This window comes from Bidens hawaiensis, unplaced genomic scaffold (genome assembly GCF_021521415.1).
Source record: "Bidens hawaiensis isolate Kalapana, Puna unplaced genomic scaffold, B.hawaiensis_p1.1 tig00022356_1, whole genome shotgun sequence".
Lineage (NCBI taxonomy): Eukaryota > Viridiplantae > Streptophyta > Magnoliopsida > Asterales > Asteraceae > Bidens > Bidens hawaiensis.
The window spans coordinates 100,701-172,789 of NW_027493488.1; the positions used below are offsets into that span (position 1 = coordinate 100,701).

A 72,089-nucleotide genomic window follows, 5' to 3' on the forward strand; every position below is an offset into this window, starting at 1 on the left:
GTCAGGGTGTACCACCCTTGGATGCACCTCCAAGTATAGAAGGTCATCAGGCGGTCCACATGGGGCTCGATGCCCAAAATCCGGCACACCCACTCAAAATGGCGAATCTTGGCAATCGCCATGGGGTGCAGCTCGGTCAAATGAACACCGTGCCTCTCAAGGACACGGTAAACAAATTTTGTCAATGGAAATCTAAGATTCCCATAGACAAAAAATGCAGCATAAACCCCGATCTTGCCTCTGGGGGCATCGTACACGGTCTGGTGGGATTCAGGAAACTCAGGCTCGAGAGGATCGAGCATGAACTTCTTGACAACATACCGGTACTGATCGCCGGGCAGAGCACACTGGCACTCGCCAGCAGTACTCCTGTCGTCGGCCACAGCTTCAGCATCACGTGAAGACATCTTGCAGAGGAAGAAGAGAACGATTTCGAGAGAATGCTCGATTAAATAAAGGAGTATTCGCCGGAAATCGCCTTAAAGATGAAGAGAAGAGTGAAAAGTGTGAATTGCAAATAACCCTCTCCCCCTTTATATAGTAATCGCAATTAATGCGGTGAATTTAATGCGGAGGAGAGAGAAATCGAAGGTGCAATGAAACTATGACACGTGGCAAAAAGCAAGCTGGCAACAGCTGTTGACAGGACGCGTGCCAGTAATTTCGCGGCCACGCGCCCGAAAAATCGTGCCCACGCGCCTGAAAAAGCGACTGGAATGACCATGTTCTGTCACGTCACCATAACTTCCTGCACGTCCTGACACAGTCAGAAGAAACCGTCGCACGACGTTTCAGAGGTTTGGACTGTTCTTATCTTTCCACCAACTCTCCGAATTTCAAAAATTCAAAAAGATTCAAAAAAGTAAGCGGGAAAATACCCCTTACCTTGGCAAACAAGTAACCATAAGCCAGGTGCGGGTACAGGGTTAAGGCAAAACCCTTCACATACCTAGCACCCGCAGAGAATTGAAGCCAAGAATACCCTGGCAACAAAGTAACTATAAGACGGGTGCGTGTACAGTGTTAAGGCAAAACCCTTCACATACCTAGCACCCGCAGGGAATTGACGCCAGAGGTACCTTGAAAGTAAAGTAACCGTAAGACGAGCGCGGGTACAGTGTTAAGGCAAAACCCTTCACATACCTAGCACCCGCAGGGAATTGACGCCAGAGGTACCTTGAAAGTAAAGTAACCGTAAGACGAGCGCGGGTACAGTGGTAAGGCAAAACCCTTCACATACCTAGCGCTCCGCAGGGAATTGAAACCAAGAAGGATCTTCTGGGCAATGCTTGCGGAAACGGAACTAACATCCCCGCATAGCGGGAACGTCGAGAACTACATTGTTTGAGGCTCCAGGATGGAATTGGTGGTTTAAACATAATTGATCACTATGTTCAAAACCACTAAAACCTCAAGGAGAATCCACACAAGTGAGACTCAACGCTCCTGACTTGCGAGAAGGTTACATACCTACCCGCATCATACCCAAAGATCAAGCAAAAAAATCGGGAATTTTTGCAAGTGACATTAGGAAACCCGCGGGAAGAATCCCCACGGAGAACCTTAAAACTAAAAACCCCTTTTCAAAACCCCTTGCTTAAAGTCCAAATGTCCACCTCACTTTATTGAACATTCATGAGAAGAACATTGGACTGGGGGACTTGAAGAGGTAGGTCCCAGCAGAGACCAGTTGGTCCCGCAAGACTCACCTTGAACAGGGACGTCTGCGCAAAGGCCATCTGCTCCCGCAGGACCCACCATGCTCATAGAATCTTACGCGCAGTACGCAAGCTGTACACGCAGGGAAAGCCTCCCAATGGTGAAGTACCCCGCCTGTTCCCGCAGTTGCGGATACAAGCCATCAGGGAAGGCTACCCGCAGACAGCAGGGCTACACGCACAAGACACTAGCTACTTCAGTAGTCACATGAAGGAATGAGCAAGGCGGGAACAATCCCGCCTAAATGAGCCAGTCTGGTTCTGAAAGATCTTTTGTACTATACCTACCAAGGTATGGGTAGGACAGACGATCTGACCAGAACAGCCCATGAGCCAATCACAGGGTGACAGCTCACCGACAACAGTGCGAGGAGGAGCACCCTCTAGTACTGTTTGTCACTATTAGCCGCTGCCTACTCACCAACCCTTACTGTGGGGCATGCGCAGCCTACAGTTGGTGGAATAGTGTTACTGTTGGCCGTAACCTATTCACCAACCAGCATGGCCTGCGTACAATCCACAGTAGGTGGGACGTGCATAACCTACAGTTGGTGGAATAGTGCAGCCGACTTTGTTACTGTTGGCCGTAACCTACCCACCAACCAGTATGGCCTGTGCATAGTCCACTGTTGGTTGAACAGGAATACTATTCAGCCGGCTGTACCTTCTGGGAAACCTACCTTCGGCTATAAATACTCCAACATCTTGGAATGGTAAGATCATCTGCTATCCAGTCATCTAGCAATCTCTTAATATACACTTATATTCAGAGCAACCTAGTCTGATTCTCACGCCGGAGGGTGGTCACAAGGAGGAACCCCCCCCCCCCTTCTCAGTGACGAGCTTACGGTGTTTGTTTTGCAGGTCTCCTGAAGAACAACCTTCTCAGCTAGATCTCATCCATGGGAAACATTACCTAACCCCCAGATTATCTATAATCTGTACCGGGTCACTTAGTGTTTCTTCAATCAACAGTTATAAAATAATACATACATACATGGATTAGAAGTAAGTATATATACAGCAAATCTATCGAAAATGAAACTTTTGAAGAAAAATAACCATTAATTTGGTTCTCAAATTCAATACTTGTGCAATAGAAAACAAAAACTCTCACAAAATTTTTATCAAACACATGGTGTGCGTAAAAAATTTACCTCTAAAAATAAAGATCACGTAATAAGTTGGCCTAAACGGATAATAAGAAAATTATAATACGGGTTAATGAATGGCTAGACCTGTTTCTCCATGAAAAAACGCCACAACAGTCATCCATTGATGTTGCTTTCGCTGTTGATTTACCGGTCGACATACACCACAAATCAAGCCAACACCATCGCCTGAGATTCGAAAGGTTGAAGGAGGGGAGAGAGTCACACTTAGTTTTAAGTCTTCGTCATTCGTGAGAAGGTAGGGAAAGATCAACTGGTCGAGATAACCAGATTAAAGGTAAAGAAGACGATGAAATGGGAAATAACCATTGGGAGGGAGCCAACATTTAAAGGCGGGAATTGAAAATATAAAAAAAATGAAATTTTATACACCGCCCCATGACATTTTGGGCAGAGTTTTAACCCCAAACTAGGGTCTTCAGGTTCGTTTTTTGGGTTTCGGGTTCTTCGTGTTTCAAAGTTTTAAATATTAACCCGAAACACAATCCAAATCTCTCACGGGTTTTTCGGGTTTGGGTAATTCGGGTTCGGGTTTTTCCGGGTTTGGTTAATCGGGTTTCGAGTATCCTAGAAAATGAAACAAAAAAATTTAAAAAGCTTCAATGCTAAAATGAAAACAATATATTCTTATTTGCTCGTAATAATCAAATAATAAACAAACATAACTTGATAAAGTCATAAAACAATTCAAAACAAGAGTAAAACTAAGTAACCAACTCGAACCATAATTGTCTTCAATCAGACGCTATTTTGTTCGATTATGGTTGCTATTAGTAATTAAACGGAATACATAAATTAGTAATAAATAATTTATCCATAATAGTTGAAATGAAAACAGTCGACTAGGCTCAGATTCTGATAACTTTGTGACTAAGACTAAGCCAATTATACCTAAAAATATATTTAATTTCAAAACTATAAGTTTATTCGGGTTTTTCGGGTTGACCCGAAACTTATAATCAAACCCGAGAACCAACCCGAATTACTTCGGTTCGGGTTCGGGTTAGTCTTTTCTCGGGTTCGGATTTTTCGGGGGTTCGGGTTCGGGTTTTTTCGGGTTTGTTCTGGGTTTCGGATAAAAGTGACAGCCCTACCCCAAACATTTCCTACACAACAATAGATCTTGCACCGGTTTTTTTAAAATTCATCAACGACTATTAGTTAATAGAAAGTAAAAAAACTTAAATTATATTGTTTATTAAAGCCTAAATCCTATTTAAACAAAATCAATCTAATTTTTTTAAACAACACATCTCTTTCTCATTCTTAAATAGTCCTTCACAAATTTTAACTAAAAAGCCCAACCCAATACGAGTTCATTCGCCCACACTTGTATCAATTCGAGATTCTTAGTAACAAAAGCATTGTAAGAATTTGTAAACATTGAGAAAAGTGATTGTCACTCATTGTTTTGAGTTTTAATGTTTGGAATAGATGGAGCTGGCCACTAGCAATTGATGAAGCACTCATGGGCACTACTCATGTAATGAAGTCATGCACCTTATCCATTTGATCTCCTTCTTATCGATTTCTTGAACTTGGCGCCAATACCAATTATAGTCCCATATCGATAATCAAACATGAATTAAACGACTAACTCAAATCACAAACACAATGGACGCATCTTTCTACTTAATCCAAAAAATTCATATTTCCTTCCCAATTTCATGTCATACATTCTTCTCACTTCTATCGTTTTGCTTTCCCTTAATCAATCTGTAAGGATGATCGTCTCCTCCGATAAACCCACACAAAAGGTAAAACGGAACAGCTGTTTCAACCTACATAAACTATTCACACTCTACTCAATTCTTCGTTTCCACCTATAATATGTATATTAACTGTCGTAAGAAATGTAATCAACCAATTAAACAGATTATGTTAATTGTGTGATGGTCTCTCTATGATTCTTCATTCCCTATCATTCAAATGAAACTTTTGTGTAATCTTTACTATTTTGTAATTAGATTTTGTCTATGTTAATTTTTTTTAGTATGATTGGAATCTGTTTAGGTTCAAAAGTGTGAGTTGCTTACCAGGTTTAAAAGTCTTTGTAGTTTTAATTTTTTTTACTATGATCTGAATCTGGTTGTTCTTATGGTTGGGGATATTATAGAGCTCACAGGGCAATATCATGAAATTTTAACCCTTAAAAGTTTTCTAATTTTCAATACATCGATGTATGACCAAATTGAATTTAAGGACCATTCTTCCTCAATTTATTTGTTTTTGGATTTTGAGAATGCATAGACTTTAGAATTTTCACTAAGTTGTTTTCCCTTTTTAAATAATTGGCGCATAATTTTTTTAAACCTCAAGCTCACTTACAAACAGATTAAAATGCTTCAAGTTTTCAAGCTGCCCATACACCATCCAGGTTTGATCTCATTTAGAGTTATCATCACTCATATTTATAATATGTTGAAGAGGTAGGTCCCAGCAGAGCCCAGTTGGACCCGCAAGACTCACCTTGAAGAGGGACGTCTGCGCAAGGACCAACTGGTTCCGCAGGACCCACCATGCTCAGAGATGAAGACCTTACGCGCAGTACGCCAGCTGTTCCCGCAGGGAAAGCCTCCCAATGGTGAAGTACCCCGCCTGTCCCCGCAGCTGCGGATACAAGCCATCAGGGAAGGCTACCCGCACTAATAGCAAGGCTACACGCACAAGGCACTAACTCTCAATAATTCAGTGTCACCTGAAGGAATGAGCAAGGCGGGAATACTCCCGCCCAAATGAGCCAGTCCGTATGCTTCTGGAAGATCTTTTGTACTATACCTGCCAAGGTATGGACAAAATAGACAAGATCTGACCAAAGCAGCCCATGAACCAATCACAGGGTGACAGCTCACCGACAACAGTACGAGGAGCATGCTCTAGTACTGTTTGTCACTATTAGCCGCTGCCTACTCACCAACCCTTGTCGTGGCACGCACATAGCCTGCAGTTGGTGGAAAGGGAACAGTACACAGCCGGCCTTGTCACTATCAGCCGCTGCCTACCCACCAACCAGCATGGCACGTGCGTAGCCCATAGTTGGTAAAACAGGAATATTATACAGCTGGCTGTACCTGCTTGGAAACCTACCTTCGGCTATAAATACTCCAACACCTTGGAACGGTATGATCATCTTGTATTTTACCTTCACTAGCTATTTCTCTCAATATACACTTATATTCAGAGCAATCTAGTCTGATTCTCACGCCGGAGGGTGGTCACAAGGAGGAACCCCCCCCCCCCCTTCTCAGTGACGAGCTCACGGAGTCTGTTTTGCAGGTCATCTGAAGAACATCCTTCTTTGCCGGACCTAACCCTCGTGGGAAACATTACTTAACCCCCAGATTACCCATAATCTACTCGGGGTCACTTAGTGTTTCTTCATTGGCGCCATCCGTGCATAAAAGCTAGAACTAATTCAGTTTTTTCAAAACTTCTGAAAAAATGGTTAACGTTACTCCGGTCCCAAGGCCAGTAAGTGACCAAGAAACCCCGGTAACCACAACCCCAGCTACTGGGGGGAACACCGGCGGTTACACAAATTTTACGAACACTACCCCGGTTACCCAAGCCGGGGCAAGTGCAGTAAACAATATTTCACTGGGGTTCACTGATGCCCAGTTGGAGAAACAGACGAGGCTCCCTCGCCAAACACTCGATCAAGTTAAGGCGTGGGCCGAAGCACGTCAGAAGGAATTCCAAGCTGAGTTGGATGAACGCTTGCGTTCTCTCCAACAGGCTGACGAATTCGGAAGCACTCGACAACAGCTCAACATGAACAGTGAGTGCGAGTACTCGGACGATGATCGGGAGGAATCCGACACTGACGCGAACCCTCGCCATAGGGCGAAAGGGAAGCGTAAAGAAACGGACTTCCAACCAAGAAGGAATTTCGGAGAAACCTTCAAACCAAGGAACGCGGGGGGAAACCCACGCGACTTCTCCAAAACCTTTAGAACAACTGCTGCAAACGCGGGAACATCCAAGTTTGCAAGGGACATTGCGGAAGCAATCGCCCCGAGAAGTGCCAAACAGATGTCCAACATCGGCACTTATGATGGTCTATCCGACCCAGACGATCACTTGAACAGATTCATAGCGGGGGCAACCGTCAGTAACTGGACGGAACCCACGTGGTGTTATATGTTCCAGATGACGCTGGTTGGAGCGGCCAGGGCGTGGTTTGATCGTTTACCAGTCCACCACATCTATGATTGGGCGGACTTTCAACACAAGTTCAGCCAACACTTCAGTCAACAGAGGAAATATACTGAAGAGCAGTGGACGATCCTCAACTGCATGAGAGAGGAAGATGAATCTTTACTAGACTTCATCACTCGTTCAACTCCAAAAAGCTGAGTCTGGGTAACATAAGTGAAGATCTTGTTCGCGCCGCTTTCATCCAGGGCGCCGATTACCCAGAGCTTATCCGCACGTTGACGGGTAAGGACGGCATGCCATCCACATGGGATGCCATCATGACGACGGCCAAGCGCTTTGCCGAGACGAAGAAGCAACTGGGTAGGGATCTTCCCCAGAGTACACACCTCTACACGCAAAGGACCAGAGAAAACAATGTTCGGATCGCCCGGCAGAACAAAAAGAGGAAGCTAGGTATTTGGCAGTCAAGGGTAAACTTTGACACCTCATCCAGCTCTCGCCCTCTTGTTGGCGGAAGGGATAACACGCACCCTTCAAGCCGAAAACACCGGTGGAAGCCACTCACCAAAAGCGTCACGGAGATATTTGCCACCGAAAAACTCACATGGCCAAAAGCTCCAATGATCCGACAGCGACCTAATGCGGATCAGAGCAAATCCTGTGACTTCCACGGGACAAAAAGTCACAATACAGAGGAGTGTACATCCTTGAAGGATATTGTTGAAACATTCGTCAAGGATGGAAGACTTGCACACCTTGTGGCATCAATCAAGAATGGAGGAAGGAATGATAACCGGTATAAAGGCAACGGACGAAAGCCCGTTGACATCAGCATCCAAATGGCTCATGGCAACATCAGAGGAAGAAAAAGACGAACGACAGAACCATGCGAATGGAAGGAAGCTGAGGTGCGCTTCCCGCGAGTGCCAGGAGGACCCAGCAAGGAAGGCCCTATCGTCATCAAAAGCCAGCTGGGGCATTACATAACTTCCCGCACTCTTGCTGACAACGGCGCCTCGTCAACGGTTATGTACAGGCAGTTCTTCGACAAGCTAGACGACGAAGACAAAGAACGCCTGGAAACGGTTTACGCCTCAATGGAAGGGTTCGACGGCAGCACAAACACACCCCTGGGTATCCTATCTTTCCCCGTCATTCTCACGGACGGAAAATACTCCCGCACAGAAGACGTAGACTTCGTCGTAATGAGGAAGCCACATCACACATACGACATTCTCTTCGGGAGAGACGGGATGGCAAGATTCAACGCCGTGGTATCTTCAGTCCACGGCATGATGGGATGGCCAACTGCTGAGGGTGTAGCGATGATCACCGGTATCCCCCAGTTATGCATCGCATCCGTCTCATCTAAACCCAAACCAAAGATGGCTAAACCAACCATCACCGAACCAGAAAAATGGGCCCTCAATGGCAAATACCCTGACCAGGCTGTTACAATTGGCCCAACAATCACTGATCCTACACGCACCTTACTCAAACGCTTACTACAGAGAAACGCTGACATCTTCGCGTGGACACCAGCTGACATGACTGGTGTACCTCGAAGTAAAGCAGAGCATAAGCTCAAGTGTGACCCGGCTTTTACGCCAGTCAAACAAAAGCGCAGAGTAATGGGGGCGGAACAGGCTAACGCGTGTAGAACCCAAGTCAAGGAACTCCTTGACGCGGGCATCGTACGCATTAGTAGATATCAAACATGGGTTGCAAATCCCGTTATGGTACCGAAGGCTAACAAACAATGGCGCATGTGTATAGATTTCAAAGATTTAAACAAAGCATGCCCCAAAGATTGTTACCCGTTACCCGAAATTGACCTCAAAGTGGATTCATTAGCACCGTTTCGCCTTAAATGCTTCCTTGACGCATATAAGGGGTACCATCAAATCCACATGGTTGTAGATGATCAGGACAAAACCGCATTTCGGAAGCCCGATGACACATTTTGTTATCAAATGATGCCATTCGGACTTAAGAATGCAGGGTCCACATACCAACGCCTGATGGACAAAGAGTTTCATGCCCAAATTGGGAGAAACTTGGAAGTCTACATGGATGATTTGGTCATCAAAAGCCCTGAGCCAGAAGCGATGTTGAAAGACATCGAAGAAACTTTCAACACGCTCAGAAAGATAAACATGAAGCTCAACCCGAGCAAGTGTTCCTTTGGGATGGAAGAAGGGAAGTTCTTGGGAGTCATTGTTACTAAAGATGGCTTCAGAGCGAACCCTGAAAAGGTCGAAGCCATTATCAAAATGGAATCACCTACTACCATCAAGCAAGCCCAGACACTGAATGGACGCCTAGTCGCACTTAACCGCTTTTTGTCAAACCATGCGGATAGGTCGTTCCCATTCGTGTCAACATTGAGAAACTGTTTAAAGAAAACGCACTTCCGCTGGACACCAGAAGCGGAAGCAGCTTTTCAGGAAATTCGGTCACGCTTGATCGAACTCCCAACGCTCACAGCACCAGAAGCGGGGGAGGAATTAATCATATATCTTTCTGCCACAGATAGAGCAACCGGGGCAGTCCTGCTAGTAGAGCGAAAAGGTATCCAGATGCCTATTTACTATGTTAGCCGTGTCCTAACAGACGTAGAAACCCGGTACTCTACCCTGGAAAAACTAGTCTTAGCACTTGTACAGGCTTCACGCAGGCTAAGACGATATTTTCAAGGTCACCCAATCACCATTCTCACCAGCTTCAAACTTGCAAACGTTCTAGGCAAACCCGAGTTATCGGGACGTCTAGCCAAATGGGCAATTGAGTTGGGGGAATATGCGATAAAGTACAAGCCAAGACCAGCCATAAAAGGCCAGGTCCTGGCCGACTTTATAGCAGAAGTCCCCGCTTCGCGGAAGAAATAGTGCCAGGAGGAGGCTCAACCCTCCCCAGCACAGGACATCAATGATGTCTGGCGACTCTACACCGATGGAGCAGCCAACAACGAGGGTTCAGGCGCAGGGTTGAAGCTAACCAACCCAGCAGGCCAAGAATACACTTACGCTATTCGACTGGATTTTCCAAGTACGAATAACGAAGCCGAGTATGAAGCATTCTTGGCCGGGCTGAGAATTGCGCGTAAAATGGGAGTGAAAAACTTGGAAGCCCACGTGGATTCCATGTTAGTAGCCAACCAAATAAACGGAACGTACACGGCCGTGAACGACACAATGGCCCTGTACCTCGCACAAGCAAAAACCCTTATGCGCGATTTTAATGATTGTAAAGTCATACACGTCAAGCGTAGCGAAAACAAATCTGCGGATGCGTTAAGCAAGCTTGCATCATTAGCCTTCACCCGTTTGGGAAAGGACATCCGCATTGAACTCCTTGAAACACCATCAGTCCCGCACAAGGAAATTTGTGTCATCCAAACCGGCACAGAAACGTGGATGACACCGATAATAAATTACCTTGCAGCGGGTATACTACCAGAGTCAAAAACACAGGCATGAAAAATACGTTGTAAAGCATTAAACTATCAACTCATCGATGACATCCTTTACAGACGTAACTTTCTTGGCCCACTCTTAAGATGCGTGGACAACCAAGATGCTGACTACCTCCTAAGGGAAGTACACGAAGGCATCTGTGGAGTACACACAGGTCCACGCGCTGTTGTAGCTAAGTTAAACAATGCGGGATACTTTTGGCCGGGGATGCATACGGATGCGCTGGCATACATCAGAAAGTGTAGGTCTTGCCAGCTCTACGCACCCAACACGCATCGCCCGAAGAATGAACTTGTTCCAGTCACCTCTTAATGGCCATTTCAGAAGTGGGCCATCGATGTGACAGGCCCATTTCCTACAGCAGCAGGAAACGTTCAGTTCCTAGTGGTAGCCATCGACTACTTCACCAAGTGGATAGAAGCAAAACCCTTAGCCCAAACAACCACAAAACATATTAAAAAATTTATTTGGGAATTTATTATTTGTCGTTTTGGACTTCCACAGACTTTGGTGAGTGATAACGGCACCAACTTTGTTGACAAGAAGCTACAAAAGTGGTTGGAAGAACTTCAAATCACCCACACCTTTACCTCAGTGGCACACCCGCAAGGTAACGGTGAGGTGGAAAGAGCAAATAAAAGCATCGTCGAAGGCATAAAGAAAAGACTCCTGGAACACAGATCCGGCTGGGTAGACGAAGTTCCACACGTCCTTTGGGCAAACAGAATGCTGAAAAAGGCCAGTACGGGAGAAACCCCGTTCAGCCTCACTTGTGGCACTGAAGCCATGGTCCCAGTCGAAATTGGTTTGCCATCACCAAGGGTCTTGATTCAGCCAGAAGACAATGATGCGGAAAGACGGTTAGACCTTATGTGCTAACCGAGGAACGCAGAGACTTAGCCGCAGCGCGTGAAGAAAACTACAAGCGACAAATGCAAACGTACTACAACACGCGGGTAAAACTCTGCAACTTCAATGTAGGAGACTACATATTGCGTAACAACGAGGCTTCAAACCAAGAGCGCCCAGGAAAACTGGCACCGGTCTGGGAAGGACCGTACATTATCAAAGAAGTTTTGGGAAAAGGCGCATACCGGCTCGAAAGGCTCGATGGCACTCCTATCCCAAGAACATGGAACGGAGCTCAATTACGCAAATGTTACATGTAGATCAATTCCAAACTTGTAAAGAAAAGGCCTAGAGCCACTTCTAATGGAAATGATTATCCTTTATCACATTGTGTTGATAGCCTTACCTTTATACTTATGAACTTCCCACACTGATGCCGGTATTCACCGCATAAATATGGGAAGAAGTAAGTCGTTGCGTGTGGAAGACGGCAAAACCCGCATAAACACATAAAACGGTAAAAATTTCTAAGGAAAACCTTCACGCAGGTCAGCTATAGGTGAAGTTTGGTCATCCCAATAAATGAAAGTGACGGTCCTACCCGCACAATCATGATAGAGGAAACTGAACATTGACCTATTGGCAACTGCGCGTCGAAAGGTTAACTTATTCAAAACACTTAGAAAATTTCAAAGGAAAAGATGAGGAAAACTTCGATGCAGGTCAGATATAGGTAAAGTTTAGCCATCCTACTAAGTGAAAGTGACGGTCTTATCCGCACAATCACGAAAGAGGAAGCAAAACTTTAACTTATTATCTGCCACGTTGAAAAGTTAACTTATCTAAGTACTCAAGAAATTGCTAAGTTAAAACAAAATATGCGTGAAATAAACAAGGCAAGGCATTAACAAATAATCTTTATTCCATCAACATTCAAACATTAAAAGAATTGCTGGGTACATACCCGCATACAAGATTAGAAGTCTACAAACATAAAAATCTACTCTAATGGTGGAAAGGGATCTAAAGTATCAAGCTTCAGGACCACTCCCACTTGGACCCGCACCATCAGTAGAGTGTGGCGGTTCAAGGAAAGCTTTGAGGATAGTTAGCCCATCATCAGCAGCAGCAATCTCGTTTATCTTCTCCACCACCGGATGCGGGAAGGCGGCATACTAATTCACTGCTTGGTCATACGCAGCTTCAGTATCCACATTGTAAAGAGGGAAGTTGGAAGGCGAAAATGCCTTGTTCAACAAACCCTAGACCAAGCAAGAAGCCAGCCTTTTCCCCATCCTCATGAGAAGCGTTGAGGGTTGCGCTCATCGCATCGTCATATGATGTGTTCGTGAACACCCGATGCACAACCTAAAAAATAGAAGTATATCAAAAACTCTTCTAAGTGAAAGGAAAAGCGTAAAGAAATTGTGAAACTGCGCATACCTGCGACAACGCTTCTCGAAGAAGCCATTCCTTGGTAACCAGAGCCTCCTGGAGGGCAGCTTGAGCTTCATAACGGGCGCGTTCGGCTTCGTTCTTTGTAAGGTTGGCAAGCAACACATCTTTGGTTGCAGCCTCTTCGACGCCCTTTAGCTTACGCTCAGTTTGGTTAAGCACCCCCCTCTGGTCCAAGATCTCTTGGAGCTTCTTGGCATCTTCCATGGCCAAAGCATCATGAGCCTGCTGGAGCCTCTCTAATTTGGCTTTAACTTCCTCATTCTCGATGCGTAGAGGCTCAGCAACAGCTTCAGCCTTGGTGGCCCTCTCGGTTGCATTCCGTGCAGTTTCCTTGGCCAACCGAAGTTGTTCGTTAACAGCTTGGGCAGCCTTGGAACGGGCCTCGAGTCGGGCCTGAACTTCAACCTCGAGGGCCTTGAAGTCCTTCTCCTTTTCCGCAGCAACGGCGGCAAGCTTCGCATTCTCCTCCCGGATAGCCCGCGCCTGAGCCACTTCAAGGCTACGCGCCGTCTTTAACTTGTCGTTTTCACGACAAAGTAGCTCGACGCGCGGCTGCATCCAGGCGAGGAGGATTCGGAGCTCGTTGGACAGCCTACCTTCCTGGTAGCTGGCCATGGCCTCCCCCAGCGCACCGCTTGGGGCGGCGTGACGCGCCCATTCGACGCACTCCTCAGCAGTCAGGAGGGTCGTTCCCCGGCGGATATTCCACCGAGGAGCGTACACCTCGTTGGAATCACGAACTGCAATAAAACAAAAAACAGTTAAGAGAGAGAAATGATGAAAGGGATATAGGCCAAAATAACCCTACGCACCTGTAGGGTCGACAACAGGCCGATAGCCACCAAACCCATCACCTGAACCTAAGGGATATCCATCCAAAAGGTCAAGGAGACGGGAAGGAGGCAAGGATTGGCTAGACGCCCCAACCCCAAACGTACCTGAAGGACTGGCCGTAGTCGCAGGCGCCGGAGGAGGCATGGTGGAGGCTGCCGCGGTGGAAACCAACGGAGGTGAACTCACCGGAGGTGAACTCACAACCGTGGCCGCGACTGCGGAAGAACCCGCAAGAGAAATCACCGCCGCTCAGTGATGGATTCTGTGAAAATGGCACTGACAGCCGGCGGGGATAATGTTACAGCTGGAACAGTTGGCTCAACGGGATGAGCAACTGAACCAGTACTGCAAGCAGGCGTAGCCGCCTGGGTCATCGCCTCGGGTAGGTTGACCAAACCTACCTTCATGGGTCCAGAGCTGCTCCCTCCCGCTCCACTCTGGAATGCCGTAGCATCCACGCCTGCACGAAGACAAGATATATAAGTATAATAGCGGAAAGATATGAAGTTAAAGTTATGTACACTTACGGGTCCTTTTGAGCTTGAAGGTGCGAACAGGCGGGGACGAACCCGATGGAGCCGGCCTCTTCGTACCGGTCACCGTCGTCGTCCTGGGCTGCTCGGAGGTGACAGCCGTTTCAACCTCCGGAGCAGTGGTCTCAACACCACCTGGGTTCCCCGCCGCTTCTTCACTCTCGGTCTCCGACTCAGACCGGTTCCCCTGATCGACAGTGGAAGCAACCTTCGCCTTGCCCTTCCCGCCGACAGCCTTCTTCTTCCGCGCAAGAAAAGGACCATCTGCGGATTCCTCATCAGAAGATGACAAGATTAGAGGAATTCCAGCAGAGGTTTCAGCATTCAGAGGGCGAGGGTTAAATAGTCTTTTACCTGGCCGCGTGGCGCTCAGTATTTCATGGCCTGGCGGGTAGGCCTCCACAAACCGATCCGCAGTCTGCGCAAGGATGGGCAACTCGTTTTCGTCAAGAGCACGAGTACCCAACCGAGCGGGACCGTCAGCTTCCCGCGGATGCAGGAGGGACTGCAAGTCATTTCCCTCTGAAATAAAAAGAAAAACAGTTAGAAAAAACCTTAAATCAACAAAGAAGACGGAGCATACCGTAAGGGATAAAGTTCAAACCGTATTCAAGTACGATGGGAATCTATGGCGCATCCGCCCCAGCATCCTTCCACACCCTGCTCATACCGAGCATCACCATCCCGGACTCCGGAAAGCGGTAAACCGGAGTCTGGATCCGGGAAATCTTGGAGAACCATTCCGCCTCCTGGTAGTTGGAGGCGTGAAGGCTGGGGAGAGCTCTCCCGTTCTTAAATGTCATCGCTATAAGGACGACACGAGCAGAGATGTAAAAGAACTCCCGCTTCCAAGACCGAAGACTGCGCTCGGTAGCGCAGATCTTCAAACCCTTGATCCGGGTGACCAGGGTATACCAGCCTTGGATACACCTCCAGGAGTAGAAGGTCATCAGGCGGTCGACGTGGGGATCCACGCCAAGAATGAGGCACACCCACTCAAAATGGCGGATCTTGGCGATCGCCATTGGGTGTACCTCGGTCAGGTTCACACCGTGTCTATCCAGAACACGGTATACAAACTTCGTCAACGGGAACCTAAGATTCCCATAGACGAAGAAAGCGGCATATATCCCTATTTTGCCCTTGGGGCATCGTACACCGTCTGGTGTGGCTCCGGAAACTCAGGCTCGAACGGCTCGAGCATGAACTTCCGGACGATGTACCGGTAAAGCTCGATGGGAAGAGCACACTAGCATTCGCCAGCAGTGCTCTTATCGTCCTTATCGGACGTAGACGTCGGGTTCTCGACATACAAGTCAGACTCCTCGACGGTAGCTTCTGGATCATGAGTAGACGACATGTTTTGGAGGTAAAGAACGATTTCAGGAGAATGCTCGACAGAAAGTTAGAGTATTCGCCAGAAATCGCTTAGAAGAAGAAGAAAGAAGTGAGTGTGGATTACCGTGAACCCTCTCCCCCTTTATATACTCATCGCAATGAATGCGATGAATTTAATGCGGAGGAGAGAGAAAAGAGCTGGTGCAATGAAACTATGACACGTGGAAAAAGCAAGCTGGCAACAACTGTTGACGGGACGCGCGCCGTAAAATCCGCACCCACGCGCCCGAAAAATCGCGCCCACGCGCCTGAAAAAGCGTCTGGAATGACTATATACTGTCACGTCGCCATAACTTCCTGCACGTCCTGACACTGTCAGAAGAAACCGTCGGACGACGTTTCAACAGTTTGGACTGTTCTTATCCTTTCACCAACTCTTCGAATTTCAAAAAGATTCAAAAGTAAGCGGGACTATACCCCTTACCTTGGCAACCAAGTAACTATAAGACAGGTGCGAGTACAGTGTCAAGGCAAAACCCTTCACATACTTAGCACCCGCAGGGAATGGACGCCAAGAATACCTTGGAAGTAAGATAACTATAAGACGAGTGCGGGTACAGTGTCAAGGCGAAACCCTTCACATACTTAGCACACGCAGGGAATTGAAACCAAGAAGGATCTTCTGGGCCATGCTTGCGGAAAGGGATATAACATCCCCGCATAGCGGGAACGTTGAGAACTAGATTGTTTGAAGCTCCAGGATGGAATTGGTTCTTTAACATAATTGATCACTATGTTTAAAACTACCGAAACCTCATGGAGAATCTACACAAGTGAAACTCAACGCTCCTGACTTGCGAGGAGGTTACTCACCTACCCGCATCATACCCAAAGATCAAGCAGAAAAGTCGGGAATTTCTGCACGTGACATTAGGGAAACTGCGGGAAGAATCCCCACGGACAACCTTAAAACTAAATCCTTTTCAAAACCCCTTGCTTAAGTCCAAAGTTCACCTCACTTATTAACAATTCATGAGAAGAACATTGGAATGGGGGGGACTTGAAGAGGTAGGTCCCAGCAGAGCCCAGTTGGACCCGCAAGACTCACCTTGAAGAGGGACGTCTACGCAAGGACCAACTGGTTCCGCAGGACCCACCATGCTCAGAGATGAAGACCTTACGCGCAGTACGCCAGTTGTTCCCGCAGGGAAAGCCTCCCAATGGTGAAGTACCCCGCCTGTCCCCGCAGCAGCGGATACAAGCCTTCAGGGAAGGCTACACGCACAAGGCACTAACTCTCAATAATTCAGTGTCACCTGAAGGAATGAGCAAGGCGGGAATACTCCCGCCCAAATGAGCCAGTTCGTATGCTTCTGGAAGATCTTTTGTACTATACCTGCCAAGGTATGGACAAAATAGACAAGATCTGACCAAAGCAGCCCATGAACCAATCACAGGGTGACAGCTCACCGACAACAGTACGAGGAGCATGCTCTAGTACTGTTTGTCACTATTAGCCGCTGCCTACTCACCAACCCTTGTCGTGGCACGCACATAGCCTGCAGTTGGTGGAAAGGGAACAGTACACAGCCGGCCTTGTCACTATCAGCCGCTGCCTACCCACCAACCAGCATGGCACGTGCGTAGCCCATAGTTGGTAAAACAGGAATATTATACAGCTGGCTGTACCTGCTTGGAAACCTACCTTCGGCTATAAATACTCCAACACCTTGGAACGGTATGATCATCTTGTATTTTACCTTCACTAGCTATTTCTCTCAATATACACTTATATTCAGAGCAATCTAGTCTGATTCTCACGCCGGAGGGTGGTCACAAGGAGGAACCCCCCCCCCCCTTTCTCAGTGACGAGCTCACGGTGTCTGTTTTGCAGGTCATCTGAAGAACATCCTTCTTTGCCGGACCTAACCCTCGTGGGAAACATTACTTAACCTCCAGATTACCCATAATCTACTCGGGGTCACTTAGTGTTTCTTCATATGTGTATAGGGCCGTCTCCGAGAGCTCGATCATTTTCATGAGCCTTGCACGACTTATAAAAATGGCCCCCCAAAAATTTAACTTATATATATATATATATATATATATATATATATATATATATATATATTTGTGTGTGTGTGTGTGCGCGTCTAATCATAATAAAGCGATGAATCGATAAATGTAATAACGATGAACAAAAGAATACTCTTGTAGCAAAATGATAAATTTTAAATAGTTATTTGAATACCCGAATCTTGAGGCTTGTTTAGCATTTTTGTGAGCAAAGGTCTCGATCAACTCGTTGTAATCCATACTCTCTAACATCTTGTTATCTCTAGCTTATCAATGCCAATCCCTTAAGCTAATATGTCAAATAATCAAGCATGTGCAAGTAATCAAGAGCATTTATAAACAAATAAACCTAATCAAATAATTCTTAAAAGGCATAATGTCAAAACATGGTCAAATGAGGAAAAATCCCAGCCCTGTTTTAATTTCAAATAATATAAATCTTTAATTTCAAATAATCAAAATCAAAATCAAAACATGGTTTGGGGGCTAATTAAAGGTTTATTTTACAAATAATCAAATGTTTCAAACCTTGTTAAATGGTTGTGTGTCATCGGAATCCCATTCACATCACCAAATCAAATCCCGTTAACCACCTGCCGTCCGTCGTCGTACCAACCAGAATCATCTTTTATGGTCGTCGTGCCACTGGTCCGTAGTCCACACAACGTCTATTGATTATCGTAAGTTGGTAAACCTACCCTCGTAATCGGCGGTGTAATAGCAAATCACTGCAACATTTTTTTATCGTTTTATAAATTATTTGGAGGCAGAAGACTAGTTGGTTAAAGATGGGCTAATGGCTGACTTTTAAATTTTGTTTGGGCCCCTGTCGGTTTTGGGCCCTGTGCGGCTGCCTAGCCTGCACAGGCCCAAATCCGGCCCTGCCCGGCCCGTCTCTGAGAATGATAAAAAAAATTTAGGCCCTGTGCAAGGTAAAATTTTGGTCTTCTTATAATATAAACTCATCAATTATATATATATATATATATATAACAATACGAGTACAATTGTTATAAGATAAACAAAAGAGAAGCCGTCTATTAAAATAATTGAACTTATTTAAGTGAATTTTGAGGCTCTCCTAACCTAATGTTTTGGGAAACAAAGATCTCGATCAAGTCTTTATATTCTAATAATTCGTTTTCAATAGGTATCATTGTGTGTTAAGTTTTTCTAGACAAAAATAAAAATATTCGAAGTTTGTAATTTTGTTTCTTAACATTGGATGTATCTTTGAAGGCCAAATATTTAAGAAACTGTGAAAACAGAAAATTTCTTCAATGGGAATTTAATTTAGTTACATGACACCTACAAACCTTGACTATCCTATTTGTCATTTATGTATGCACCAACAGTAAATAGATAATCAAGTACACGTATTATTGAGCAAACCATGTTCAAAGGGCAAACCCTAGGTCGATATACATGATTTATTTTGTGAAACTAGAATAGTAGAATGCTAATTATACATCAAAAATTCCCAATTTCATACCTGATGGTGTTGATTCAACAACAAAATTCACAAAACACTAGTTCATGATTTCCCGTGGTCTGCTGCCCTCTAGATCGTGATTCCCGTGGCCTTTTGATCTCCATTCGTTAATCGCTACACCCCTTGGTCCTCTCCTGATTTCCAATCGATGATTTTGGAGAATCCCGTTAATCAGGTTTCATCTTTGTTTGGGCCTGGGTACTATAAAAGAAAATTAATTAAAACCTTTGGGCCCTATTGAAGTTTTGGGCCTCGTGCCTTTGCACGGGCTGCATGGCCCAAAAACCGGCCCTAAATGACACGCGGCCAGAATAGGTCGTCAACGATGTGTTTCCTCGGCCATTTTATCGCCGGCGATATTTTATATCACGACGTCAACGCCGGTGTTCACATCGCCGGCGACGGCTTGCCGGATCTCATGGCCGGCGACTTGTTGACAAAACATAGGGTTGAAGATGCATTTTCGGTGCTAACGTAGGGTCGAAGATGCATTTCTGGTGCTAACGCAGGGTTGAAGACGCGTTTCCGGTGCTAACGTAGGGTAGACGATGCGTTACCTTTTAAACCTAACAACTTCCATCTGGCCCATCTCCGAATCAAAAGATAACGTATCGTCTACCCTACGTTAGCACCGGAAACACGTCTTTAACCTTGCGTTAGCACCAGAAATGCATCTTCGACCCTACGTTAGCACCGGAAAATGCATATTCAACCCTATGTTTTGTCAACAAGTCGCCGGCCATGAGATCCGGCAAGCCGTCGCCGGCGATGTGAACACCGGCGTTGACGTCGTGACATAAAATATCGTCGGCGATAAAATGGCCGTGGGAACACATCGTCGACGACCTATTCCGGCCAGATTCTGGCCACGTGTCGTTCTCCGGTTCGTTTAATAACACGTCGTCGGTATTCCCTAACACGTCGTCGGCGACAAGATAACTACGGGACAAAACTGGAAACTTAAATTTAGAGGGACAAAGTTGGAAACTCATTTTCTAGATGGGCTATTTTGAGAATTTTCCCTTGTTACTAATCACATGTAATGTTTTTCTTTTATTTTTTTTAATGACCAACTAAGTAATGTCGGGTACTCTGTACGCGGCCCCCATTGGCTAAAGGTAGCCCGATCAGGCCACTAGTCCGGATGGACGGAACCCCTAGCTGTCCACCTATTGAGGGATTCCCTGGATAAAACCCGATCCCCACGCCCGCCAAACAGCACGACAAGGAGCCGGTAAAACGGGGGAAATCAGGACTCGAACTCTGGTAAGCCAGGGTCATCCCTCATATCTCCCATATAAATTGGTGATAATGAGGTTTAGATAGATTAGGACTCGAACCTTGGCAATCTCATGTAATGTTTAGATAGATCTATTTTATCATTTTTTTTTTGTCATGTAATATTTAACAAGAATATATATATTTTCAGTATAAGAATACGGAAAACGACTATGTGAATTTTATTCAAAACACAATATTAGTTAAATAAAGTAGCATATATATGTAAATTTAAAAAAAGTTATAAAATAACAAATAAAATATAGCTAGGTCGAGTGGAACATAATGTATGGGTTCAAAATTTTTTTATAAACATGTGTCAGTTAGTGAGAAAAGTTAAAATACAAATGAAGATAAAAATGAGAAGTGCGAGAAAGATTTGTGATCATACAAAAAAAACACGTAAAAATACATAAAAATAATAAAAAAATCATAACTCAAAATATAAATAAAAAAGAAAAAAGTAAAATGTTATTGTCACTCTCGTTCCAAGAAAAACTGCCGAAAAGATTCAATGCCGAGACAAAAGACACAATTTATCGCAAAATACAACACAATGCTGAACAAAATATAACACAATGTTGAGTAATATACACAATATCAAAAAAAGATACAATTAATTACGAAAATAAACAAAAACACACAATGATAAATAAAAAGACACAATGATCTTTGTTCCTCAACATTGTGCCTTTTTTTAAACGAGGAATACGGAGGAAACATTTTTGCATTTTTATTATTTTTTTTTTGTTTTTTTATTAAGTTGTGAGTTATGAGTCTTTTAATTAATTTTTCACTATTATTATTATTATTATTATTATTATTATATTTACTACAAATCATTCTCATCATTCTTGTTTTTGTCTTTATTTGTAGAATAACCTAACCCGTCAATTAGTTACATATAAAAGCATTATAAGTGACCTATAAATTAAAAAATGTTTAAAAAAAGTAATTAGATATTTAGTATGTTATTCTTTTTTTTTTTCTTAAAAACTTAAATAAATAAATCAATAAATCTAAATCTCTATGATTAAACGTGCCTTAATAAAAAAAAGCTACATTTAAAAATATAATAATAATAACAATAAATGTTTTGTTCGTATGTAACATACCTTAATTTTTTATTAAGAAAAATATAGCCTCTAACTCTTTCAAAAAAGAGAAAAAAAGGTATGAACCGACTTAAATTTTTTATAAACCAGATAATCTAAAATTAAAATTTATTTTTCTTATTTAGAGTTTAGGGTTTTTTTTTAATTTTATGTTCTATTTCGTTTAATTGTAATTTTTTTATAAAAAAGAGAAAATTAAGACCATAAATAATAGGAGAGATAATGAAATTTATTGGGCATTGTAGTCAAACATAATTAAGAATCTAGACTAGGGTGTATTAGAAAAACCTATTTTGTATTGTCAATTTAAAATACACAAAATAGCAAAATTACACAAACTTAAACAATAGATTTTTAACAAACTTTGTTTGGAAATAATATCAGGTAAAGCAGGTGTAGTAAAAACTGGTGTAAATAATTTCTCGGAAAAAAAATCAATTAAGGCGGGTAATGCCAAAACGTTGTATGATCTTTAACAATTACACAATGGTTCTTTGGCACCACTGTAGGTAATGTAATTTAGAAAGAACGTTTTTTTGTTAACCGCTGTGAAAGAAAAGTCGTTTTCCATTTAATAGATATATGTGTGTGTTTTTATATTTAACGTTATAATGAGTGTTATTTACACTGTTAAGTATGATGGTATGATGCACTTACTATTTGAAGTGGGTTCTTGTGTTTATCTAGCGGTTTCATGTATAAGCACTTTAAAATAAATTTTAAACCGCTTCTATAGGGTTTTTAGTAAACCATAAATATGGAGTAGACGCATACAAAATACTCTAGCCTGGTTCGGCCTCAACCGGTCAAATGGTTGATATCTAATATATTATCAACTATCATATCAGAAATTTTAGAATTTGAGTGTTTTTCAACTTGTGGTTCGGTCCAATTCAAAACTAGTATAACCCAAAATAAGGCCTGAAGACCAATACAGTCTAGTCGAATCCCTCATTTTGTGTTGTTAACTGATAATTAATGAAACATGATTACCTTTCCCTATAAGTTATGCAGTTAATGATACTTGAAACATGAAATATCGGTCAAATAATATTTGAAATATAATATAATCGTAAGTCATGAAATATTTCTCGTGAGTCCACATCAACCAAGGCATTTATATCGGTCACTGTCGGTCAATATCGTCTATGATATTTGTACCGCTATTCTGAGATAACCGATATATCACCGATATTAATTGCATAGCTTATAAGTAATAACCATAATCATCTTCCCTATAAAGTTTGCCTATGGTTTTTTATGAAGTACATATTCTAGCAACATCAATCAAAATCATATTCTTGGCTTTTGTTGTACACTTATTTCTTAACTAACCAAGTTTCAAATGAATACTATGTTCATGTCACTTTAGTTTTTGTTGGGCTTATTTTGGAACATTAGGAGTACTTTGAATCATATGCCTTTTGCCGGGCTTTCTTTGGATCAACAATCTTCTTTCTTCCCTTTGAATACTTTTCTTTGAAACCCGAATATCTTTAGCTCGTGTGTTTTTTCTTTCTTCACTTGGGCAGGCCGAATTAACAACTAAAAATGACATTCGTCTTGCTTTTCGGTAAAAGCATTCACATTAGAATTTCTGTCTTTGTGTCTATTAATCATATTTCTTTAAATTTATCTCTAAATTTTACTTAATCTTTCAGATCCCATTCTGTATCTTTGTATTTTCTTTTTGTTTATTACTCACTAGATTTTATCCCCCGTATTACGAGGGTTGTTTTACATTTTTGTTTTCAATATTTATATATGTCTATTTGGATTTTAATTTTATTTATTATAAGAAAGTTAATAATTAATATACTTGAGGTTTGATGATAAAATGGTTTCACAAATAGATGATATGTTATAATCCGGTTTAAAAGCTATCTAGGTTTGGTGATACTCATTACCCGTTTATTTTCTTTATTATAAAATTATTTATTAATTATAAATAATATCTTTTTTTTAAAATAAAATAGGATATTAATTTTTAGTATATCCCAGTTTTATAGGATTTTCATATCAAATATTTTATGAGATTAATTTTGAATATAATGAGATGTTATAACCCATTGAAAAGCTATCTGGGTTTGGTGAGACCTTTATCCGTGAATTCAGGTCAAATGCGTGAGAAGCTTTCATTTACAAATAAAACAATTTGATGGCTTGAGAGAATGTTTGTTTTACATTTTTCATTTTTTAATATTTATTTTTGGGATTTTAATTTTCTTTATTGTAAGAAAGTTAATAATATACTTAGGGTTTGATGATGAAAGAGTTTCATAAATAAATAATATGTTATAACCCGTTTAAAAGCTATCTGGATTTGGTGACTCATGACTCGCTTATGTTTTTACTATAAAATCGTTTATTAATTATAAATAATATATTTTTCTTTTTAAATTGGATATTAAATTTTAGTATATCCCTATTTTATAGGATTTTCACATTTAATAATTGGTAAGATTAAATTTTAATTTAATGAGATGTTATAACCCGTTTAAGAGCTATCTGGTTTTGGTAAGACACATAACTATGAATTTGAGTTAAATCAATAAGAGATCTCCATTTAAAAATTAAGTAATCTGGTGACTTCCATAAAAGGGGGAAGCGACCACATCGCGACACATAGGATTTCAGGGTTTTGGTTTATATATATTATAGATTTTCTTTCGTTTGGCTTGGCTGTCCTTGGGAGCACTAACCCCGATGAGCCGATAGAAGGGGGCACGGAGTCTTTTCTCGATCTAGGACCCCCCAACTTACTCAATCATAGCCGTTTCATCAGTAGACACCGAATTCGCAACACGCTCACGCGAGCCCGATAATATGTCGGGGCGTCCACCGATCTAGGGGGAGAAGACTCCTCTTAACCCGCGTCTCGGTCGGGGCTTGCCAGCCTCTTAATCTACAGTTTCTATGATCACTTAAGATATTTCTTATTTGAACCTCTTTATGTGCGTTCTCTCTTCTGTCATGTGCTCTCTTTCTTCTGTCATGTTAGTTTCAAAAATTGACACTTAAAAATTGAGAAAATAGTAGCAATACAGCTTGTTACCCGACCGACTGCTGTTTCGATGTAAATGATGAAGATAAATGATTTGGAAAAAAAAATTAACATTGATAAACGCTTCAAGTACATACTCAAACGCCTAATATACAATATTTAAATTATAGAGCTAGTGAGTTTTCATTTAGTGAATCACTATTGTAAAATCTCTAAAATTTGGAGAGAAAGATTAAGATGAGATCAAATAAATATTTTTAAAATTTAAAAATGAAGAGAGATTTTTTTCTATTGCTTTTGTTAGGAAATTATCTTATTTTACTGACTTTTCTTATGATAGTACGACTCAATTCCATGTAGACTATGATTATTTATCTTGATTTGCTCGAATATTATGTGTTTTTGGACAAACTACGAATGAAAACTATTCGTGTACTATGTGTTTTGATCTAAATTTTATGTTCCTCTTTCTAGTATTCAATGAATTTCTGTACACCATTTTTTGGTATGTATGCTATAATAGTATATATAGAATAATTTGGAAGACCAAACTACAAATATACATGAAACTATTCATAGATAGAAAGTTATAATTAAAACTTTGTCTTTTTGAGTGGTGTAATTGAAACTTCATGTCACAAGTTTTGTTTTCAATATTATTCGTTTAGTATCAATTGTAAGACTATGTGTAGTGATTTTAACTAATTGTGTAATTGAAATGTCATCTAAGACCATATAGGCAAAACAAATTCACTAAAGCATTTTAAATCAAATGTAATTTTTTAAGTAATTGCAATTATTGTACAATCATATTTTTTGTTTACTCATAATTTTGTTATTCAATAAAAACTATAATTTACACAATAAAACAATACAATAAAATACTATAACATTAAAATAAAATAAAAGTTACAAACGCATACAAATAAAAAAAACGATACTTGAATATTAAGGAAAAAAAACAAATGATACTTGAAATAAAAAACAAAGGTTGCTTGAAATAATAATAATAAAAAAAAAGATACCGAAACATTAACAAAAACAAAGATTACTTGTTGGCACGGATTTCGTTCTTCAATCGTTCGAATATAGCACGATCATCGGATATCGGATGGTAATGAGATCAGTCTTTAATTCTTTTTCTCGAAAAAAACAAAATCAATATCGATTTGTTGTACAATTATTTAATTATAATAATTGTAGTTCTTCTGATCATTGCTATCATTATCGTGTCGCCGATTTTAATATATGTCATAAACTGATCAATTGTAATCCAACTCACCATTTAAATATATTTTTTTAACTAGCTTCGTTTATCGGAAAAGATGCTAGTGTATAAAAGAAAGAAATAAACGGAAAGTCGCAACACATGAATAACAACCGGCACATGAAAGATGCTAGTGTATAAAAGAAAGAAATAAATGGAAAGTCACAACACATGAATAGCAACCAGAACATGAATTACGTCATGATTTTGAAATATTGAGTTGGTCAATTGTTTAAATGCCCGCTAAGGACATGGCGGGCAAATTAAATAGCGCTCATATCATAGTAATGTGTAATGGTTTTAGAGATGATTTGGCAACCACCTCACTAGTTTAAAGCCCTATTAAACTCTCACTACGTCCGGTCTAAGCCTGAAATCAATAACATTTTATAAATAGCTTGTTCATACCCTTTTTGTTTTCTTGACACCTCAACTTTAAAGTGAGAACGAAATCCGACTCAACATTAGGTTCGTTAAGATATTAATACGATCCACCACCTTATGTAATTCATGTTGATTTCTATTGATTAAGCAACACTCGAACAAAAACCATCCCAAAAACGTCAAAAAACAACATCCCTGTCAATCTAATCCGACCAAACCAAAATATTTATAAATCGAATTACGTATTAGCTAAACGCCAAAACTTACTAGCCTCCACTAAAACAATCTTCAATCCGTTACTGCCTATTTGTCAACCAAAACCAATGACTATAATTTGTTACCTCTAAAACATATAACACATTCAACAACATTACAATGAACCTAAATGAAGTTTCTCCAGACTCTTAAAACCTTGAAAATTCACAAACAACTTTCAATAATTTCCATGTATCTCCCGACACTTGGGACAATGACGCAACAAATGAAGTAAAAACGGAGACGCATCAATTGGAGGTCGAAAACAATTTCCATGAAACTTCCTAATGGGCCCCACAATATGAAATGGTAAGGTGGTAGTAGACTAGACCCAATATGGTAACGGCAGCAGAAGTTAACGGCATGTTGCAGTTTATAGAAGAGAGTGAGCCTCTGATTGGCCACGCTTCTTCTTCACGCATCAAACAAATCTTTCCATATTTTGCATGCAATCTTCTTTCTCTCTCTATATTCTTCACACCCAATACAATCCAATCATTCCTTCTTCTCCATAATATTAATATTAATATTAACCCACAATTCTCTTCCGATTCTCACTCATTCTTCAAACCAGCAAATACCCACATCTTTGATTTTCCAAAACCCTACTTATGGACTACCCAAATGGGCCTCCGTTTCACCCCTTTTCGCCGGAGTTTATCTCCGACGGGTCGTTTTTACCGGATTCTGACACTTACCCACCTCCGATTGACGTCGATCGGAGCTTGCCGGAGCTTCTTTCGGCGTTAAACCTCTCGCCGGCGACTCGCCGGAGCTACTCCGGCGAGCAAGTCGGGTCTTCTTTCAGCGCCGGCGAGGGTTTTCATCACCCGGTGGTGCATTCTCAGAATCGGCGGTGGTGCGACGGTGGGAGTGGTTTCCGGCGAGGGTTTGACTTTGACCAGATGTCAAGGTTTGACTTTGACTATTTTCCAAGTTTTTCAGCAAACCCAGTTCAGGAAATGAGTGATAGTATTCGGAGATTAGATTATTATGACCAGCAAAATAGGAATGCTGATGTTATAAGTGTGTGGAATTTGGAAGAATTAAGAGGGAGGATTTATGTTATGGCTAAAGATCAAAATGGGTGTAGAATATTACAAACAATGTTGGAAAGATCAACAATGGAAGGCATGGAGATTATGTTATCCGAGTTGCTTCATTTTGTTTCGGATTTGATGAAAGATCAGTTTGGGAATTATTTGGTTCAAAAGCTTGTTGCCATGTGTAATGATGATCAGAAATTAAGGTTGATTTTATCATTGACTAGAGTCCCTAGTGACATCATACTTGTGTGTATGAATCCACATGGGTATGTTAAGTTATGTCAAATTATATGAATGATGTTTTGTTGAAGAGCATTTGATTATTTATTATGTTTTGTTGGTGATTTGATAGGACCCGAGCCATGCAGAAGTTGTTGGAAAGTTTGAACACGAGTCAGGTTATGTTAGTCATGAAAGCGTTATATCGCGGTGCTGCCACATTGGCGGTTGATCCGAATGGTCATCATGTTATTCAGTACTGTTTGATCAACTTCCATAGTGATGTTAACAAGGTATAATGTTGTAGTGTAGTATAATTTTGTATAATGCTCACTTTTGTTTTATATAATAGTTTTGATCTTTATATAATGGATTTAGAGATACCAAAATACAATATTGAGGTGAATCTTCATACATAAACATGTTTTGTATGAGGATTCTTGATCATTCAATTGAAATATATTGTAAAAGAATATTATTTCAAGATTTTACAAAATGCAATATTTTCAAAAGTTACTTGAATCTCATTTTTTTTTTGCCTATTGATAATCATTAGTTAATACCAGCTTACTTTGATTATAGCCCACAAGTTTCCTATAAAGATTGTGTACTATAATAACTGAATTAATATTTTGTTGATCATTAATAACTGAATATTACCTTGTGCAGCCTATTCTAACCGAAATAGCAAACGAATGCTACAAAATAGCAACTGATAGAAGCGGTTGCTGTGTTCTTCAAGCATGTGTTGAACACTCACGTGGAGAAGCTAAAGCACGCATAATCGCTGAAATTATGGCAAATGCAGTACACCTAGCTGAAGATCCATTCGGGTTTGTTTCTAAACTTAAAAAAAAACGATCCAATCCTTAAAATATTTATGGGTTGTGATTAATGTTATCCTTATTATAATTTTTGTTCAGCAATTATGTTTTGCAACATATGGTGGGACTGAATATAGCAGAGTTAACGGCATTGCTTGTGAGACAACTTAAAGGGAACTTTGCATATTCAGCATGCAATAAGTATGCTAGTAATGTGGTTGAAAAATGCTTGAATGAATCTGGTGAAGAGATGTCTACAAGAATTGTTATGGAGCTTGTTGGAAGCCCTAATTCATCTATGCTTTTGGTTGATCCGTATGCAAATTTTGTGATACAATCAGCACTTACAGTGTCCAAGGTTAGTTCATACTTTTATTCTTTATTTACTAAATTGGTAATCGCTACTTGAAGTGGCATGTCGATTTTTATTGACCTTCAAGGGGCGGTGCAGCCTGTTTTTCGTTAACAGGCTGTCATGGTTTAAAAAGCATAAAGATTTTACTACTTGGATTACCGACTTCTACTTTTTAGTTAGTGATGTAAGCGAGCCAAGCCCGTTCAGTTCTTTTATTTTAACGAGCTGAACACCTGAAATCTTGAGCTCGAGCTCCCCTCGTCAAAAGCTTGAACGAGCGAGCAACTCAGGTCTTTTATCTTAACGAGCTAAATTTTGAGCTCGAGCTCCACTCAACAAAAGCTCGAGCCAGCTAGTATATTCTTACAATTTTTTTATATATTACACATTAAAAGTAGTATTGTTAGCATACACATAAGTCATAGTTTATATAAACTACAAGTTAGTAACTTATATATTAAACTTTGGGTTATAATTTATGTATATATTACAATTTAGGCTTTACTTTTAAACAAACAAATACTTAGTATTTTTTTTTAAACCTTTTCATTTAAAAATGTCATAAGGGCTATATTATATATATATACATATACACATGTATTTAGTTTGCGCTTTAATTAAAACAAGTTAATGAGTGAGCCACAAGCCGAGCCTGCCTTGGCTTGGGCTCGTCTTGTTTACGAACGGGCCGTTTTCAAGCAAGCTGTTTATTGAATAAGTCGTGACCTTTTTGAGCAGCCTTATTATGATTATTTGATTATTGCAATTTCAAACTACAAGCATACATTCAAACACTAGTTTCTACTACCCATTTAGTTAAAGCTTTATGTTTTTGAACTGATGATTGATATTATTTATGGTGAAAACAGGGTTTTGCACATGATTGTTTGTGTAGCTTAATATCCAAGAACACACTGTCTATGCGAACCAATCTTTATGGTAAAAAGATACTTGAAAAAGTGGAGAAGAAGAGGGTCAACTTTGCATAAAGGTACAAACTCAAGGGGTTATTTTGAAAGTGTAGTTTGTAATTGTTACTTTACAAACTACAGACTGTAGTTACTAAGCATGTCTGTGGTATGTTGCTTCTTGAATCTTGGTCTCCTTACTAGGTTTTGACCTTTGACTTTGACTTTGACTTTGACCTTTGACCAATATGTTATGACTTATGAAACTATGTATTAACTTTGTAGAAATCCCATATGGTTTGAATCATGAATGATGAAATCATATATTGATAATTCTATTTGATAATGTATAAACTCAAATGTTCTATTAGTAATATAGAAAGGTGTATGAATGAAAGTGTAGAATCATAATTCAACAATGGCTTTGGATGAGGATAGGTTAAGTGGTTTTAGTGTTTTACACTGAGAAATTACAAAAATAATCGTGTCAGAAATACTTGAACTTATTTGATCTATCATCATAAACGTCTTGGAATAAACTAATTGTTTTAAATACTTTATTTGTTATATTCATACAGTGGATTTGGTATATTCACATTTTCTTAAAGACGTGAGCCAAGTCTATATATTACATAGTATTGTCGATAATACGATATGGTAAAGTAGATATGTGAAATTATTTCATACTCTTGTATCTATACAGATTTAATTTAACATCTGTACATTTCATGCATTTTAAAGCATAATAGCATATCCTTGTTTTTTAAAGCAAAACATATGGGTAGGAATAAGAACGCTCCTCACCCCACCAAAGTAAATTTATTCATGTAAATGATAAAACTTTAATGCGACATATATAGTTTATCATTGTCCTTTTAGAACAAAAGCATGTGATTCTTAAGGAAAACTCGTATGTTTGTTTGGTTTTGGTGCTTCAAGGGATCTTTTGTTAATATAATTTACCAGAACATTTTAATTTTCATTATTTATTTTCATACTATATTCTAACAAAACGACAATATTTATTATCGGGCATCTAAATGGTATGTGAAGTTCAAGGAACCGATACATTTTGATGGAATTAAATTGATATTCATAATGATATCATGTTTAGATTATGGGTATATGAGGTTCACGCCCTAAAGAGATGCCTTTCCTTCTTTCTTATTTAGAAACTAGGTTAGATCCCGTGTTATCACGGACGGAAACTATATAAAACTTCATATATATACATGTATGTGTTATATACATTTTAATGAATTGTAAACATAAGATAATCTAGCATTAATATTATAAGGTATTGTATTGTTTTTTTAATTAAAAGAATCTAACATACAAAGACAAATAGAGAAAAATAATAATTTAAAACATAATTCTAAGTTATGTCATATATTTCTAACTTATACCATGAAACAAAAAAGACATATTAATTAAAATTTCATTATCTACTGAAGTTAGGGATGAGCAAATTCGGTACTAGCACCGGTACCGATTTGGTACCGTCGGTACTAAATCGGTGCCAAAGTTTTGAGTTTCGGTATCGGGACCGGTATTTCCCGAATTTTTTACCTTTGGTACCGGTACCGTCCCTGTACAAGTACCGAGCCGAAGATTTCGGTACCAGAACAAAAAATTTGCGATTTTCGGGGCCGGGACCGACCGGTACGGTACCGATCTCATCCCTAACTGAAGTCATATGTTGTAAACAATGAAGCGTAAATAAGTAGATGTTGTAATATAAGTTGTGTGTTATAAAAACTATTTTTATTGAAATTATAAAGCATTTAAGTATACAACATAAAAAATGAAAATATAAATATATAACAATGAGATATAATTATAATTTTTATTAAACCGTGCGTTTAATAAAGCAACAATATTATTCAAAACTCGTGACTTAAGCCACCATTTCAATCCAAGCATCCATACATCCGGTCCAAATGTCTATAAATATTTTCTTAAAATCCAAAAAAAATATAAATAATAAAAAAACAAATTCTCAAAATTAAAAAAATATATCAATGAAAACAATTAATTGTCTTTATTACCCAATAAATGATAATTATAACTATTTATTTTAAAACCTTCTTCAACTTAGAAGTTAATGTTTAAAATTAATGTTCAAATTAACATGTGAAAATTATATAAATAGAAAATTGATAAGTTGAAAGCTTATGTGGACGTGCTAGTTAACTGACATTTGAAAACCTTGTATTGCTTTAATAGCATAGTAAGATTTTAATTATAACATAAATTATTTAAATATTATCACAAATTAGATGCATATTGAAAGAAACACTTTTAGTTACCCCTCACTAAGAACATTGTGCACAACTACAAATACTCTATGGGCATTTGGGCTCGTCTTTAGAGTTTTTCTTGTCCCTATAACAAGGGCATTCATCTTTGTGTCCATACGTTCCGGAAGGCACACACTGACACTCTTCACAACATATCCCGCAATACTTTAAGCATCTATCTTGCAACCCTGCTTTTGAGCATCTCACTGCACACTTGGAGTCACAAAAACCTACAATACCACAAAAATTTCTCAAAATGCAAAATTCAATCTTCTAATCGAAAGTATAAACAAGCAATGCATAAGTTGGCTAGGTTTGTATCTTACTTGATCCGGCCACAGTGATTTGTAAGAGAGAAGAGCTCAAGAGCATTAGTGTCACCAGCACAAACGCTGAAACAAATGGTTTCATCTTTAATCCTTAGAATTAAATGTAATAAAATTGTTAAAAGTTGAAGAGTATCGATGAATTGGTATGTGTTTGTGTGTGTAATGTTGTTGAAGAATCCAATATTTATAGTGCTGGAAAGGTTGTTAAAAGAATTGCTTTATAATAAAAGAAATCATGAGAAAAATATTCTCAGTATAATTTAGTAAGATTTCATTTTTCCCAAAATAAAAATAGATGTATTTGATTATAAATCTAACATGAATTAATGCAAACAAGATATAGTAAAATATCTAGAGTCGTTATAAGCGTACCTTTTTATAAAGCCAACACCCACTAGTGTTAACATGACATGACATTTTAAACATGCATTAAACCATCCAACACTAGTGTTAAGCTTGTTAAAATGGTTTTATGCTTTTAATGGGTTGCAAGAAACAATATGTATTAATTACTAACTGATTTGTTATTTTAATTAATTGATTTGATATAAACCAAGATTTGTTATTTTTTAATTACTAAATGTTTGATATTAAAAATTAAAAATTAATGGGAGTGAGATGGACTTAAATGGATTAAACCATTTCTTTTGGATGAGATGAATTGAAAAGGAGAAAAATGAGTGATGTGGAGCTTATATGAAGTTAAAAGGGGTTAGAGTATACCTTATGGCCTTAGGCCATGAGGTATAGGCCATAAGGTATACTCTAACGTCCACTAGTGTTAACATAACATAGCACTTTAAGCATGCATTAAACCACTCCCCACTAGTGTTAAACTTGTTAAAATGGCCAATCGATTATGCTTTTAATGGGTTAAAAGAAACAATATGTATTAAATACAAATTGATTTGTTATTTTAATTAGTTGATTTGTATATAAATCAAGATTTTTTATTTTAATTACTAACTGTTTGATATTAAATTAAAAATTAATATGAGTGAGATGAAGTTAAATGAATTAAATTATTTCTTTTTGATGAAATGAAGTGAAAGAGAGAAAAATAAGTGATATGAAGCTTACGTGGAGTTAAAAGGGGTTAGAGTACACCTCATGGCCTTAGGCCATGGGGTATACTCTAACACCCACTAGTGTTAGCATGGCATTACAGTTTAAACATGCATTAAACCACTCCCCACTAGTGTTAAACTTGTTAAAATGGCCCATCAATTATGCTTTTAATGGGTTAAAAGAAACAATATGTATTAATTATTAATTGATTTGTTATTTTAATTAATTGATTTGTATATAAACCAAGATTTATTATTTTAATTACTAAATGTTTGCTATTAAATTAAAAATTAATAGGAGTGAGATTGAGTTAAATGGATTAAATCATTTCCTTTGGATGAGATGAACTAAAAGAGAGAAAAATGAGTGATGTGAAGCTTATGTGGAATTAAAAGAGGTTAGAGTATACCTCATGGCCTTAGGCGATGGGGGTACACTCTAACACCCACTAGTGTTAGCATGGCATTACAGTTTAAACATGCATTAAACCACTCCCCACTAGTGTTAAGCTTGTTATAATGGCCCATTGATTATGCTTTTAATGGGTTAAAAGAAACAATATGTATTAGATTCTAATTGATTTGGTATTTTAATTAGTTGATTTGTATATAAATAAAGATTTGTTATTTTAATTACTAAATGTCTGATATTAAATTAAAAATTAATAGGAGTTAGATGGATTAAACCATTTTTTGGATGAGATGGAGTGAAAAAGAGAAAAATGAGTGATTTGAAGCTTATGTAAATTTAAAAGGAGTTAGAATATACCTTATGATCTTCCATTTAAAACAGCCAACACCCCTCCTATTTAGGAGATGGCAAGGACTGCCGACGAGACATGCTTACCTTAATCTACGGACCGACATAAACTTACTCAAACTCGACCTATGTCAAATCAATATCGAAATGTTCAATAAAATTTGACCCCTCTCGGTTTTAAATAAACTTTATGTCAACATGTAGATAAAAGTAAATAATTCTCGTCGATATATTCGAAATAATATAAAATTTTATATATTAAAAGTTATAAAAGAAGAACAAATATAAGTAAAACTAGTTATAAAATATAATATTAAAAAAACAAACAAAAAGCTAACATATCTTTGACTATTCATTTGATGCTAACATATCTTTAACTACGTGCTTGGAGGCCTAACTCATTTTTAACCATGTGTCAGGAAATCTAACGCGTCTTTGACCTAACACGTCAGATTTCCTAACCCATGGTCAAAGATGAGTTAGAGAGAGACATTTTTTGGAATTATTAAGTTTGGTGACAAAAATAGAATCCATTTTCAAAATAGGGCCATTTTGGAAATTTTCCCTTCTTTTTCGTGTCTGGAAGTTTCTTAGTCCAATGTACAAGAAAATTTTTGTCGGTATGTGCCATATTTCATGAATAAATATGGACTCGTTCATCTTCATATTGTCAAATTCCATTGACAAGGTTTGGAGACGTGCTTCTCTAACCCCGTTCGACACCTAGCCGGGTTTTAATCGAATCCCACAAGGCTTTAGCAGTTTCTTGATCTCCAACTTGCATGATTAAGGTTTCGGGTATGGATTGAAGCAAAAAGGCCATAGCCATGTCATTTTTGTCTTCATCAGAGACACCTGAGTTGATGGTGTCCCAAACTTTGTGAACTCTTAGGACTACTTTCATCCTCATATCCCACACAGTATAGTTTGTTGTAGTTAACAATGGACATTGAAGGGAAGATGGCCCGTTCTCTTTCTCCTTTGGCGGCGGCGGTGGAGTCGTGCGCCCATGGCTACTTTAACCAACTTGTTTGAACAAAGCAACAATTGAAAGAACTATCCAATCGGCAATGACAACAACTTTTTCGGAAGATCAAACCATCTTGCTCGATCAACCACGACAACAACTTCTTCGGGAGATCAAACCAGCTTATTCGATCGAAACACCTTCTTTGCTGGTCGTTACTTATTGCATTCTTGAACCGGGTTCTAATACCAATTCAAGAATGATAAACGATAATTAACGAACAACCTTTAAATTACCGACTCATATTATAACCAGAAAATATAGCTCAAAAAACAGATAACAATGTCTTTGGTAGTGATGGTGGTGATTGTTGTGTTTGTTGTTGTGTTGTGATGTTGTGTCTAACACTAACTTTGTACATGTATTTATACTAGTAACCCAACTTGGTCACCAAGCATAATATGTGTCCACCACTCAACTTGGCCAACAAGGTGAACTTGGCCACCAAGCAAACTAAAGAATGTTTCATAATACCTCTTAGAGTTTAACCGACTTGTTAAAACCTCTTAGTCCGGTTCACCGACTTGTGACCCGGAATACAAATTAATCCAACATGGCTTTGGCTCGTCTCATTTACGAACGAGCCATTTTCAAGCAAGCTGTTTTTTGAGCAAGTCACAGGCTTTTTGAACAGTCTTATTATGATTATTTGATCATGGCAATTTCAAACAACAAGCATATATTCAAACACTAGTTTCTACTACCCATTTGATTAAAGATTTATGTTTTTGAACTGATGATTGATATTATTTATGGTGAAAGCAGGGCTTTGCATATGATTGTCTGTGTAGCTTAATATCCAAGAACACGATGTCTATGCGAACCAATCTTTATGGTAAAAAGATACTTGAAAAAGTCGAGAAGAAGGGTCAACTTTGCATAAAGGTACAAACTCAAGGAGTTATTTTGAAATTGTAGTTTGTAGTTGTTACCTTACAAACTGTAGAATGTAGTTACTAAGTATGTTTGTGGTGTGTTGCTTCTTGAATCTTGGTCTCCTTACCATGTTTTGACCTTTGACTTTGACCTATGACCAATATGTTATGACTTACGAAACTATGTATTAACTTCGTAGAAATCCCATCTGGTTTGGATCATGAATGATGAAATTATATATTGATAATTCTATCTGATAATGCATAAACTCAAATGTTGTTCTTTTAGTAATATAGAAATTTTAGTAATATAGAAAGGTGCATGAATGAAAGTGTAGAATCATAATTCAACAATGGCTTTGGATGAGGAAAGGTTAAATGGGTTTACACTAAGAAATCACGAAAATAATCTTGTCAGAAATACTTGAAATTATTTGATCAATCATCATAAACGTCTTCGAACAAACACATTGTTATAAGTACTTTACATTTTATATTCATACACTGGATTTGATATATTCACATTTTCTTAAAGATGTGAGTCAAGTCTATATAATGCATAGTATTGTCGACAATACGATATGGTAAAGTAGATATGTGAAAGAAATTATTTCAATAGTCTTGTATTTATATATGTATATTTTAATAATGCGCACATTTTAAGGTGGAATAGCATGCCCTTGTTTTTTAAAGCAAAACATGGGGGGTTGGGAACAGGACACTCCTCACCCCACCAAAGTAAATCTATTCGTGTAAATAATAAAACTTTAATGCGACATATATAGTTTATCATTGTCCTTTTAGAACAAAAGCATGTGATTCTTAAGGAAAATTTGTGTTGTTTGGTTTTGGTGCTTCAAGGGATCTTTTGTTAATATAATTTCCAAGAACGCTTTGATTTTCATTATATATTTTCATACTATTCTAGCAAAACGCCAAAATTTATTATCGGACATCTAAATAGTCGATGAAGTTCAAGTAACCAATACATTTTGATGGAATTAAATTGATATTCATAATAATGTCATGTTTGGATTATGAGTATGTGACATTCATGCCCTAAAGAGATGCATTTCCTTCATCCATATTTTGAAATTTTAATTATAACATAAATTATTTAAATATTATCACAAATAAGATGCATATTTAAAGAAACACTTTTAGACACCCCTCACTAAGGACATTGTGCACAACTACAAATACTTTATGGGCATTTGGGCCCGCCTTTAGAGTTCTTCTTGTCCCTATAACAAGGACATTCATCTTTGTTTCCATACGTTCTGGAAGGCACACATTGACACTCTTCACAACATATCCCGCAATACTTTAAGCATCTATCTTGCAACCCTGCTTTTGAGCATCTCACTGCACATTTGGAGTCACAAAAACCTACAATACCACAAAAATTTCACAAAATGCAAAATTCAATCTTCTAATCGAAAGTATAAACATGCAATGCATAAGTTGGCTAGGTTTGTGATGTACTTGAAGTAGTTTAATAATTATTAACTAATTTAACTAAAAATAAACACTAAGTAATACTTTAGACTCTCTAAAACTCGACTAAACTACTAACCGGCAAGTGAACCGATCAACTCTATTAAAGATAAGTAAGTCCGGATATCGAACCCACGAGACTCTTTAAATTACGTTTATTAGCTAATTAGACTCGACTAAAAGACACGACTTTTTATTTATATTTGTTTGGGGGATTTTTTATTTAAAATACTAATTTAATACTATAATTAAAAACTATTTAAGAAAACAAGTAAATTAAACGAAAGCAAAGTTTGTTATTAAAATACGATGATGATGAGAAAACTACCTAGGCTAGACTCACTTAAATTTCAGTAATGAATTGACTCGTGAAAATATTTAGTTATGGACTGGGATCGTAAAATAGACACTTAAAAGAAAACCCGAATAGTACCCCTGACCCTTCTCAAGAGAAAACCTATGGATTTCTAATAAGTTTTAACGCACATCAGTATTAAATATCAAGTTCGCTTACGGTCACCCAATTGTTTATAATTTAGTTCCTTTATATGAAATCCTACCTTACAGCGCGGAAATCAAAGGCAATTTACTATACTTTATTGATTTGATAAACAATAATAAATAATCAACCCTAGACGGACTCCAACCTGTAAGGCCCCGAAACCCAGGAACCCCACAGTTGGTAATCATTCAAAACGCTTGTAAAATAATTAAACTTAAAAACATTCTTTTCATTAAAACCAACATCTCAGAGTATAATTCAGCGGAAAACATGAATAATAAAATAAGTTCCCAAAACTCGGGAATTTTGCCCAAAATCAACATAGTTATCCTTAAATAAAAACTTTTAAAAATAAATGTTTAATAGTAAAACTTCAATTTCTGTATGCCCTTCACCGTCCAAGTAGCTTCGTGCACGTCCAAATGATAAGGCATCCTCTCCCTAACCTGAAACTCACACTAACATGCACACAAAGTCAGCTTGAGCTGAGTGAGTTCAAGTTTTAAGTAATAATATCTGTAAATAATAGTTATGATAGTCATACCAAAAGTTTTAAAAAAATAAAAGGGTACATCCATCAAATCATCATTCCCGAGAACTAAACATCCTCAAACACACATATACAAAATGTATATGTAAACATCCTTTCAATTACATCTCTATATATATCACAGTATATATATAAAACATCCACGTATAACATCAGGGTCGAGCAAACGTACAACCCAAACACGTAACATCAGTGCATGCAAACACAAAGTAGGCATACACAACATCAGTAGACGAAACGACTACAACATCGCCGAATATAGGCCAAGCAATAATGTGTGTATATATATATATAAAACATCCCAAGGCCTACCATATACTAGCAAGCCTATATAAATTCGTTTAAAACATTTCATCGTGTAAGAAAACACTTAGGTGTGCATGCTAGCCCAAAACTAAAAAGAGTAAAACGGGCATCATGAACTCACCTGAAATCAATCGAACACCTGCAACGAGCTAGGAAATCCCTAAGTGCACAATCACAAGCAAGGGCCTGTAAATTATACAAAATGCGTTACTAAACTAGACCGTAAGAACACTCTGGCCTAATGGGCCGTTCAAGCCCAACACTTTGGCCCAATGCCCAACAACTTGGCCCAAGGCCCAACAACTTGGCCCAAGGCCCAATACTTGGCCTAAGGCCCAACAATTTGGCCCAAGGCCCAACAACTTGGCCCAAGGCCCAAGGGTAATCAAATCGGGTCGAATACGCGTGTAATAAACCTTAAAACCATTTGTTAAACGAATCAGCCCCAAATGGACCAAATTCCAGTTTAAATCTTTTCATTCATCAAGATTATGTCACCTGAGTTGATAGGGTTGACGGTTCCTTTTTACATCTCTCACTTTAATATTTAAACGAAAATTCGCGCACCGCCGACTCGATTGACGAAGCACTAACCAAAACAGCCCCGATCATAAAAAAAAATAATTTTTCCACAGCCCTTAAACCCCCCTAGGGCTGTACAAACTGATTCGGTTGGTCACCCGATCAATTAACGCATCAAACTCAACAATTTGCAAATCTACACCCGATAAACCCTAGTTTTCGAACTAAAATCGATTGACCGACTTAAACACCTCCAATGACCACGAAATTTTAATATGATGTAAATGCCACACCTGGGGATCTTTCTACACCGGAAACTCTAATTTTTATCCATGGGAAGTGGGTCAATTACACGTTGGCCGAAAATCTGTTCAACGAAAAGTTTCGGCAAAATTGAGCATCAAAACGATTAGGGGTGAACAAAAAGAGTGTTGGGGTTTGTAGTGCATACCTTGAACTACTTCTAGGAGCTTGGAATCGATCAAAAAAGTCGAAGCAAGGAAGGGAGGTGGTGGCTGGACTCGGCCGATCGCAGCAGCTGTTGCATCTAGGGTTTAGGTGTTTTTTTGTTTAGTGTTATATTATAAAATTGTTTCATTCTAGCCCCCGGAAAATAATAGTAATGCAACTTGGAAGAAATGTTAAGCGATGAGACGTACCAGGATGACGTAAAGGCTTCTGAGGAACGTCGGATAAATCCCGAGAATTATACATACTCTACAATCCTTAATTCTTGAAACCGGAATTAACGGGCGTTACAACTTTGTTCGAAACGGTGCTCTAAAACAACAACACAATGCTTCAATTCGGGTGTTTGAATTTACAATTAATAAAAATAAGTCGTTTGGATTACCGTTTCGAGCTAAGTTTTACATCAATCAACTCATATTCTATTTTTGATTAAAAGCCCTAAACGTTAGTTTAAAATTCGAAAAAAAGTATAACGCCACCCTTTTAACGGTGGACCATTGAGGGCCAAATTTTTTTAATTTGGGATCGCTAGTGGCGATAAAATGAATATGGATGTTAAAATCACTAGTCATACACAACATCAGTAGTCGAAACGACTACAACATCGACAGATATAGGCCAAGCAATAATGTGTGTGTGTGTGTGTGTGTATATATATATAACATCCCAAGGCCTACCATATACTAGCAAGCCTATATAAAATCGTTTAAAACATTTCCTCATGTAAGAAAACACTTAGGTGTGCATGCTAGCCCAAAAGTAAAAAGAGTAAAAAGGGCATCATGAACTCACCTGAAATCAATCGAACACCTGCAATGAGCTAGGAAATTCCTAAGTGCACGATCACAAGCAAGGGCCTATAAATTATACACAACACGTTACTAACCTAGACCGTAAGAACACTCTTGCCTAATGGGCCGTTCAAGCCCAACGCTTTGGCTCAAGGCCTAACACTTGACCCAAGGCCCAACAACTTGGCCCAAGGCCCAACACTTGGCCCAAGACCAAAAGCTTGGCCCAAGGCCCAACAACTTGGCCCAAGGCCCAACACTTGGCCCAGGCCCAACAGCTTGACCCAAGGCCCAACAGCTTGACCCAAGGCCTAAGGATAATCAATTCGGGTCGAATGCGCGTGCAATAAACCTTAAAACCATTTGTTAAACGAATCAGCCCCGAATGGACCAAATTCCATTTTAAATCTTTTCATTCGTCAAGATTATGTCACCCGAGTTGATAGGGTTGACGGTTACTTTTTACAACTCTTACTTTACCGTTTAAACGAAAATTCGCGCACCGCCGACTCGATTGACGAAGCACTAACCACAACAGCCCCGAGCATCAAAAAAATAATTTTTCCACAGCCCTTAAACCCCCCTAGGGCTGTACAAACTGATTCCGTCGGTCACCCGATCAATTAACGCATCAAACTCAACAATTTGCAATTCTACACCCGATAAACCCTAGTTTTCGAACTAAAATCGATTGACCGACCTAAACAACTCCAATGACCACGAAATTTTAATATGATGTAAATGCCATACCCGGGGATCTTTCTACACCGGAAACTCTAATTTTTATCCACGGGAAGTGGGTCAATTACACCTTGGCCGAAAATCTGTCTAACGAAAAGTTTCGGCAAAATTGAGCATCAAAACGATTAGGGGTGAACAAAAAGAGTGTAGGGGATTGTTGTACATACCTTGAACTACTTCTAGGAGCTTGGAATCGATCAAAAAGTCGAAGCAATGGAAGGGGGGGCTGGGACCTGCCGATCGGACAGGGGGCTGCACTAGGGTTTATTTTTTTTGTTTAGTGTTATATCATAAAACTTTTTCATTCTAGCCCCTGTAAAATAATAATAATGCAACTTGGAAGAAATGTTAAGCGATTAGACGTACCAGGATGACGTAAAGGCTTCCGAGAAACGTCGGATAAATCCCGAGAATTATACATACTCTACAATCTTTCATCCTTGAAATCGGAATTAACGGGCGTTACAAGTCCACCTCCCTTACAATGGGATTCGTCCCCGAATCCCGATGTGGCAGGAACAACTGCGGATAATGCTTTATCATCTCGTCTTGACTCCTAAGTGGCCTCGGAACCCCTACGGTGTTTCCACTGCACCTTCACCTGTCTAACCACCTTATTCCTCAAACGCCGCTCCTGACTGTCAAGAATAGCAATCGGTTGTTCAACGTAGTTCAGCTTACTGTCGAGCTCAATTTCCTCAAGAGGCATATGGGCCTCACCATCCGCTAAGCATTTCCTTTGGTGGGACACATGGAAGGTAGGATGAATCCCCGCGAGCTCCTCGGGCAATTCCAGCCTATATGCTACCTCACCGACTCGGGCCAATATACGGAACGGGCCAATAAACCTTGGACTGAGCTTCCCCCTCTTATGTAAACGAATAATGCCCTTCCAGGGAGAAACTTTTAACATAACCCGATCCCCAGCCTCAAACACAATAGGCCTTCGCCTTTTATCTGCATAAGACTTCTGACGATCCTGCGCGACCCTTATAAATGCTTTAATCTTGTTGAGCTTCTCAGTCGTAGCCTCAACCACCTCTAAACTACCCAACTGCTTTTGACCAATGGAACCCCAACAGACTGGAGTCCTACACCTCCTACCATACAACATCTCAAACGGTGGCATCCCAATCGTGGTGTGATAACTATTATTAAACGAAAACTCCACCAACGGTCAGTGACGGTCCCAACTACCACCAAAGTCGATAACACAAGCCCGCAACATATCCTCGAGAGTCTGAATGGTCCTCTCGGACTGACCATCCATCTGCGGGTGATAAGCAGTACTGATGAGGAGTTTGGTGCCCATCTCCTCGTGAAACCTTTTCCAAAATCTGGAGGTGAAACGCGTATCCCTATCCGAAACAATAGATACCGGCACCCCGTGCCTAGAAACGATCTCACGAATAAACACATCGGCCAGCTGCTCAGAATTAAAAGTCTCTCGAATCGGCAGGAAATGAGCGCTCTTGGTCAATCTATCCACGATTACCCAAATGGTGTCATAATTACCCCTAGGAGTACGAGGCAATTTAGTCACGAAATCTATAGTAAGATGCTCCCATTTCCACTCAGGTATTTCCAACAATTGAAGTTTCCCAAATGGCTTTTGATGCTCGGCCTTAACCTGTAGACACGTCAAACACTTACTCACGTACCGAGCCACCTCAAATTTCATTGCAGGCCACCAATAATTTTTCTTCATGTCTTGGTACTCTTGGTCGCGCCCGGGTGAATAGAATAGCGCGACTTGTGTGCCTCATCCAAATTTTTATCTCTGAATCCTCCATACCTCGGTACCCATAAACGACCATCCTTATATTTCACCCCGTCACCGATGTCTTCCAACAATTTCTCCTGACCCCAAACACGTTCTGACATAATCCATTCCACCTGTAACGCTTCATTTTGGACGTTGGCTATTTGTTTCAAAATGTCGAGCTTGAGAATAAGCTGGTTGGATTTCACACGAATCGGCTTCAGCCTCTCCTTCCGACTCAACGCGTTGGCCACCACGTTAGCCTTACCGGGGTGGTACATAATATCCAAATCATAGTCCTTAATCAACTCCAACCATCGACGTTGGCGCATATTCAGTTCCTTTTGTTCATAGAAGTATTTTAAACTCTTATGGTCGGTATATATAACGCAAGGAACACCGTACAAATAATGTCTCCACAACTTAAGCGCAAAGACCACCGCCGCCAGCTCCAAATCGTGGGTAGGGTAATTCGTCTCATGAGGCTTCAACTGCCGTGAGACATAAGCGATGACTCGACCTCGCTGCATCAAAACACACCTAAGCCCCTGATAAGAGGCATCATAATACACCACCAAATCATTGGTGCCATCAGGTAAAGCTTAGATCGGGGCATGCGTCAATCTGTTCTTCAATTCGAGAAAAGCCTCCTCCTGTTCCGTACCCCAAACGAACTTAACACTCTTCTTAGTCAGCTTGGTCAGTGAAGAAGCAATTTTCGAAAAATCGGGAATAAAGCGGCGGTAATACCCCGCCAAACCCAGAAAACTACGGATTTCGGTTGGAAACTTAGGAGACTCCCATTCATTCACGGCCTCCACCTTTGCAGGGTCAACCAGAATACCACTCGGGTTAATAACATGGCCCAAGAATTGAACCTCACGTAACCAGAAGGAACACTTAGAAAATTTCTCATACAATTTGTTCTTCTGCAGAGCCTCCAGCGCTTCCCTGAGATGATCAGCATGATCGGATTCACTTTTAGAGTACACAAGAATGTCGTCGATGAACACAATAACCGAGCGATTGAGCATCGGTCTACACATCCGGTTCATAAGATCCATGAACGCAGCCGGTGCATTGGTCAAACCGAAAAACATCACCAGAAATTCGTAATGTCCATAACGAGTGCGGAAGGTAGTCTTAGGAATATCTTCCTCCCGAATCTTTAGCTGATGACACCCAGACCTAAGGTCGATCTTCGAGAACCAATTAGCCCCTTGGAGTTGATCAAATAAGTCATCGATCCTCGGGAGCGGGTACCGATTTTTAACAGTGAGCTTATTCAACTCACGGTAGTCAATGCACATTCGCATGCTACCGTCCTTCTTTTTAACGAACAAGACCGAGGCACCCCAAGGCGAGATGCTCGGTCGAATAAAGCCCTTGTTGAGCAAGTCTTCCAACTGAGCTATAAGTTCCTTCATTTCATTCGGTGCTAGGCGGTAGGGAGCTCGGGCAACGGGCTTGGCGCCCAGTACAAGGTCTATCTGGAGCTCGACCTCGCGATCTGGCGGCACATCTGACAAATCATCTGGAAATACATCCGGGAAATCCCGAACAATAGGAACATCACCTTCGGTAGCCACCTCGGTATTCACATTCATAGCATACGCTTGATACGCCCCGCACCCCCGCTGCATCAACTTTCCCGCCTGAAGCATGGATATAATATGTGGCGTCGCAACATTCCGATCACCGAAGACCGTAATTTGAGTCCCATCAGGGGCCCTTAGACGAACGAGTTTCTGACCACAAATGATCTGAGCATCGACATTCGCGAGCCAATCCATCCCGAGCACCACATCGAAACAACCAAGCGACATCAAATACAATCGCACCGGAAACCTATAACCAGACAACTCGATGGAACAACCCTGAATGGCCCTAGACACGGACACGGATTTTCCTACGGCAACCTCAACCTCAAACCCATCGACTACGCGCTCGGGTGATTTTTTCAACAAGGAACAGAAAGTGGTAGGCACAAAACTCCTACTGGCGCCCGAATCAAATAAAACTGAAGCCTGTAACTCATCAAGTAGGAAAGTACCTGGGACGATATTATACTACTGCTTAGCTACACGGTCAACACATACGATTTCAAAGGAACAAGAAATTATAACAGTGGAATGAAAGCTAAATAAGGAAAAGTACCTGAAACGACATCCGCATCCTCTTTCGCTTCTTTCTTGGAGATGTTGAAGGCCCTCGCCCTGGCCTTCGGCTTCTCATCCATCTTCCCCCTCGAGGAAGTCCCCTGCCCGGACCCCCCGCCTTACTGGAAGGACAGTTTTATGCCAAGTGACCCGAACCCTTATAGCGGAAACAGGTCAATGTCGGACACTCGAAATGAGGGTGTCCTACCTTATCACAACGAAAATAAGTGCCAGACCCAATCCTACATTCCCCCTTGTGCGGCTTCCCGCACTTCTTGCAATTACCAAACTCCGCACCCCTTTTGAACTCAGAAGTCTCAGTCTTTACCCTTTTCTCAGACGGATTAAATTTGCTTCTCCCGGGCCGCTTACCGTACGAATTTGAGTTCCATGTCTTCCTATTCTCGGGCGGCGGTAACTTCTCCCTCTGATCATACAACGTACCTGCTAGAGTGACCACCGAGTGAAAAGAGTTCATGTCGGTAGTTAACACACCCCTACGAATATCCACCGGAAGCCCCTTCACGTACTTCTTAATCCTCTTGGTTTCGGGAGTAAGCAAATCGGGACATAAACGAGCCATCTTGTTAAACTTGGTGGTATACTCTTGATGCGACATAGTGCCAGCCTCCAAGGTCAAGAATTCCTGCTCTATCTTATCCAATTCATACGGAGGACAAAACTGATCGAGAACCAATTTCTTCAACTCATCCCACGTCATCCTCCTAATCGAACGATCACCCATAGCTTGCGCCAAGTTATCCCACCAACATAATGCCTCGGAACGAAACGAGGCGGTAGCATAAGTGACCATGTCATCCCCCTTGCACTTACTAACCCTCATAACGGCAGTCTATAACGTTTAGCCTAGCATCTTAAAATTACACGAAACAAACAAGTAAGAATCATGGCGATAAAATAATGAAAACGAAAAAATAATAGATAGAACCCGTGTTCTTCGCCTTCAACCAATATGCGCAACACCAGCTGATTCTCCGACTCCAAAGCTGCTGAAAACTCGTCTCGGTCGCCTTGGAATTCAGCAAATTCGGATGTGGGGTTAAGATATGATTAATGGTGAGTTTAGGGGTCTTTATATAGACAACAGGAGTCCAAAAATAGCTTAAGACGGTTAAGCATCTGGCACCGTCATCACGTCGCCGTGCTGCGCGGCGGGCTCCCTCTCCCCTGTCGCGCAGCGCACCGGCCCTAAGGGGGGGGGGGGGTCTGGTCCTTTTTGCTGGTCCAGTTCACTTCCTGGTTCGGTCCGGTTCGTTTCCTGATGCGTCGGTTCTCCGGTTTGGCTTGTTTTTGCTCATATTGTTACTAACATAACAATATGTTAGTAATATACAAATCTTACGAGAAACCGACCAAAACTAATAAAATAATAGATAAAATATACACGGGGTTAAGTATAATAAACGTTATATCAAATATTCCCACACTTAAACTTTTTTCGTCCCTGAAAAAGTCTCATTGCAACGGGATCAGAATCGGAGAAATACAATCTAACAAACATATAGATTATCTTAAAAATTTTTATAACTACGCAAAAACTGCGATCACCGATATTGTTGTCCACTTAAACCCATGCCTTTGTCTTTACTGGGACAAGTAAGATCCGATTATTATTATTATTATTATTATTAATATTATTATTATTATTATTATTATTATTATTATTATTATTATTATTATTTGTATATAATCTAGTGGAACCCACAGTAAAGAGACCCGCTTTATTTTAGATTTTACCGGATCAAACCACCCCAACTTGACTTAAACCATATAATAGCAGATTAAAACATTGTTGCATATTTTTCATAAATAGCCAAGACGATCAAGGATATTGTTTATCCACCTAAATTTAAACATCAGAGTATACCAAACAGCCATTAGATACGATTAAGGTTCAATTATTCAACTATTTAGCAAGTGTTCCCCACTACATGACATACCCCCGTTATCAAGAAATACCCCGGACCCATTACCACACGTGATTTTACAAGTTTCCATCTGTCGGTTTACATACGTCGTGTCTCTAGTTGATCATGTTCTTAATGGTATGGGAAGCAAGTAAGAGGACCACGTATGACTAACAGCGGGATGATCACTGGATCATCAAGATTTTACTTCACTATAATTGATGTAAGTGAGTGTAATGAATGCAGTAAACTGGGGGTTTATGCTTAAAAGCTTTTATTTATGATTTTAAATATCCGAAGATACCCAGATGAACAACCGTAAAAAGTCCCGTGTGTCCAAACCCGAGGCATCCCATCAATACAGGATTTAAGGCTATAAAACCATACGCCTATGAAGTGTTAAACAATAAAACTAGAAATGCAAGTCTTTAAGTTTATATCACCGGCTACACGGTGTACTTTAACGTTTAAACTTACCCAAGCATCGTATGATAGCGTATTCAGATTTTCTATAAAATTCATAATTTTCTACAATCGAACTAAAAATGAGGCTTGAGTATGGCCGACCTTTCATCTCGTATTTTATACAGACTTAACATGTATCCCACTAAAAATCATATTTATCGATAAAAATCTACTATCAAACTGCCCTTTCATTCTCAAGGCTGAGCCTACCGACACATCCCAAGTTTAGTGTGTGTTCTTTAATTATATCTTATTATTAGTAGTTTGAAAAACCGATTCCCGATAGGTATCCTCATATCCTATTTATACGCAAAAAGAAACAAAAACAAGGGACATTTTTCAAAACCTTTTTTTTATAAGCAAGTTAAAAACATATGTTCCTATCCCCACACTTAAAATTTGCATTGTCCTCAATGCAGGGACGGAACCACGACTCAAAAATTTAAAACAAAACAAAACCTAAAAATACAAAAATAAATAAGAACAAGACAAAGCTAGAAAATATAAAAACTAAAAATATAAAAACAAAGTAAAAAAAAAAAAAAAGAAAATACTTAGCTGGTAGTATGGAAGACTGTCAAAGTGCCAGTCTTGTCGCCGCGAATTCTCTCCTCACCGCTTCGCTCGCCATGATTATTTATCTCACTCTCTCATCTCTGAACGGACACGGCCTTTCCACTCGACGTACCTAAGTGAATCCACAATAGAATATCTAGAAAATAAAGTCTACTTAGGTGTCTTGGAAAACATCACACCAACCCGTCCTCCCAGCCATACAAGTTCAGATAATAATTATACAGACCAACGCAAATGAAAACAGCATAAAAGAAAAATAAAGCATAAAAAGATACAGCTCCCCAAGCTCGCTAGGACGTCCCCACATTTAATCTTCATCCTTTTCTTCACTCTGCTCGAATGTCTGATACGGTTCAGCTTCCTAAAATTCACGCGAACCCGGCCCATAAAACGGCGCACCACATATCCATGACCATAGCTTCCCGAACCTCCCGGGAAACTCGACCCACTCAGGCCACTGGGCCTGTCACAGGCGGCTGTCTCAAATAATCAGACAGATTAATATGCAACCCAGTCATCAAATGCCTCATATTCTCATCTTGTCTCTGTTGACTGTCCCTCATTAGCTGTTTAATCCCATCACACTACTTATTCACGTAACCATGTAGGTGGTTGAATCCCGATCCATCATATCATATAAAGAATCCAAAGTAAGTACCTCAGGACGGGGCTCACAAACTGGAAACTGCCTTCCCGGTCTCTCTTGTCTGTGCAACGGCCTCTGATGTCGGGTAGGCAACTCAGCTCGCATCGCCGCGGCGACCTCAGAACCAGGAGGTGTAAGCTATGTAGGACCCAAACGAGCCCCCTCCCATGCTAATGGATCAAAGGGTTCTAAAATCCCAGCCGTCCTCAACTCTCTTATACCAATAAACTCAACCACCGGCCCGCGTGTCCAATATTCCTGATCATATTTCTCAAAAACACCCAAGTTCTTTGCCAACAATGTCACATATAGGCCCATATCTAGCTTTGATCTCTTTTGAGTACCTCCATCCCCTTCGATTTCGATGAAACGACCAAGCCAACACACTCGCCACATTAACAGGCCTTTGTTCAACCATAACCAATAAACAGAACAAGTCCAACCAATTCACTTAATTCTCACCTGACTCTCGCCCAACCAAAGTAGTACTTAGAATTTTATGAACGTACCTCAAAACCGGGTCGCGAATATCCGATGCGACCGTACTTCCTGAAAACGGAGAAACCGCAATCTTTCCCCAAAAAGTAGCCAACTCCGTGCAGGTCAAACTAAAGGGCTTCTTATTCTGAAACGCTCCTCGCAAACTTGTGTGAAACTCAACCGAATTAACTTCATTTTCTGTGTAAAAGCCACTCGGCACCCCAAACTCGGCCATCGTCATCTCGTATGTCTCTCGTCCCAACGCAAATGAAACTGCGTCGGGCTTCTCAAAATTAACATCTTTATACCGAAACGTGCACAGAAACTCAAGAGTCAGCTCTTTATACTGGAGTTCTCTTAAACACAACATCGCCCTAAACTTTGGGCCCAACAATTCTTCAATCCGATTCCTTTGCCCAATCTCATCCAACGTATCCCAATTAATCGTTTTGAAACTCAGCATATCCGACCCCATAAGGTCATACAACTTCTCATATTCTTTTGAATCTTCTGTAAATCGGAGTAACGTACACCCCCACATGTCCCTAACCTTTCGCCTTAACGGTACTGCTTCCTCTTTGTAATTAATCACTCTTTTTGTTGTCCTTCCAACAACATCCTCCATTACCGGCTCATCTTACGGAACCGGTGTCGGTCCGCGTCTACGCTTAGCTGCCCTGTGTGACGATCCTTCTCCGGACATCCTGAAAAACACATTTAATACAAGCAAACAAGGGGAGAAAATTAGTATCCGGGTACATAATATAAACGACCAAACTCGTCCGAATGTAGATTGAGTACGAACAAGCAGACATTTTTAGCAAATAAAGTTCAATGGATAATCAAAAACTCAAAACAAAGTTAAACTGATTAACCGACAAAACAACAACGACTCAAAGTACACTACCCCACCCGGTACATTAATTGTCCCAATTAAGTAAAAGTGCCATCAAAACCGAACATTGAGTTATAAACCAATTAAGACTTTACAAAAAAAAAATATTGCAACACTCAATTCCCAACTTCAACAATTCACATACAAACTCAAACAAAATTTTCACTTTGCAATACCCAAACCGGCCAAACCGCAACAAACTAGTAACTTTGGAAAACCAAACCGAACCACCCGCAAGCAATAATGCTCACATAACGTCAAACCGACACAAACCGACAAACCAAATATATTTTCTAACTGAGCTTAACCCGGTCAACAAAACCCACAAACTTACATCAACAAACTAATAATTCCTTAAAAACCCAACAAACTAGTTTACTTAAACTAACAAAGAAAACTTGCAAAACTAGTCTAAGTATACAAAAACAAGTACAAATGGTGACAAGAAATCATACCTTAGACTTTGAAATGCAAGAATTCAGTGGTAAAAATTTTTAGGTAAAGTGGTGAATGTGGTTTGAATGATGAAGGAATGATGGAAATTAATGATGGGTTATAGTTGTTGGATGTTATATTAATGATTTTGAGGTTTGATTTGGCGGAAAATGGTGAAAAAATGGTGGATTTGATGGTGAAAAGGGTAGGGTTTCGTGGGTTTGGTGAAGGGGATGAAGAAGGATTTGAAAAAAATGGAAATAAAATTGGTTTAATATATAAAAAATATTAAAAAATGTACTTTTCCGGCCTAAACCCGTCACGCCACGCGGCGGCCATTCACCTCCCGGTCGCGCGGTGCTCCGGGGTATATATAATAATAATTTAATATTTTTTTTAAAATATATATATAATTATGGGTTTACTTCAAGGATTAGCATGATTCGATTTATATGCGTAAGACTTACCTGGTGCCTTCCCTTACCTGGCGATTTCTCTATTTATGTAGGTAGTGATCCCTTGACACGACTCAAATACAGAAACGAAGACTACAAGACACGGTTAGTAACGCAAAAACAAAAATAAAGGGAAAGTAAAAATAAGAATAGAAATAGAGATAGGAATACAAACTCTACACTTGAGTTATTCACTCAAGAACCACATGTGACAATTCAGTGCGACGGATTGAGGGGAGTGTCCTCCCTCTCGATTGATTCCTCCGGTCCTCCAAGATAGTGCTTTATGCGATGACCGTTCACTTTCCAAGACGTTCCATTATCCGGATTCTCTAACTCCACCACTCCATACGGGAAAACTTCACCAAATACGGTCCCCACTACTTTGATTTCAACTTTCCTGCAAACAACTTCAAACGAGAATTAAATAACCAATACCTTATCGCCTTTCTTGAACTCTTTTCTGCCTTTTAAACGTCGATCGTGTAACACTTTCGTCTTTTCTTTGATGTTCAACGATCGAGAATATGCCGCGTCCCGAAGCTCTTCCAACTCATGAATCTGAAAATACCTTTTCCTCGCGGCCGCGGTAAGATCAACATTCACTGTCTTCAATGCCCAATAAGCACGATGCTCCAACTCCACAGGAAGATGACAAGACTTACCATAAACAAGCATAAACGGTGTAGTACCCAACGGAGTCTTGTATGCGGTTCGGAATGCCCACAACGCATCATCTAACTTCTCCGACCAATCCTTCCGACTTGCCCCAACCGTCTTCTCCAAAATCCTCTTTACCCCTCGATTAGCATTCTCGACTTGACCATTCATTTGAGGGTGATAGGCAGTAGAGGTTCGATGAGTAACCCCATAACGAGCTAACGCCTTCTCCATGATAGTATTGCAAAAATGAGTTCCCCGATCACTAATAATAGCTCTCGGAATGCCAAAACGAGTAAATAACTTCTTAAGGAACTTTACAACGACTCGTGCATCATTTGTGGCCAATGCTTGGGCTTCCACCCACTTCAACACATAATCAATCGCCATTAAGATATACTTGTTACCATTTGACATGGGAAACGGTCCCATGAAGTCGATGCCCCAAACATCAAAGATTTCAAGAATTTGTATGGAGTTTTGAGGCATCTCATTCTTGGATGAAATATTACCTGTTTTTTGGCACGCATCACAAAGCTTCACAAACTCTTCAGCATCTTTAACAATTGTCGGCCAATAGAACCCACTATCAAGCACCTTATGGGCGCTAGCATGCGCACCATGATGACCTCCAGTCAACCCCTCGTGAACATGCTTTATGATATCCCAACCTTCCTCTTTTGTTAAACATCTCCTCAAAATCCGATCACCACCAATCTTAAACAAGAATGGATCATCCCACACATACCTATTCACATCCCGGAAGAACTTCTTCATTTGTTGCGTAGTCATACCCTCAAAATAAAACCATTAGCCAAATAATTAGCAAAATCAGAGAACCATGGCATACCTTTCTTCTCGGCTGCAACAAAATCGATCGACTCATGAGGGAATGTATCACTGATCTCCTCCTCACGCAACTCTTCTCTCCTAGGGTCCTCTAAACAGGATAGATGATCGGCCGCTACGTTTTCCGCACCCTTCTTATCTTTGATCTCGATGTCAAAATCGGAAAGTAGAAGAATCCACCGTATAAGACGAGGATTTGCGTCTTTCTTCTGAAAGAGAAAACGCAAGGCTGCATGATCGGTAAAAACGGTGGTCTTCGAAAGCACGAGATAGGAGCGGAACTTGTCAAATGCAATCACAATGGCTAAAAGCTCCTTCTCGGTGGTGGTGTAGTTTTCTTGGGCATCATTCAACGTCTTCCTAGCATAATAGATGGGGTGAAAATGTTTATCTCTCATTTGCCCCAAAACCGCTCCAACCGTATAGTAACTAGCATCGCACATGAGCTTGAACGGCAAACTCCAATCGGGAGAACAAAGAATGGGAGCACTTATGAGTTTTTCTTTCAAATACGTGAACGCCTTCACACACTCATCATCAAAAACAAACGGCACATCTTTTTCAAGGAGTCGGGTCATCGAGCGAGTAATTTTAGAGAAATCTTTGATAAATCGACGGTAAAACACCGCATGGCCTAAGAAACTCCTGATCGCCTTCACATTCGTTGGTGGAGGAAGTCTACTTATAGTGTCAATCTTTTCCTGATCCACCTCAATACCATCTCTCGAGATCTTATGACCCAACACGATCCCTTCCGTCACCATAAAATGGCATTTTTCCCAATTTAGCATCAACTTCGTTTCGATACACCTCTTCAACATCTTCTCAAGATTAGCCAAACATTGATCGAAAGAATTACCGTAAACTGAAAAATTGTCCATAAACACCTCCATGGACGTCTCAATCATATCCTGAAATATGGCCACCATACAACGCTGAAAGGTAGCCGGAGCGTTACATAGTCCAAATGGCATGCGACGGTACGCAAAAGTGCCATAGGGACATGTAAAAGTCGTTTTCTCTTGGTCTTCCGGTGCAATGGGAATTTAAAAATAACCCGAAAAACCGTCAAGAAAACAATAAAACTGCTGACCTGCCAAACGCTCCATCATCTGATCAATAAACGGCAACGGAAAATGGTCCTTCCGGGTGGCATCATTCAAACGCCGATAATCAATACACACACGCCATTTAGTGACCGTACGCGAAGGGATTAGCTCATTCTTCTCATTCATCACCACGGTCATACCTCCTTTCTTCGGAACAACTTGAGTCGGGCTCATCCATGGAGAGTCGAAAATCGGGTAAATCATCCCGGTATCCATCAACTTCAACACCTCCTTCTTTACCACCTCTTGCATATTTGGATTGAGACATCTTTACGGTTGCACCACCGGATTGTACTCATTTTCCATTAGAATCCGATGCGCGCAATAAGCGGGGCTAATACCTTGAATATCGGAAAGTCTCCATGCAATCGCCCCCTTATGTAGCTTCAACAGGTCTATCAACTTCATCTTTTGTTCTTCTGTTAACTTGGACGACACAATGACGGGCAAGTTCGAGCCCTCGTCAAGATACGCATACTCCACGTGTGATGGGAGTACTTTCAATTCCAATGGAACGGGTTTCTCCTCATAGCCCGCCTCATTCTCACAACTAATCTCATTCACCTCTATCATCTGGGGCAAACCCGAAATCTCAGCCAACTCATCACAAACCGAATCGTTCTCACACAACTCATCCTCACCCAAATCATCACAATCTACCAGACCGTTAGTTCCCACGAGATCTGTACCACAAATGTAATCGAAACACTTATCCACACCTGCAATAAAAGAGTTAATAAAATAAACCGAATGGCATGGACCACTGAAATCATCTTGATCACTCGGGTGCTTCATCGACCTCGCGGCATCATAAGTAACATTCTCATCACCAACTCGAAGTGTGATCTTCCCATCATACACATCGATAAGCGCCTTTGCAGTACGTAAGAACGTCGACCAAGAATAATGGGAACCTTCTCGTTGGCTTCCATATCGAGCACCACAAAATCAATTGGGAATACAAACTTATCCACCTTCACTAGTAAGTTCTCAATAATACCTCGCGGATATTTAACCAAACAATCGGCTAACGATAAAGACATGCGAGTCGGTGTAAGCTCGCCTAACTCCAACTTCTCGTACAAAGAATACGACATCAAATTAATACTCGCGCCCAAATCCGCCAATGCATGGCTGCATGTCACTAATGCTTTGCTGCATGTCGAGCATAGCTGATTGTTGATTCTTCAAAAGCAGATCATGATCGGCGAGGGTCTTTTGAGTGACTTGATCTCTATTAAGGATTTGCTGCATCATTTCTTCCAATCTTCCCATACCGCCACTTGAATCTTTCCCATTACCCGAACCTTGCTCATTAGAACTTCCACTGTTATACTGACCTTGATTTCGGTTATAGGGAGCTTGGAAACCTAGTGGCCCACCAGCCGGACGCCAATTTGAGTTACCTTTCCCTTGATTTTGATTCTGATTCTTGTAGTTGTTCCAGTTCTGATTGTTGTTGTTGTAAGCATTAGGGAACCTGTTCTGACCAGCCACAAAATCAACATCTTGATTATTCACCAATGGACAATCGAGCGTACCATGACCACCCCTACACATCTCACATTTATCCACCTTAGTCTTTAACTCTTTTAAAGCAACAACCATACCAGTATCCAGATTAACCTGGTGCACACCTCGAGCAGATGAGGGTGTACTAGTGACTGGAATTCCCGCCTCGTGGCTTCTTCGCGTACTCAGATTGCGCGAAACTTTCAAACATCTTATCACACTCAGTCACGTTCTTTCTGTCCATCAGATTACCCCAACAGCTGTGTCAAACCTCGCCTGAGCCTCATAAGTAAGCCCATTGTAAAACTTCTCAACAAGGGCCCAAGGTGTGAGACCATGTTGCAAACAACGGGACAACAGATTCTGAAAACGCTCCCAAGCTTGGTAGTATGGATCATCCGGCTCCATGTGGAAGGAGTGGATCTGATCATGGAGGCGAGAGGCCTTAGCAGGTGGGAAGTACTTCTTGAGGAATGCATTGCGAAGCGCTTCCCATGTGGTGAATGTTCCAGCAGGTTGTGAATCAAGCCAAGTTGCGGCACGATCTGAAAGTGTAAACGGGAACAAGTGAAGGAAGATTGCATCCCGGTTAGCACCTTGCAAGTTGAATGTTTTGAACACACGGGTCAGACGGTTGATGTGTGCCGGTGCATCTTCATCTTCACGGCCATGGAACTGGTGGTGATTAGTGATGTTGTTAATGACATAGGATGAGATCTGCCACGAGTTAGGGTTATTAATGTCGGGAGCGACAATGGGTGAGTGGTCTCCATGGAACCCTTCAAAAGCTTGCTAGTACACGTTGCGGTTATTCTCGGCCATTGGGACGGGTCTAGGGCTTGGTGGTGGTGAATTTGCTGGGTGAACTGCCGGATGACGATTTCGGTGACGTCTCTACGGTGATCGGTTGCTTTTCTGACGAACTTGAACTTGCCTCGGACTTCAACGGAGTAGATCCAAAACAGTTCAACGGCGGTCCTTGCGAACGAAGATGTGGCATATACCTACAAAACGCACAAGACCGAGTAAGTGGTTTCTAATAAAGCGAAAATAATAAAAACAAACTAATAATTAAAAACAAACTAGACTTAATTAGACTTCTACGACTCAAACAAAACGCAAACAAGTAGCACGTATGTAGCAAGTAGGTCCAATCAAAGCTAATAACGCAATTGCCAAGAGTCCCCGGCAACGGCGCCAAAAACTTGATGTGCTTGAAGTAGTTTAATAATATTAACTAAACTAAACACTAAGTAATACTCTAGACTCTCTAAAACTCGACTAAACTACTAACCGGCAAGTGAACCGATTGACTCTTGTAAAGCTAAGTAAGTCCGGATATCGAACCCACGAGACTCTTTAAATTACGTTTATTAGCTAATTAGACTTGACTACAAGACACGACTTATTATTTATATTTGTTTGGGGGATTTTTATTTAAAATACTAGTTGTAAGGCCCCGAACCCGGTAGCCCTACTTTAGCGTCGGATTTACTCATAAACACAGTTCTTCAATCAGAGTTTATTAAAACTTTTCGCGGAATATAAAACATCAATCATTTGTTACAAAACGTTAAACTTTTTCTTTGATACCATAACACAAAACTTTATATTTAAAACATCTTTACTTCTTTCTTCAGATGCCAGCCGTTCAATCCATGCCGTGTGTCGTCCTCATGCTAACTCTGTAATCAGCTCACCTGCGTGCATACTAAAAGTCAGCTACGCTGAGTGAGTTCTAGTTAATCGAACGCCATACAATACATACACATACATACATATCCGTAGATACATATCCATACTTCACTAGTTACCCTTCTGCTCTACATACACACTTACTACCATACATACACACATATTTATAACCACTAACCTCAGTCTACCGTGAGTACGTTCATAGTCCGCCGTCTATACCTGTACTCAAGGTCGTGAACACGTAAAAGGTCCGCGGTCCTTACCTATGTTCACCCTTTATGGTACGTGCAAGGTCCGCAGTCCTTCCCTATACCATCCTACATCCACAACACGTACAAGGTCCACAGTCCTCCCCTATGTTGCAACCTAAACCATAGCACGTACGAGGTCCGCAGTCCTCCCCTATGCTACCACAATACAACTACAGCACGTATAAGGTCCACAGTCCTTTCCTATGCTGATGCCTATCTATAATACGTATAAGGTCCGCAGTCCTTAACTACGTTGTCGTCTATTATCTGTAACGCGTATAAGGCCCACCGTCCCTATCTACGTTTACGTCTATCATCTACTTTACGTATAAGGCCCGCAGTCCTTAACTACGTTTACATCTATCATCTACTTTACGTATAAGGCCCGCAGTCCTTAACTACGCCATCACCAGCCGAGTCTATGTCCGACAAAAGCTAGAGGGATTTGCCATCCTAACTTACTATGTCGAACGTAGAACTCACATACCATTCGTGTAACTGCATACACCTACTTCACATATACAATAATTACATCATAGCATAAGAACACCCTAGGCGTTCTTTACATCATTCATTTAACAACCATACCTCTTGTCGATACGTGCAATATCCGAAGATCGTTCACGCCCCGACAAGTATTCATTTGTAATGTTCATACATCTTCGATGTATAATATTCGTACCTTTATTTTTGACCTGACAGTACGCGCAATATCCGAAGATCGTTCGCGTACCGACAAGCAACCATTCATATCCATCACATATATCACATATGGCATACACTTATCACTTAGGATAAATGTATTAACAACACATCGAGTATGCACACAGCCCCGAAAACATAACACATAAATGGGGCTAGAAACTCACCTGAATACTGTTACGCTCTCCGTTAATAGTTATTCCCCTCTTGAGCTGCGCACGGCTAACTGTATAATATTTACACGTATCAATTAGCTACTACTACTTATGTTGCGTTTCTATCTTTATATGACCCACAACGAACGGGGGTCCGGGGGCAGCGCCCCTGGTAGCGGGGTTCTAGGGGCGGCAGCCCCTAGCGGGGTCCAAGGGGCAGAGCCCCTGGCTGGGGTTAAGCTGCCAGGTCAGCTTGGAAAAATTTTATTTTCGATAACTGCCTTAACACATTTTCCATTAGGTTTTTAATTTATTTTATAGACGAACTTCGCTTCAGGCGAAGTTAAACCTTAGGCGAACTTGGAAACAGCTTGGTTCTGGCTTGATTCGATCGAATAGGAACACGTTCGATCGAATACATCACGTTCGATCGAATAGGAACACGTTCGATCGAATACATCACGTTCGATCGAATAGGAACGCGTTCGATCAAACAGGAACGTTCGATCGAATACATCACGTTCGATCGAATAGGAACACGTTCGATCAAACAGGAACACGTTCGATCGAATAGGAACACGTTCGATCGAATACAACACTCATTCGATCGAATACAAAACTCATTCGATCGAATGAGTTGGAGACCATTCGGTTGCTTCCCTATTCGGTCGACTGGACTTGTTCGATCTACGCATTCGATCGAATGGACTGATTCGATCGACTGGTTCGATCGAATGAGTCTGATTCGACTCCTTCAAGCTGGGCGACGGAGAAACCCACGGGTTTTCCAGATTTTCCAGATTTTTGACCCAAAATCGAAGTTTTTGACATGGAAATGCTCGGGATTGAAAGGGCTATCGATCCCTAGTACTTTTAAACACAAAAGCTTGTATTTTGACACCAAAACAAGGCGGTTTTTGACCCGAAAACTCAAGTTACGAAAATGGGAGTTTTTGCTCGATTTGAGGTCGAAAATGGTTATGAAAACGGATGATTTTCGAGGGGGACTTACCAAAAACGATTAGGAACAAGATTGTGGACTCGGATTTGTGATTTGAGAACTTTCTCTCTCTAGCTTCTCTCTCTAGAAATGAGAGTGTTTGGGTGGGTGTAAGTGAAGGAAGATGGTGAAAATGGTGGAAGTGTCAAGAACTTTCGTTTATATACTACGGGTTTGGTTAGGCTCGGGTTGGCTTCCTACGGGTCGAGACAGGCCGAGTTCATAAAATAACTAAGCCCAAGACCCGTTCCTTACTCGACATTAAATAACTAAAACGTGAAATTACTAAACATAACTTTCTTTATTCAACATTATAAATTTTAGGATGTTACAAGTCTTCCCTCCTTAAAGAGGTTTCGTCCCCGAAACCTAACTTATTCCCTAAAAAGGAAAACTTCTTACATTTACACGTTTTATAGAAATGCCTTCGCTTTCTGAGTTACCCTTCCTACTTCCGACTTTACAGCCATCGAATGGTGGTCATGTGTTTTAGCTATTTAAGGTAGCTTGTCCATGAGACCCTCGATGCACCAAGACTCATCTCATCCTTCTAAGGGTTTCGATTAGTACTTTTAACACTATTGTCTAAAACAACATTTCACCATAACATAATAATCATTCTTAACCAAACTCAAAATAATTACACGCCACAGATAAACATAAGTTTTTAGACCTTAACACAAAACAAGTTCTTAAGCAAATGTAATTTAATAAAACCATTGCATGAGCAATTATTCCTTCATCAGGTGTTCCTCTCTGCAGTTTCCCAAAGTCTTCATCCTTTCGCACCTACCGCCCCTGATTCCTTGCAATCCCTAGCCATGTGGTCAGCTTTTCCGCACTTGAAGCACTTTGGACGATCAGGGCATTCTCGAGAATAATGCCCACTCTTTCCACACCGATAGCACCTGTCTGTCCCAGTCTTGCATTCTCCCAGGTGCACTTGCCCACACGTCTTACATGCATCCTTGTTCCCAACCTTGGCCTTCCTCTCATCAGTTGTTGTCACCATCTCGCCAGACCGCTTAGCAGAGGTAGCCCATTTCTTCTCCTTCTTTTCCCCCACCACCACATCGTCCTCAGCCAGGTCAGCATAAACCACTTCTGCAAGTTCAACAGCAGAGTCAAAAGTAGCAGGTTTATTTGCCCTGACCAACATGCGGACTTTTTGTGGCAATCCCCTCACATAACATTTGATTCTTTTGACCTCATTGTCAACCATATCAGGCACCAATCTAGATAGTCGGCTGAATTCAGTAGTATACTCACGATGCGTCATCATACCGGCCTTCAAATTCAGGAACTTCATCTCCGTCCTTTCAACCTCTGCATCTGCACAGAACTTCTTCATCACCAACTCTTTCAGATCGTCCCATCTCAACGCCTTGATCTCATCCCTAGTCTTTCTCTGCTCCACACTTTCCCACCAATACATAGCTTCTTCCACAAATGACTGAGTAGCATAACCCACAGCTTGGTCGGGACGGCATTCGCTAATGCGGATAACCTTGTCCATAGTGGTTATCCATTGGAGAGTAGCGATTGCGTCTCCCAACCCAGTCAGCTTCGGCGGGTCGCATCCTTTGAAGGACTTATAGCTGCACCCACCTTGTCCTCTTCTCATATCATCGACTTTCACAGACTTATCCTCGCTCGAGGCCCCTCTTTCTCCTTCCCCAACCTCCTTACCATCACCCCCTGCCCCTTCAGCAGTTCGCTCACGGCTTCCAGCAGATCCTTCGGGATTCAGGTTCTTCACAGCAGCAACTACAGCTTGAACAATGGCTGCTTGAACTGCAGGGCTAAGTTGAACTTCTTCATTGTTGTTCTGGTCTCCTCCAGCTGCGCTTCCTTCATCTTCGGTGTGGGAAGCTTCTTCTACCGAGGGTTGCCGGACAAGACGAGGCCTGCCACGACGTCCTGTGCGACCCCCAGTTCCCACAAATTCTCCAGCTCCAGCCATCCGTATTCTAAAAGGGAAAAAACACAAACATCATCACTCAAGGAACTATTTAGTACAAGGATAGTAAGGCTAACAGGTAATAACAGTGGCCAGTTGTGATTAGCTGATCACGTTACTTTCCGTGTCCTATACACTTCCCTTTATGAGTCTATTTGTGCTGGTTCTACTTAAGCAGTTTTGTCAAATCAAACAATCAATTATTCCTATCCCTGACGTTCACATATCTTTCTTTTCTCATTATCATATATCATTTAATCATACACTTTACCTTTACTGATCTTGCTTGAGCGACACATGGCATTCTTGAACTGGCATCTTCTTTCCTTTCTTACTTAAATCCCATTTTCTGTTCGGGTCTAAGCATGTAGGATGCTTAAATCTCTCGAACTTATGCTCTGATACCAACTTGTAAGGCCCCGAACCCGGTAGCCCTACTTTAGCGTCGGATTTACTCATAAACACAGTTCTTCAATCAGAGTTTATTAAAACTTTTCGCGGAATATAAAACATCAATCATTTGTTACAAAACGTTAAACTTTTTCTTTGATACCATAACACAAAACTTTATATTTAAAACATCTTTACTTCTTTCTTCAGATGCCAGCCGTTCAATCCATGCCGTGTGTCGTCCTCATGCTAACTCTGTAATCAGCTCACCTGCGTGCATACTAAAAGTCAGCTACGCTGAGTGAGTTCTAGTTAATCGAACGCCATACAATACATACACATACATACATATCCGTAGATACATATCCATACTTCACTAGTTACCCTTCTGCTCTACATACACACTTACTACCATACATACACACATATTTATAACCACTAACCTCAGTCTACCGTGAGTACGTTCATAGTCCGCCGTCTATACCTGTACTCAAGGTCGTGAACACGTAAAAGGTCCGCGGTCCTTACCTATGTTCACCCTTTATGGTACGTGCAAGGTCCGCAGTCCTTCCCTATACCATCCTACATCCACAACACGTACAAGGTCCACAGTCCTCCCCTATGTTGCAACCTAAACCATAGCACGTACGAGGTCCGCAGTCCTCCCCTATGCTACCACAATACAACTACAGCACGTATAAGGTCCACAGTCCTTTCCTATGCTGATGCCTATCTATAATACGTATAAGGTCCGCAGTCCTTAACTACGTTGTCGTCTATTATCTGTAACGCGTATAAGGCCCACCGTCCCTATCTACGTTTACGTCTATCATCTACTTTACGTATAAGGCCCGCAGTCCTTAACTACGTTTACATCTATCATCTACTTTACGTATAAGGCCCGCAGTCCTTAACTACGCCATCACCAGCCGAGTCTATGTCCGACAAAAGCTAGAGGGATTTGCCATCCTAACTTACTATGTCGAACGTAGAACTCACATACCATTCGTGTAACTGCATACACCTACTTCACATATACAATAATTACATCATAGCATAAGAACACCCTAGGCGTTCTTTACATCATTCATTTAACAACCATACCTCTTGTCGATACGTGCAATATCCGAAGATCGTTCACGCCCCGACAAGTATTCATTTGTAATGTTCATACATCTTCGATGTATAATATTCGTACCTTTATTTTTGACCTGACAGTACGCGCAATATCCGAAGATCGTTCGCGTACCGACAAGCAACCATTCATATCCATCACATATATCACATATGGCATACACTTATCACTTAGGATAAATGTATTAACAACACATCGAGTATGCACACAGCCCCGAAAACATAACACATAAATGGGGCTAGAAACTCACCTGAATACTGTTACGCTCTCCGTTAATAGTTATTCCCCTCTTGAGCTGCGCACGGCTAACTGTATAATATTTACACGTATCAATTAGCTACTACTACTTATGTTGCGTTTCTATCTTTATATGACCCACAACGAACGGGGGTCCGGGGGCAGCGCCCCTGGTAGCGGGGTTCTAGGGGCGGCAGCCCCTAGCGGGGTCCAAGGGGCAGAGCCCCTGGCTGGGGTTAAGCTGCCAGGTCAGCTTGGAAAAATTTTATTTTCGATAACTGCCTTAACACATTTTCCATTAGGTTTTTAATTTATTTTATAGACGAACTTCGCTTCAGGCGAAGTTAAACCTTAGGCGAACTTGGAAACAGCTTGGTTCTGGCTTGATTCGATCGAATAGGAACACGTTCGATCGAATACATCACGTTCGATCGAATAGGAACACGTTCGATCGAATACATCACGTTCGATCGAATAGGAACGCGTTCGATCAAACAGGAACGTTCGATCGAATACATCACGTTCGATCGAATAGGAACACGTTCGATCAAACAGGAACACGTTCGATCGAATAGGAACACGTTCGATCGAATACAACACTCATTCGATCGAATACAAAACTCATTCGATCGAATGAGTTGGAGACCATTCGGTTGCTTCCCTATTCGGTCGACTGGACTTGTTCGATCTACGCATTCGATCGAATGGACTGATTCGATCGACTGGTTCGATCGAATGAGTCTGATTCGACTCCTTCAAGCTGGGCGACGGAGAAACCCACGGGTTTTCCAGATTTTCCAGATTTTTGACCCAAAATCGAAGTTTTTGACATGGAAATGCTCGGGATTGAAAGGGCTATCGATCCCTAGTACTTTTAAACACAAAAGCTTGTATTTTGACACCAAAACAAGGCGGTTTTTGACCCGAAAACTCAAGTTACGAAAATGGGAGTTTTTGCTCGATTTGAGGTCGAAAATGGTTATGAAAACGGATGATTTTCGAGGGGGACTTACCAAAAACGATTAGGAACAAGATTGTGGACTCGGATTTGTGATTTGAGAACTTTCTCTCTCTAGCTTCTCTCTCTAGAAATGAGAGTGTTTGGGTGGGTGTAAGTGAAGGAAGATGGTGAAAATGGTGGAAGTGTCAAGAACTTTCGTTTATATACTACGGGTTTGGTTAGGCTCGGGTTGGCTTCCTACGGGTCGAGACAGGCCGAGTTCATAAAATAACTAAGCCCAAGACCCGTTCCTTACTCGACATTAAATAACTAAAACGTGAAATTACTAAACATAACTTTCTTTATTCAACATTATAAATTTTAGGATGTTACACTAGTTTAATACAATAATTAAAAACTATTTAAGAGAACAAGCAAATTAAACGATAGCAAAGTTTGTTATTAAAATACGATGATGATGAGAAAACTACCTAGGCTAGACTCCCTTAAATTTCAGTAATGAATTGACTCGGGAAAATATTTAGTTATGGACTGGGATCGTAAAATAGACACTTAAAAGAAAACCCAAATAGTACTCCTGACCCTTCTCAAGAGAAAACCTATGGATTTCTAACAAGTTTTAACGCACACCAGTATTAAAAATCAAGTTCGCTTACGGTCACCCAATTGTTTATAATTTAGTTCCTTTATACGAAATCCTACCTTACAGCGCGGAAATCAAAGACAATTTACTATACTTAATTGATTTGATAAACAATAATAAATAATCAACCCTAGACGGACTCCTTACGAAGAACTAAATCTAGCAAGATTAAATAGTAAAGACTTATCAATAATCTAGCACTTTACAGATTTTAGATTAGCAGCACACTTAGGTTTATTTAACAATATTATTCCTATGATCTTATCGAGAAATCAAATAATAAAATAATCAAAAAAACACAAAGTAATTGACCTAATAGTAATCCTATGATATGACGAACAATAATCAAGGAAAACTATGGAACAAAACTCATCAAACAATCCTAAGCATCCATACGCATCAATTAATTATAGACAATCTTTTACTAAATCATAAAACCATAACGTAAATAATCCCAAATCAAATCAAAACGTTAAGATAAGTTCATCATAAGCCTAGGCAGTCTATAACGTTTAGCCTAGCATCTTAAAATTAAACGAAACAAACAAGTAAGAATTCATGGCGATAAAATAATGAAAACGAAAGAAATAACAGATAGAACCCGTGTTCTTCGCCTTTTCAACCAATATGCGCAACACCAGCTGATTCTCCGACTCCAAAGCTGCTGAAAACTCGTCTCGGTCGCCTCGGAACTCACCAAATTCGGATGTGGGGTTAAGGTATGAGTAATGGTGAGTTTAGGGGTCTTTATATAGGCAACAGGGGTCCAAAAATAGGTTAAGCATGGAAGTTTCTGGAATCTGGCACCGCCATTACCTCGCGCGCTGCGCGATGGGCTCCCCCTCCCCCATCGCGCAGCGCGCCGGCCCTGGGGGGTCTGGTCCTTTTTGCTGGTCCGGTTCACTTCCTGGTTCGGTCCGGTTCGTTTCCTGACGCGTCAGTTCTCCGGTTCGGCTTGTTTTTGCTCCTTTTTCGTCATCTTTTCACCGAAATTAAATCCCGAAACCTAGGACATGACAATATGTTAGTAATATACAAATCTTACGAGAAACCGACCAAAACTAATAAAATAATAGATAAAATATACACGGGATTAAGTATAATAAACGTTATATCAGTTTGTATATAAACCAAGATTTGTTATTTTAATTACTAAATGTTTGATATTAAATTAAAAATTAATAGGAGTGAGATGGAGTTAAATGGATTAAACCATTTCTTTTGAATGAGATGGAGTGAAAAGGAGAAAAATGAGTGATGTGGAGCATATATGAAGTTAAAAGGGGTTATATTATACCTTATGGCCTTAGGCCATGAGGTATACTCTAACGTCCACTAGTGTTAAAATGACATTGCGCTTTAAGCATGCATTAAACCACTCCATACTAGTGTTAAGCATGTTAAAACGGCCCATCGATTATTCTTTTAATGGGTTAAAAGAAATAATATGTATTAAATACTAATTGATTTGTTACTTTAATTAGTTGATTTGTATATAAATCAAGATTTTTTATTTTAATTTCTAAATGTCTGATATTAAATTAAAAATTAATATGAGTGAGATGGAGTTAAATTACTTAAACTATTTCTTTTTGATGAAATGTATTGAAAGAGAGAAAAATGAGTGGTATGGAGCTTACGTGGAGTTAAAAGGGGTTAGAGTATACATCATGGCCTTAGGCTATGGGGTATACTCTAACACCCACCAGTGTTAGCATGGCATGACACTTTAAACATGCACTAAACCACTCCTCACTAGTGTTAAGCTTGTTAAAATGGCCCATGGATTATGCTTTTAACAGGTTAAAAGAAACAATATATTAATTATTAATTGATTTGTTATTTTAATTAATTGATTTGTATATAAACCAAGATTTAATATTTTAATTACTAAATTTTTGATATTAAATTAAAAATTAATAGGAGTGAGATTGAGTTAAATGGATTAAATCATTTCCTTTGGATGAGAGGGAGTGAAAGAGAGAAAAATGAGTGATATGGAGCTTATGTGGAGTTAAAAGAGGCTAGAGTGTACCTCATGGCCTTAGGCGATGGGATACACTCTATCACCCACTAGTGTTAGCATGGCATTACACTTTAAACATGCATTAAACCACTCCCAACTAGTATTAAGCTTGTTAAAATGGCCCATCGATTATGCTTTTAATGGGTTAAAAGAAACAACGTGTATTAAATTCTAATTGATTTGTTTTTCTTTTATTACTTTTAATATATAAGGTTTTATATTATTTCGAATATACCGACGAGACATGCTTACCTTAATCTACGGACCGACATAAACTTACTCAAACTCGAGTTGTGTCAAATCAATATCGAAATGTTCAATAAAATTTGACACCCCTCGGTTTTAAATAAAATTTATGTCAACATGTAGATAAAAGTAAACATTTCTCGTCGGTATATTCGAAATAATATAAAATTTTATATATTAAAAGTTATAAAAGAAAAACAAATATAAGTAAAACTAGTTATAAAAATATAATATTAAAAAAACAAACAAAAAGCTAACATATATTTGACTATGTGTTTGATGCTAACATATCTTTAACTACGTACTTGGAGGCCTAACTCATTTTTAACCATGTGTTAGGAAATCTAACGCGTCTTTGACCTAACACGTCGTCAAAGACGTGTTAGATTTCCTAACCCATTGTCAAAGATGAGTTAGAGAGAGACATTTTTTGGAACTATTAAGTTTGGGGACAAAAATAGAATCCATTTCCAAAATAGGGCCATTTTGGAAATTTTCCCTTCTTTTTCGTGTTTGGAAGTTTCTTAGTCCAATGTACAAGAAAATTTTTGTCAGTATGTGCCATATACTCATGAATAAATATGCTCTCATTCACCTTCATATTGTCAAATTCCATTGACAAGGTTTGGAGACGTGCTTCTCTAACCTCGTTCGGCACCTAGCCGGGTTTTAATCGAATTTCACAAGGCTTTAGCAGTTTCTTGATCTCCAACTTGCATGATTAAGGTTTCGGGTATGGATTGAAACAAAAAGGCCATAGCCATGTCATTTTTGTATTCATCGGAGACACCTGAGTTGATGGTGTCCCAAACTTTGTGAACTCTTAGGACTACTTTCATCCTCATATCCCACACAGTATAGTTTGTTGTAGTTAACATTGGACATTGAACGGAAGGTGGCCCGTTCTCTTTCTCCTTTGGCGGCAGCGGTGGAGTCATGCCGCCCATGGCTTCTCAAACCCAACTTGTTTGAACAAAGCAACAATTGAACGAACTATCCGAACGGCAATGACAACAACTTTTTCGGAAGATCAAACCATCTTGCTCGATCAACCACTACAACAACTTCATCGGGAGATCAAACTAACTTATTCAATCGAAACACCTTCTTTTTTGGTCGTTACTTATCACATTCTTGAACCGGGCTCTAATACCAATTCAAGAATGATAAACGATAATTAACGAACAACCTAGAAATTACTGACTCATATTATAACCAGAAAATATAGCTCAAAAAACAGATTACAATATTTTTGATAGTGATGGTGGTGATTGTTATGTTTGTTGTTGTGTTGTGATGTTGTGTCTAACAAGAACTTTATACATGTATTTATACTAGTAACCTAACTTGGTCACCAAGTATAATATGTGTCCACCATTCAACTTGGCCAACAAGGTGAACATGGCCACAAAGCAAACTGAAGAATGTTCCATAATACCTCTTAGACTTTAATCGACTTGTTAAAACCTCTGAGGCCGGTTCACCGACTTATGACCAGGAATAGAAATTAATCCAACATGGCTTTGGCTCGTCTCATTTACGAACGAGCCATTTTCAAGCAAGCTGTTTTTGAGCAAGTCACAAGCTTTTTGAACAGTCTTATTATGATTATTTGATCATGGCAATTTCAAACAACAAGCATATATTCAAACACTAGTTTCTACTACCATTTGATTAAAGCTTTATGTTTTGAACTGATGATTGATATTATTTATGGCGAAAGCAGGGCTTTGCATAAGATTGTTTGTGTAGCTTAATATCCAAGAACACGATGTCTATTCGAACCAACCTTTATGGTAAAAAGATACTTGAAAAAGTCGAGAAGAAGAGGGTCAACTTTGCATAAAGGTACAAACTCAAGGAGTTATTTTGAAATTGTAGTTTGTAGTTGTTACTTTACAAACTGTAGAATGTAGTTACTAAGTATGTCTGTGGTATGTTGCTTCTAGAATCTTGGTCTCCTAACCAGGTTTTGACCTTTGACTTTGACCTTTGACCAATATGTTATGACTTACGAAACTATGTATTAAGTTCATAGAAATCCCATCTGGTTTGGACCATGAATGATGAAATTATATATTGATAATTCTATCTGATAATGCATAAACTCAAATGTTGTTCTATTAGTAATATAGAAAGGCGTATGAATGAAAGTGTAGAATCATAATTCAACAATGGCTTTGGATGAGGATAGGTTTAGTGGGTTTACACTGAGAAATCACGAAAATAATCTTGTCAGAAATACTTGAAATTATTTGATCAATCATCATAAACATCTTCGAACAAACACATTGTTATAAGTACTTTACATTTTATATTCATACACTGGATTTGATGTATTCACATTTTCTTAAAGATGTGAGACAGGTCTATATATTGCATAGTATTGTCGATAATACGATATGTGAAAGAAATTATTTCAATAGTCTTGTATTTATATATGTATATTTTAATAATGCGAACATTTTAAGGTGGAATAGCATGCCCTTGTTTTTTAAAGCAAAACATGGGGCGTAGGAACAGGACACTCCTCACCCCACCAAAGTAAATCTATTCGTGTAAATGATAAAACTTTAATGCGACATATATAGTTTATCATTGTCCTTTTAGAACAAAAGCATGTGATTCTTAAGGAAAATTTGTATGTTTATTTGGTTTTGGTGCTTCAAGGGATCTTTTGTTAATATAATTTACAATAACGCTTTGATTTTCATTATATATTTTCATACTATTCTAGCAAAACGCCAAAATTTATTATCGGACATCTAAATAGTCTATGAAGTTCAAGTAACCAATACATTTTGATGGAATTAAATTGATATTCGTAATAATGTCATGTTTGGATTATGAGTATGTGACATTCACGCCCTAAAGAGATGCATTTCCTTCTTCCATATTTTGAAATTTTAATTATAACATAAATTATTTAAATATTATCACAAATAAGATGCATATTGAAAGTAACACTTTTAGTCACCCCTCACTAAGGACATTGTACACAACTACAAATACTCTATGGGCATTTGGGTCCGCCTTTAGAGTTCTTCTTGTCCCTATAACAAGGGCATTCATCTTTGTTTCCATACGTTCCGGAAGGCACACATTGACACTCTTCACAACATATCCCGCAATACTTTAAGCATCTATCTTGCAACCCTGCTTTTGAGCATCTCACTGCACACTTGGAGTCACAAAAACCTACAATACCACAAAAATTTCACAAAATGCAAAATTCAATCTTCTAATCGAAAGTATAACATGCAATGCATAAGTTGGCTAGGTTTGTATCTTACTTGATCCAGCCATGGTGATTTGTAGGAGAGAAGAGCTCAAGAGCATTAGTGTCACAAGCACAAACGCTAAAACAAATGGCTTCATCTTTAATCCTTAGAATTAAATGTAATAAAACTGTTAAAAGTTGAAGAGTATTACTTTATAATAAAAGAAATCATGAGAAAAATATTCTCAGTATATTTTTAGTAAGATTTCATTTTTCCCAAAATAAAAATAGATGTATTTGATTATAAATCTAACATGAATTAATGCAAACAAGATATAGTAAAACATATAGAGTCGTTATAAGCGTGTCTTTTTATAAAGCTAACACCCACTAGTATTAACATGGCATGGCATTTTAAACATGCATTAAACCACCCATCATTAGTGTTAAGCTTGTTAAAATGGTTTTATGCTTTTAATGGATTGCAAGAAACAATATGTATTAATTGGTAATTGATTTTTTATTTTAATTAATTGATTTGTATATAAACCAAGATTTGTTATTTTAATTACTAAATTTTTGATATTACATTAAAAATTAATAGGAGAGAGATGGAGTTAAATGAATTAAACCATTTCTTTTGGATGAGATGGAGTGAAAAGGAGAAAAATGAGTGATATGAAGCTTATATGGAGTTAAAAGGGGTTATAGTATACCTTATGGCATTAGGCCATGAGGCATACTCTAACGTCCACTAGTGATAACATGACATAGCACTTTAAGCATGTATTAAACCACTACCCACTAGTGTTATGCTTGTTAAAGTGGCCCATCGGTTATGCTTTTAATGGGTTAAAAGAAACAATATGTATTAAATACTAATTGATTTGTTATTTTAATTAGTTGATTTGTATATAAATCAAGATTTTTTATTTTAATTACTATATGTTTGATATTAAATTAATAATTATTATGAGTGAAATGGAGTTAAATGAATTAAACCATTTCTTTTTGATGAAATGAAGTGAAAGGGAGAAAAATGAGTGATATGGAGCTTACGTGGAGTTAAAAGGGGTTAGAGTACACCTCATGGCCTTAGGCCATGGGGTATACTCTAACACCCACTAGTGTTAGAATGGCATAACACTTTAAACATGCATTAAACCACTTCCCGCTAGTGTTAAGCTTGTTAAAATGACTCATTTATTATGCTTTTAACGGGATAAAAGAAACAATATATTAGTTATTAATTGATTTGTTACTTTAATTAATTGATTTGTATATAAACCAAGATTTATTATTTTAATTACTAAATGTTTGATATTAAATTAAAAATTAATATCAAACAAGATATAGTAAAACATCTAGAGTCGTTATAAGCGTGTCTTTTTATAAAGCTAACACCCACTAGTATTAACATGGCATGGCATGGCATTTTAAACATGCATTAAACCACCCATCATTAGTGTTAAGCTTGTTAAAATGGTTTTATGCTTTTAATGGATTGCAAGAAACAATATGTATTAATTGGTAATTGATTTTTTATTTTAATTAATTGATTTGTATATAAACCAAGATTTGTTATTTTAATTACTAAATGTTTGATATTAAATTAAAAATTAATAGGAGAGAGATGGAGTTAAATGAATTAAAACATTTCTTTTGGATGAGATGGAGTGAAAAGGAGAAAAATGAGTGATGTGAAGCTTATATGGAGTTAAAAGGGGTTATAGTATACCTTATGGCATTAGGCCATGAGGCATACTCTAACGTCCACTAGTGATAACATGACATAGCACTTTAAGCATGTATTAAACCACTACCCACTAGTGTTATGCTTGTTAAAATGGCCCATCGGTTATGCTTTTAATGGGTTAAAAGAAACAATATGTATTAAATACTAATTGATTTGTTATTTTAATTAGTTAATTTGTATATAAATCAAGATTTTTTATTTTAATTACTATATGTTTGATATTAAATTAATAATTAATATGAGTGAATTGGAGTTAAATGAATTAAACCATTTCTTTTTGATGA

General features: G+C 39.6%; 4 protein-coding genes across 4 annotated transcripts; 1 reads left to right on the forward strand and 3 right to left on the reverse strand.

The window, feature by feature from the left end:
- The first annotated feature begins 27,018 nt into the window (after positions 1-27,018).
- Positions 27,019-36,275, forward strand: LOC143565485 (uncharacterized). The gene is made up of 6 exons (XM_077052445.1): positions 27,019-27,719; positions 27,806-27,965; positions 28,342-28,505; positions 28,596-28,854; positions 36,005-36,127; positions 36,189-36,275. Exons 1-6 carry the CDS (start codon positions 27,019-27,021, stop codon positions 36,273-36,275), a joined length of 1,494 nt encoding a protein of 497 aa, XP_076908560.1.
- On the reverse strand, positions 32,087-32,470 carry LOC143565481 (peamaclein-like). Its single transcript, XM_077052443.1, has 2 exons — positions 32,386-32,470; positions 32,087-32,289 (listed from the first exon to the last, which is right to left on the reverse strand). The coding sequence occupies exons 1-2, from the start codon at positions 32,468-32,470 to the stop codon at positions 32,105-32,107; spliced, it is 270 nt and encodes an 89-aa protein (XP_076908558.1). The 3' UTR covers positions 32,087-32,104.
- Positions 36,276-51,514: 15,239 nt separating the features above from the next.
- LOC143565486 (uncharacterized) lies at positions 51,515-55,013 on the reverse strand. The gene is made up of 7 exons (XM_077052446.1): positions 54,776-55,013; positions 54,344-54,635; positions 54,057-54,184; positions 52,753-53,036; positions 52,471-52,675; positions 51,981-52,314; positions 51,515-51,698 (listed from the first exon to the last, which is right to left on the reverse strand). The coding sequence occupies exons 1-7, from the start codon at positions 55,011-55,013 to the stop codon at positions 51,515-51,517; spliced, it is 1,665 nt and encodes a 554-aa protein (XP_076908561.1).
- Positions 55,014-69,807: 14,794 nt separating this feature from the next.
- Positions 69,808-70,259, reverse strand: LOC143565482 (peamaclein). The gene is made up of 2 exons (XM_077052444.1): positions 70,123-70,259; positions 69,808-70,027 (listed from the first exon to the last, which is right to left on the reverse strand). Exons 1-2 carry the CDS (start codon positions 70,205-70,207, stop codon positions 69,843-69,845), a joined length of 270 nt encoding a protein of 89 aa, XP_076908559.1. The 5' UTR covers positions 70,208-70,259; the 3' UTR covers positions 69,808-69,842.
- Between the last annotated feature and the right edge of the window lie 1,830 nt (positions 70,260-72,089).

What these genes read in the sequence shown, in the direction of transcription:
- LOC143565485 (XM_077052445.1), top strand. Translation starts at nt 27,019, where the DNA reads ATGGACTACCCAAATGGGCCTCCGTTTCACCCCTTTTCGCCGGAGTTT. An exon ending in GTGTGTATGAATCCACATGG is followed by an intron (nt 27,720 to 27,805) that starts GTATGTTAAGTT and finishes GTGATTTGATAG; the next exon opens with GACCCGAGCCATGCAGAAGT. An exon ending in TCCATAGTGATGTTAACAAG is followed by an intron (nt 27,966 to 28,341) that starts GTATAATGTTGT and finishes TACCTTGTGCAG; the next exon opens with CCTATTCTAACCGAAATAGC.
- LOC143565481 (XM_077052443.1), bottom strand. Translation starts at nt 32,470, where the DNA reads ATGAAACCATTTGTTTCAGCGTTTGTGCTGGTGACACTAATGCTCTTG. An exon ending in AATCACTGTGGCCGGATCAA is followed by an intron (nt 32,290 to 32,385) that starts GTAAGATACAAA and finishes GTGGTATTGTAG; the next exon opens with GTTTTTGTGACTCCAAGTGT.
- LOC143565486 (XM_077052446.1), bottom strand. Translation starts at nt 55,013, where the DNA reads ATGTCGTATTCTTTGTACGAGAAGTTGGAGTTAGGCGAGCTTACACCG. An exon ending in CCCGTCATTGTGTCGTCCAA is followed by an intron (nt 54,185 to 54,343) that starts GTTAACAGAAGA and finishes GCAACCGTAAAG; the next exon opens with ATGTCTCAATCCAAATATGC. An exon ending in AGTTGTTCCGAAGAAAGGAG is followed by an intron (nt 53,037 to 54,056) that starts GTATGACCGTGG and finishes CCGATCATGCAG; the next exon opens with CCTTGCGTTTTCTCTTTCAG.
- LOC143565482 (XM_077052444.1), bottom strand. Translation starts at nt 70,207, where the DNA reads ATGAAGCCATTTGTTTTAGCGTTTGTGCTTGTGACACTAATGCTCTTG. An exon ending in AATCACCATGGCTGGATCAA is followed by an intron (nt 70,028 to 70,122) that starts GTAAGATACAAA and finishes GTGGTATTGTAG; the next exon opens with GTTTTTGTGACTCCAAGTGT.